Source organism: Parasteatoda tepidariorum, chromosome 10 (assembly GCF_982258835.1).
Source record: "Parasteatoda tepidariorum strain Cologne lab strain chromosome 10, Ptep-v5.0, whole genome shotgun sequence".
Classification (NCBI taxonomy): domain Eukaryota; kingdom Metazoa; phylum Arthropoda; class Arachnida; order Araneae; family Theridiidae; genus Parasteatoda; species Parasteatoda tepidariorum.
The window spans coordinates 65,848,078-65,920,166 of NC_141764.1; the positions used below are offsets into that span (position 1 = coordinate 65,848,078).

Sequence of the window (72,089 nt, forward strand, 5' to 3'; positions counted from 1 at the left end):
AAAGAATAATTTATGTATTCATACTTATGTATATAATTGAAATTGAAGTAACTATTAAATGAATCATCTAAACAATAATTTTTAGGAAAAAATTATGAATGAAACAACATGTGAATGATATAAATGATAATTAAAGAAAAAAATGCAATTTTGCGCTTTATGAAAGTTCGCCGAAATGTGTTCGTCGTAAGCTTATCTCATTTAAATATAAAACAATATTGATTAGTACAACATCGAAAGAATAATTTATGTATTCATACTTATGTATATAATTGAAATTGAAGTAACTATTAAATGAATCAACTAAACAATAATTTTTAGGAAAAAATTATGAATGAAACAACATGTGAATGATATAAATGATAACTAAAGAAAAAAATGCAGTTTTGCGCTTTATGAAAGTTCGCCGAAATGTGTTTGTCGTAAGCTTATCTCATTTAAATATAAAACAATATTGATTAATACAACATCGAAAGAATAATTTATGTATTCATACTTATGTATATAATTGAAATTGAAGTAACTATTAAATGAATCAACTAAACAATAATTTTTAGGAAAAAATTATGAATGAAACAACATGTGAATGATATAAATGATAATTAAAGAAAAAAATGCAATTTTGCGCTTTATGAAAGTTCGCTGAAATGTGTTCGTCGTAAGCTTATCTCATTTAAATATTAATCGCCCCATTTTATGGCTAGTCCGAGGTATAAGCCTAGTAAACGCCGATCTGAGTAAAAGGGTCGCCGGAGTCAAGTAGGCTAGATTACAAAAAATAATAAAAATCGAAAAATTTTTTCGTCTTTATAAAAGCTCGATTGCTTGTTGAAAAATAAAGTTAAAAATGAACTTATTTTCCTATAATAAAATGTTAAAATATGTCTAAAACTCTGGTAACAACATAATCACTCAAACTGTGGAGCAATGCAGCATTCCTTGTTTTTGGTTTTTTGACCTGTTCTAATGACATTCTGCTTTGATAATTTACAATCTGCAGATGCAGGTGATGATCACTCATAGAATCTATTTCCTGATGAGTTTTCATTAATGATTCTTTAAGAAAATCCTTAGGTGGGTGGATCGACTTGACTGAAGTAATTTGACCACCCAAAATGTTTTGTTTTGTAAAGGAAAGCGCTTTTTCTGCTAAGAAAGATGGAGCGTTGTAAATATTTGGCACAGCTTTGAACATAAGTCTATTCACAGAAACAATTAAATACAAAATTTCTAAGGATAACAAATAAGTGAAAGGTGGTTCTTATTTGTTAGAAAAATTAATAACTACTATATAAGAGGAAGAGGAGGGGTATAACTAACACTTCTAGAGTTTCCAACAACACAGTGCTTTTAAAGGAAATATCAATCTAAAATTTTTATTTGTTTTTCAAATTCAAAAAGTATATCAGCAGTTTCAGATTCAAGTCACTTTTTGCTTCTTTCAAAAAGTAAATTCAAAATTTATTACGTTCCTTCAAGTTAAATAATAATTTTATAAATTTTCCCTTTTCCAAATGTAATATTAAATTAAAAGCTTTATAATAATACTGTTTTGTTTTATTTTATCAGTATATAATTTGTTAACACTGCTTTAATTTTAGTTAAAAAAATTTCGAAAAATACGAACTTGTTAGATTGGTTTTGATTTTTTTTAAATAATTATTGAAATAGTTCTTTTTTTCTTTCATTTATTGTGTTTTCTTTTTTTGTGACTTTAAATATTCCAATTTAAATTAAAATAATTAGTTAATTATTCTTTGATTTCATAATTATTATTCTGAGATTATTTTATTCTGTTATTCTGTGTGTGTTAATTATTCTGTGAGTCCTGCTAAAGCCAGCTTTAAAAACATAGTATATATTGCCATTGTATTGATTGAATGGTGATTTTTCAGATTTCAAAATTTTATGTCTTTCTATATTTTTGCGATTAAATTTTCTTTGTTTGTAATTTTCTCAATATTAAGTTAAAATTATACCAAATTTGAATAAAATTGGAAATTATAGTACATTTTAGTGTATAATTTCGTAACTTAATTTATAGGTATTTATAGTAATTATTACCATATTTGAGATCACCCCCTTGGAACCATTAAGAAGGAAGCCCGAACGGTAAATCCAATCATTCGAAAAAAAGTTATTCGAGGTAATATCTTTCATTTTGCGAACTATGCATCAGTGGGTGTCGCCCCCTTCATAAAAAGGTTTAACATTTTATGTGACTAGCGGGCATTTAATTGAAACGCTTGCAGATTTCAACACGCATCAAAGTGTGAATCTTTAAAGTGATCCATTCGCAATATTTTTTATAATATATATATATATATATATATATATATATATATATATATATATAAATATTTCAATATCATCACAAAATATCGGTAGCTTAACGTCTATCGTTCTACATTCTACCAGGCTTTCCGGAATTACTTTTTTTCATATGGAAAAATGTAAAAACAAGTACAGAAATTTATATTTATATAAGAGTGTAATAAATTTCCTTAAAACTCAAACTAGTAAAACATTTTATTTATAAAAAATTATATGATTTTTAAATAGTTTTGTGTAAACTACTTTATAACTATGGATGGTGTTTTCAATAGAAATGTAAACAATAACAATCTCGAGCTCGGCACCTACTCTAGTTCCGGTTAAAAAGTTTGCAGCTGCTCACTACATGTTATTCTGATAGGCGATGTTTTCAAACGGATAATTTTATTTCAATAAAAGAAATAAATTAGATAATTTCTGAGCTCAAATCTGCCATATTTCATAAGATATTAATGTTAATATGTAATTCTGGTGAGTTTGAAGTGATAATTTGTTTCAGTTTTTTAGAGATATATTGTTAAAAAAGGTGACATGGTTGCTAGATTTTGAATAACTCGCTTTTTTGGCAGTCTTGATATGGCCTCTTTCCATAAGTTTATTACTGTTTGTTCTTGTTGCAAGCTGTGCACCATCTTACGTTAGTGTTAACACTTTTAGCGTTGTAAACACCAGTATTGTTAGCACTGTAAACACAAGTAATAAGTAATCAAATACATTGTTTGCAAGAATCTCAAAACACAATGATGTCAAATGGCTTTAAAATACAACGGAAACAGTAACCCGGAAATTTAGGCAGTACCGAGCTTGCAGCGTTCCCTAGTGTAGAAAACACCATCCATACGTATATTACAACCGATACCGTTGACCAGTCGGGTAATTAATAAACTTTTTACCTGGTATAAGTAACCAACGAGTTACCAGATTCGATTTTTACGAGTAACGCATACCAAAGTTTTTTTTAAAGTCCTGCCAAAGTTTTTTTTTAAATCCGGTATATATCTACTTGTTATGCAAAACTCTCTCAACCTGTGCACTATTAGTCCCGATAATTAGCATCCGAGTTCTGGACTGTTAGTTCTACTGATTTGTGTTGTGCATCTAACTCGATGCAGCGTGAAAAATACATTGCCATCATGACAAGTGAAAAAAAATTGCATTACATAGTCCAATCAGATTAATGCGACCACCTGTAAAAATAACCACCTTTCGGAGAGTAGAACACTGCGAGACGGGCAAGATGAGAGTCAATTAAGTTTTTGAAGATGTTCACTGAGTTTTTGAGCATTGTCAACTCTATTGCCGTGACCAAATGAGCTAGGTCACACGGGTGAGAATTCATGACGCGAACAACCTAATCTAGGTGGTCCCATAGATTCTCAATTGTTTTTAGCCATGGGGAGTTTGAGGCTCCAGAGAAGTACTGTAAACTTGTCCTAGTGCTCTTCGAACCACGTACATACACTGCGAGTTGTATAATATGTCACATTGTTCTGCTGGTAGATTCGATCATCTTGAAGAAAAACAATTGGAATGTAGGGGTGGAAGCATTCAATCAGCAATCCAGTAACATTCGGACGTGGTCGACTAGGACAGATGCGGACTTCTGTTAATCCATCGTGCCTTCCACAATGATGATTACATACAGAAATTGCCACGGAAATATCCCCTAAATCATGATGCTCCCTCCTTTAATTGGAATTCTTGAAGGATGTTTGTTTTCAGACGTTTCACACCATATACGCCTACGTCTATCTGTCTCATAGAGCATAGCATAAAAAGGTGATTTGTTGTTAAAAGCCATCTGTCGTCACACAATAAGCGTCCAGTTGCAGTAATGTCTTGTAAATTCCAGCTTTCGGTACAGATGAACAGCAGTCATCTGCTGGAAGGCATATATGCAAAAACATTTACTGAATCGTAGTTCAATAGACACTGTTGGTAACCCTTCAATTCGTCTGAGCGATCAGTTGCTCAACTATGCACGTCTATACATCCGAATGCATTTCCACAGCCGTCGTCCGCCCATGTCATCTATAGACCGTGCTACACTCCATTTGCCACGTCGCTGATTTTGAACAGCACCATTTTGCCATGCACATTACACTTGTGCCACGGAGGCACGACAATAGTTTATAAAATTAGCCGTTTCGGAAATATTTCCACCTTTGGCTCAAATGGCTATGATTACGCCATTTTGGACGTCGGATAAATTGCTTTGTTTCTGGACTAAGCTAACGATTTAATTTCATAACCGTCGTTGAACAGCCGACCCAATATAGGGTTTACGGCTACTAATATTCAACTCCGTAGCCTTGTAAACCCGATCCAGAAGACAGGAGAACTCCTGGATCTAGCATTGGGAGAAATTTGCCTTCCTGAAGGACTTTTCGATGCAACTAACTCGCATTTAAGTTACATGGAGAGGAAAACCTTCCACGGATAGCCTGACGGCAAGGGGCCACTAACCTATGATCCATCTACCATTGAGGATATTTTACGCCAGCAGTGTGGTCGGTGCTACTCTTGTGCGGAAGGTGCCGAAACCATTGGGAGGAAAGCGGCTCTATCCCCTGAGCCACCACAGCTCTTACGCTAACGACTGTAATTTTTCCGATTCCCTCGGACACGCGTTTTATACACTCCAGTGTACTGTGTTACCACCTGCCTCCCGTGATTGATTATTTCGCGTTAACGTCGAAAGTTCATCATTGTGACTGAACTGTGTACGTAAAAATCTCCCGTTTCTCTTGTCTTTTACAAACCGTTTTTGTGTATAATTCTTTTTAACTGGTGATTATTCATACTTCTAAATTATTTTCTCTGTTGATTTGAATCTTTTCTGATTCAGCATAAAAAATACACCGAAAGCAATACAATACTTGTCAACATGGTCAATGGATAACAACGTCAGAGGTACAAATCAAAATTAGTACTTTTTATACATCAATTCTGAACTATAAAATTCAATCAAATCGTCTTAGGCTTTTCTGAAGCATAAATAAAAACAAATTAAACATCGTATTTACTTTATTGTGCAGATTTACGTACTTTTTTGAAACCACCCCTACTATTGTGTAGATTGTTTGTATTTGTAAAGTATTGTGAAGATTTTCCTATTGCTAATTGCACTAAAATTACTATTAACCTTTGAGGACTTACGGGAGAAGACCCACTTCAAATTTTCTAAATTTGAAATCTCTTTGGTGCCTTGGAGATTGTAGGTGGGAACAGGTACCGATACCAAAATATCTCCAAACTAATATTAACCATCATCTGGAAATTTTATAAAGAAATCAACGCAAAAAATAAATCAGAAAAAATGCCTTTTTTTATAGATGGCAATTATTACATATCTTCATACACATTTACCATTTTTTGCTTTTTTCACCAAAACTCATTCCTAGAATCCGTACAATTTTTTCTTGCCTTTTATTATAAGGGGCCATTCAAACTGCCCCCAGTTACCCTAGATGAACATGCAACTGTTTAAAAACAACGTGTAACATGAACCATTCGAGCATGCGCGAATCGCATTCAAGTGCGATATATCGCACAGCATATACAGCATATGCAAATTGCATGATGTGAAAATGCTCAATGAGAAGGAAATTCGAGGAATCGTACATGAGAAAATCGCATATAACTGAGAAGCTATTTAGTAAAATATATTTTCTAATCCATGCGAAGGAGAACCTCCTTTGTAAAGTTTTTTGATGGATGGATGTCTGTAGCGAGACCGATTCCTATCTATTGTCCATTGGGTAAAACTTCGTTTCCGTATAGATTGTCGGGTTGCGAAAGCGGAGCGGGGATCTTTCAGTGGATCAAGTTGTGATATTGTGTTTTCTGATCATTTTCAGTGACGATTCCCAGATCGTCGCAAACAGCTCATTGGACAGCACTAGAGCGACATTATACTGCTACTATTACTCTTTTTTTTAATGTAAAAGTAAAACCACAGTTTTAGCGTACAACTTAATTCCTTGTAAGCGTGTCTGTGGCATCCGATTACCACAGACATGCCTGCAAATGTTTTGAAACTGTATGTAAAATGAACCACCTGTGTGTGCTAGATTCGCATTGACATGTGATAGCATAGTGACTATATAAATGGACTACCGGTGACGCACAACATAACTCTCTATCCATGGCAACAGTTTGCGTGTTTTCGCCATTAGCAGCTGGGAAGTCAGAAGAAGGAAGGACGTCAGTTTCTGTCTTGATTTTCAAATAGATTAAAAACTTTTAAGTTACGAAACTATATGAAGCTGAAAACTACATTGAATATAGTTCTAAGAGAAAACGCCGTAGAAATTTTAAAAATTTGTCTTTGACAATCAAATACGATAAATATTAAGAAAGGGGGGAAATATCATAGTACATTCCTATACAACTGAGAAGAAAAGGAGAGGGAAGGGACGATTGCTAAGACATGGAACCAGTCTTCTTCCCAGATGGCGTATTCGAGCATTGTGATAGCGAATACGAATCGCATACAGTGAGAATGCTCCATTAATCACATCTCCAAAATCACATGCTCGAATTTCTGGGTCCCACGGTGGACTGATCGTTAAGACACGGTTCCCAGCAGATCACCGAAGTCAAGCATCACTGACTGAAGTCAGTGTGCGGGTGGGTGACCACTTGGATCAGTCTGCGTAGGAACCGAGGGTGTGCGGTATTGGTCCTCGTTAAACTTTGCTACCGTAAAGTGCTCGACTTCGCGTGCAGGTCGTTGGACTACCGAAGCGGGAGTGCCATCCCCTCCGCAGAGGATCAAAATTGTGTTGGCATGTCTTCGGATCATCCTCAGGGATGTTTCCCAGACCGTCGCCAATAGCCCATTGTGCAGCTCTAGTGCGACGTAAATGAACTACTACTACTGCTCAAATTTCTGGCATGTATCGCGAACGTTCCGTAGTTGTTACACTTGCAGTGTGATGGGCCATTTTTATTGACTCTGATTTTTTTTTTTTTTTTTTGCGTACGAAAAAACCACGTACTAAGGAGAACCAGATTGGTGGAAAATATTCACCTGCAAAAAATTCACCAATCCAGTTCTCGTTCACAAGCGGAAAAAACCCGCATCCAATGAGAATTGACTTTGGAACCAACTTTAAGCCTATGCTGCAACCAACAAGCCATGTGATGAAATTCAGTCTGAATAGTCAAGTATGAGACTTAAATTAAAGAAATGATAAGCAAAGAACTTTAAATGTACAAAAGTAAGCAGTCGAGAGTGTTACTACTGTAAACAAACAAAATAACATGGCTGCTTCCAGGAGATTCACGAACTTTACCAAACAGAGACATTTCACCTTTTTAAAGTATGTTATAACAAATTTTTATGTATTAAATTGACATTTAGTTATATATAAAAATTTTAAAATTCAAATTTTGTAATTTAATTTAGTACAATCGTATAATTTTTTATTAAAATTGATTTCTCCGGTCAAGTAATTTTTATGTATAATTGCAGGTCTTCAGTTTTTTATTCTACAAATGTAACCACTCGACCTAGTGAAAAAACCAGTAAGTATAATATCGCTTGCATTATAATTTTAAGAATTATTCCTAAACGTGACGAAATAAAGTTATGTGCGCCTATATATAATTTTGTTTCGTTTAAGTATGATTCTCTATTTGTAGTTTTCTTTTAATAGTTTACTTATACTTAACCATAATTAGGTTTAAGAAATTAAATCCTTTTTTTACGAAAATTTTCTTATTCTATGAAGCTCAACATTCAAAAACTATGGTTCAGTTAAATTTGTTGCTAAACTTTATATTTTCTTCTAAAAAGAAAAATAATAAAGTATAAAACTGTTTTATGAAATTTTTTTCTGCCATTTATGTAAAATTTAAAGTAGTATAAGATAATGGCATTTCTCAAAATAATTATAGGTATGTTAATAAGCTTCATTTTTGAGTATATCAAGGCAAACAGCTTTAGACTGGCTCAGTTGCCAACTTGTCAGATGGCAAAGTGGCTCTTTCAAAATGTGAATTTGCTGAAAAGATAAACTATATGTATCTAGAATAAGTTTTAAATCAGCCTTTTTATAGTTTTCTGGCTCTATATTTCTTTCTTTTCAAATAATAAGCTTTTCACAGCAGTCAGTTAGCTTTTGACAAAAAATATCTATCTCTATTTTCCATTGAAGATAATGATGTAACTATTTATGGTTTATTAAACCAGTATGCTTTCTATGATTTGATGCCTCTCTATATTTTCCCAACTATATTTGTTTATATTTATTTTACGCCTTTTTGTTTTATATAATTTCTAGTTCCTAAAACCAGGGGTTAAAATTCTAGTTGCCTAAAAGTTATTAATTATAGATAATGAAAATATCTATGTCGACATTTCAACATTTAAATTTTACATAAATGTTGATTTGTCAATTCTATGTTGACATTTATTTACGAAAACTATAAGGTGTGTTTGGATATTAATGCAAGCATAAGAACATGTGATTTTTACTTGTATAATTATCTATGGATTAAGTAAAATTATATATATATATTTGGTCCTTTTATTTTTTAGATAGTTTTTAATAATTTCCTTGATATTTCATTAAAGTAGGTAGAAAATGTTTACCTTATTTTAAATTCAATTAAATCTCTGACTCATAGAGAAGTTAAAAGCAAAGATCTACTTTTTTTAAAGTAAAAATCAGATTTTTGACCAAAATAGTTTTATTCAGTTTTAAATTATAAATGTTCTCAAAGTTGATTTTTTTTAAGCCTGATTTTGTTGATAATGAATGTTTCTTCAACAAAATAAAGAGAGGGGGATGCATGTAACTTATTAATCAATGTTCAAAATTAAGAAGAAAAAAAAAAGAAATCTTTCTGAGAATGGCATGAATGTTTTAAAGGTAGTTGTGTATATATCAATTAGTCTTTTTAATAAACATATATTAATTGTATCCGTTGAAATTTATGCTTATTTATAAATTAGTGCTTTGAAAATCTAGATAAATAAGAGCAGAGGCTTAGCTGAGAGTTTTTTTTCATATAGTAAAAATGCTTTTTGGTTTTCTTTAAGGATGAAATTTCCTTCAGAAGAGTAAAAAACAATTACATTTTAAATACAGAATAAAATAAAATATTTGCATTTCATTGATATTTTATTATTTATTTTTTCACTTCTAATAATCTTACAGCATTATCAAATTTGAAATCACTGACATTTTGATTTTGTTATTTCTGTTTGAAATTTAATTTCCTTTAGATTTATCCTGTTTAGGATTAAAAAAACTCTTTCACATTCAGTTGTTTGGATCGATATTGCTATATCAGAGTTTGGATGTGGTGGGTGGTAGAGGGGGAAAAAAAGAAATAAAGTTTCAAGAAATGAATTTGTTTCTGTTTTTTTTTTTTTTTTTTTTTTTTTTTTTTTTTTTTACATTTAAAATGCTAAACATGAAAACATTCATGACTAGTTTTTTAGGAGTATTTCTGATTTTCAAAGCATTAAATATATTTGTACGAGAGTTGAAGATATCTCTGAATAAGAAAGACTTGTTCTGCCAGAAGTTTTTTTGGTCTAACTCTACCTTTGATATCTTACTGTCAAATTAGCTGTCTGTCTTTACGATTCATTACGGTCTTAGGCTAAAAAATACTATGCAAATAATATTAATGTATTTTTTAAAGCTTTAATTAGTAAATTTAAAAAAATCAGTGGAAATTTAATTTCAATTAAAAAAAATCCATTTTTCCCCTTTAAATAAACCTTGATTTTTATAAAATTTTGGAAGATATCACTGATAGATTTTTCATTTCTTTTTTTTCTTTCTAAAATTTATATTTCCCTTTCAGAAGTTCTCACACAACAAAATGACATTGTTGTCCCTTACAAGATTGAAAGGTAAGTAATCTATACAAATAATAATAATTATATAATCCATAGCATTTTTTTTTACTCTATCAAAATATAAAATTTATTAAACAATGTATGAATATGTTGTTTTAAAGGAGTCCGACTGATATCTTGAAAGCATTGAATTCCACAATATCTAAGGTAAGTTATGAATGTAGCTAATTGTGATATTGTTGCTTACATTTTTCTTGCTGCTAATTTTATAAAACTTCTACATTTCAGGACCATACGGCTGCTCATTACAAATATGAAGATGATCCATATTTTATTCCATCTAGTAATGTCACTAAGGTAAATTAATTATTCATTTAAAGCAAACAAACAGGTTAAAAACGGAATTTTCTTTTGTAAAAAATTTTTACCTTTTTTAAGTTTTATAAACATTTGTCATCTCTTCGATATTTTGTTTTTAAAAACATCATAAGCTAAACTAAAGCAAGTCAGGTGTTTAATTAGAAGTGCTTTATGTTTCATTTTAAAATTACTTCACTAAAATAACTTAACCACCTGGATGCTTTTATTATTGCTTTGTTGATTATTATTTTCTGTTAGTTATATTTTGAATTGATGAATATAACAGAGCTATAACTGCGTGGTTTTTGATCCACAAACTATCAATTTTCTCATTATTTAGTGATAGGAAAAAATATATACATAAATTTCATTCTTTAAATCAGTTAAATATTTCTGAAGAAGTCAAATTTTATGTTTACAACTATTTTGAAATGTGATTTTCAGAGATCCTTAAGATTCCTCTGGGAAACTCTGATTTTATGCTTTTTAATTATAGATGAAAATTCATAATTGCATTGGGTTAAGGTATTAAGCTGCCACTGTGCAAGAACAAAGTTCTATTGTCAGTAGTAGCTTGAAATATGCCTAGCTTTAGAGCAATGGGTAAAAGCGTTCCTGGAAAGTCACGCCAGCTGATGCTCAGTGCTTATATTACTACTATTCATCTCAAAATTGTACAGTCTAACCCTTGAAACCCTTTTTATCAATAACTGGCTGTTGCGGGAGTTTTTTATTTATAGAGATGTAAAATACTATTTTCTATATGTTTTTTTATTAATTATTTTGTATACTTGAAGATATTTTTATTAATCTAAATAATCTGCTGTTTTATAAATTTATACTAAAGAAATTTAAAGCATTATTATTGTAGCGTGCCTACCACTACAATTATTCAATTCCAATTCACTAATATATAAGACATGTTAACTGGTTTCTATGTTGGGATGCCGTTTCATAGATGAAGGTGACAACTTGACATAGTCTATAACACTTGCCCACTATAATGTAACAAACCTTTTGTATTTCAGAGATCCTTTGCACTTTCTAAGGAATCTGGTAAAAAGGCTGCACGTTACTTCCTAGAAAAGTACCCAGAACTCTTCAAGTGCAACACATCTATTCCTCATATAAAAGTATCTCTTTTTTTAAAATCAGTTTTCTTAAATATTTATAGAGTTTGCATTATTACTTTAATTTATTCTACCTGTCATTAGGAATGATTTCACTGAAATATAAATCTCTACTGTTTTTTATTACTTTGTTGTTGTATATTTGTCTTTTAAATATCCTTTAGTTTTTCTATACTTATTTTATTGTTTGTACAGTAAAAAAATAGATCATAACAAAAAAATGTTGCTGGATTAAATAAAAAAAAATTATGCATTTTTTTTTCTAGAATTATTTTGAAGTATTTATGTAAAAAAATTTTCTTCTCTTTGTTAAATATTTATTAAATACAATGGACTTGAATGTAATAAAAATACTTTGAATGTAATGTTAAATACTGTTTACTAAATGTTAGTTTTCCTACTTTGTGTTTAGACTTTTATAATTTGAGTTTCTTATTTAGCTTCTGATAAATGACTTCCAGCTAATCTGAGAACTTGAGTTAAGATTTTCTTGGACAATCCATTGTGCCCATGATTATCAAGGTTATCGTAGTGATCTAAGTTCGCACCTTGATTATCAACATGAACGAAAAATTCTTCAACGAAAAATTTGAAAGGATTGTTAAAATAGCATAAAATTTACAACCCAAAGTCCTAAAAAAATCTACCTTCAAGCAATAGAGTGAATCAACATCTATGAAAAATATTTAAAAATTTGAACTAATGAATTTTTTGCATTTATTCCTTAAATACACACTTAAATATGAGGTTAGAAATATAATTTTAACAATAACTTTTTTAATGTCTATATTTACCACTTGCGCCATTTCCACATAGTTCAAATCCTATCTACAGTTTCTGTAATCTGCCATGGATGATGACCATATCATCCTTTGCTAAACTTTAAGCAAACATTCTCTTATGGACTGCTACTGGGAAGCCACAGACTTTTGAATTTATTGACTATCGCTTCAGCTACTACTCTTGTTTTCTATATTTTATTCCTCTGTATAATTCTTTGTATTTATTGCTGTAGTTCCGTTTTAATCTTAGCATTAGAAATTTAAAAAAATTCTATATTATCTAAAGCACTATTGTGTGTATGATTGCAAAACCGGTAAAGCTTCTTTTCTCAGTTAAGCAACGAGCCATTGAAACAAACGGCAAAAAGTTGCTCAGAAAAGAAAGGTTGTAATTGAAAATCCGTGTTATAGTAACACTAATTATTTTATACAGGAAACATAATAATTTGGAGCTATATTTTAATTTTAATGATGCTAAATAATTAACAAAGTGAAAAGACATGTTTCATCAACAGATATTGACCCGAAATATATTGCTTTTTGATTCAATCTAATTTTTTTTCACATCGGGTATCTCTTCTGCTACTCACCAACCTTTACTTATGCTTACTTTGTTTCTATGGCTTCTTTTTTCATTGGGTTTTCTACAGTTTACAAATTTATGTTAGAATAGATGACTTAAACTGTTGTGATTCCAAATATTGAAATTTATAATTGTGTATACTGGGTAATTCTATGAATTATTTGTTTTAAATGTTACTTAAAAATAACTTTTAAGTTTTCACGAATCAAATCGTAATATAGTTTATAAATAAAAAATTAACTATATATAATATATAACTATATGTAATATATAACTATATATAATATGTAACTATATATAATATGTAACTATATATAATATATAACTATGTTTATTAAAGTTTTTCAATCAAAGAATTCCCCGGATGTATATATTGCATAGTTTTAAAACTTCATTTTTAAAAGTTTACCAGCATGCATACAAAGCTAGTCTAAAATACATCTTGCAAACTTATCCCAATAATCTCTTAAGTCACAAGCAGAAAAGGAATTATAATTCCTTATAGCTCATTCTAAAGTAGATCGAGGGATTTCTCCAGTTCTTACGCTTGGTTGAGAAAAAACTTGAAATTTTAATTCTAGCATTCTTTAAATTAAATTTACTCTCATTAATGAATACGAAAACACATTTCGTTTTGAATAATGAATTAAAGAAGTAAATTTAAATAAAGATATAACATAAAAAGTTAAGTTTTATGTTTCATATATATTATTATTGTTATAAAATAAAAACACAAAGGAAAGGAAGAAAGAAATTTAAAAAAAAGGAAAGAAAAGAGTTTAAGGAGAAGAATAAAAAAATTAATAAAACTAGAAAATGCAATAACCAAAAGATATAGTTTCATCATCATCTCCCACAATTATATGCACAAAATTTTTCTCTTATCTTCCACTCTTCATTCTCTCTCAGGGTTCCCACGGTCCTTGAAAGTCCTTGAATTTTTTTTTTGCTAAATTTAGGTCCTTGAAAGTGCTTGAAAAACGTCTTAGGTCCTTGAAAAACTTGATAGGTCTTTGAATTTGTCCAATACTGCCGGCGGCCCTTTTTATAAAACACCCGCGGATCTTTCTGTTTTGTTCCCGAGCTCTCTCACGTGGTTTTTAACGCCACCGTTTCTAACCGAACCTAGCGTCTTGGTGTCTGCCAAGCGCGCGGAGCACAGCAGACAATCAATGCGTTCGGGGCGAGACTCCACTTCATCTTCTGTCGCATATGCTTAGATCTTCTTTTTTCTTATCGAAACTGGAATACTCTCGAATTTCGTAACAATATGTACCTTGTAGTTTTCAATAAATTTGCCGTTTTACCATCCGCACTTGTCCTTACGTTTGCGTCATTTCAAAGCTTTATTGTAAAGCGCATTCTCAAAGGCACGGCTTCGTATTTGTGTTATGTAGTTTAGACTAGTTATGCCTGGGAAGTGCTATTTTAATCCCCAATGGATGGATAATCAAGCTTATAAAGAATGGATTTTATCGATACCCGAAAAGAAGTTCAGAGCCAAGTGCCGATTATGCATGAAGGAGATTGATATCGCGAAAATGGAAGAATCTGCTCTGAAATCACACATCAAAGAAAGGTAAAACAAAAAAGCAGTCTCATGCCCTGAGTTCTCTTTTTCCAAAGACATGAACATCTAATTCATCTGGTATAAATACTCCTTCAACATCGTGTGCCCCATGTGAAACAGAAACTTTAGTGGCCGAGGTAACATTGTCTTCTTATCTGGTCAAAAGGAATGTGCTTGATGCTGAAATTCTATGGAGTCTGAAGTGCATCACTAGTAATTATTCATGTAACTCCTGTGAAGGGATTAGTAAATTGTTCTCCAAAATGTTTGCTGATAGCTGTATAGCGAGACAATTTTTTTGTAGTGCCACAAAGTGAGCCTATTTGGGCTCCTTTGGATTGGCACTATACTTCAAAGGGATTCTTATAAATGAGCTGAAGAATGTTGATTGCTACACTGTACTCTTTGATGAGACGTTAAATCAGTCTCTACAATCTAAGCAGATGGACATTATGGTAAGGAATTGATAATAAAGTTTGCACTAAGTATCTTACCTCCCAATTTATGGGTCATGGAACTGCAGAAAATATTTTGTCCTCTTTTTACAAATGCATGGATGATGGTTAAAAGCTCTCTAAAATACTTCAATTATCCATGGATGGACCCTATGTCAATTGAAAATTCTATTAGAAGCTTCAGTGTGAATTAAAAGAGAAATATTCCCACCAGGTCATATTCATTGGCAGTTGTGGATTACACATAACGAATAATGCTTTTAAACATGGTGAAAATGGGATATGTTCCTTCTAATTTTTATTTTCAGAAAGAATTGTTGCTGCATAACATTTTGAGAAGGTTGTGTAAATTATGGATGAATAATTTCAGAAACGATGTTTAATAGAGGAGAGGAATAGTCATGGAATATGGAATACCTAAGATTTAGCTCTGTCTTTCATGCAGCCTTCACATGGAAATACACAGGATTAAAGGATTTCACCATTAACACCTCATTACCATTAGTTATAGATTGTGCTGAAAATGATTTTGTGAATTAATATGTAAAACCAGTAGGGTTGTTTTTAAAAAAATATAAATTTTAGTCCATAATACATATACTCTCTTCTCTCTATATAGGCAAAGCATTTAGGTATTATATTTGAAATTAATTATTGCCACAACAAGCATTGTTGCTTCTAGTAAAATAGAAGAGAATAATTTTTAAAATTGGTCTTAGATTAAGGTCCTTGAAAATTTTGTTGAGGTCCTTGAAAAGACCTGGAAAGTCCTTGAATTTCAATCTCATCATAGAGTGGGAACCCTGTCTCTTATATTATTATAACCTGTAAGTAATCTGTTGTCTTTGAAACTTTTTCTTTTGAAATAAGTAGTATTCTTTAAACGGAAATTTATTTCATGTTTACTAGCTAAAATGTTTCTTAGATTTTAAGACATAATTTATTTTAGGCCTTTGATCCACCTCTGACATACACAGAATCAGATAATGTTACAGAAACATCACTGAAAGATTGTATTTTAAATTTTGAAGTTCAAAATTCTATTGACATATTCAACATTTTGAAGAAAAAAGGTAAATAGAATTTCTCTATAATAATGTGTTTAATAAATGAAACATATTCTTTTTAATGAAGTAATCTATTTAACATGAATTTAAATAATGAATCATATATTTCTCCTTTAAAAAATAGTGTTATAAAATAACATACATGGGTTGTTTTTTAATTAAGGACTGTTTGAAAATAAGAACCAAACAGAAGGAAATTTTCATGAAGTAAATTTATTTTCAGATTTGGCATGCGTTTCTCTCTTTTTTTTTTTTTCCAGCATAATTCCCAAGTTTTTTTAAGCACTTATCATACCTTACAACTAGATTTAGAATACCCTCTTCATACAAACGTGCTGCTTGATCAGTTAACCAGGAGGTTACAACCGTTTTCATATATTTGTGATCATTGTAGTGATTGCAGCCAAAATAATGTTTGAAACATTGAAAAGATGAAAATCACTCACTTGAAGGTCTGAGCTGTTGGGAGGGGTGGACTAAAACTTCCCAACTAAACGAATCCAATAAAGTTGGGATATGAGCTACGGAGAGAGTCATTGTCATGGCAAAATTCCCAGTCAGCCTGGCAGGGAATTTTGCTACTTCACAAATCTGCCAGTGAATGTATGCAGCAGACAGGTGTTTTGCTGACTAAAAATGCATTACCGACCGTATCTCTGGCGTGGCAGGCGAGCTGTTAAATTTGAGCATTTTAAAGATATGGAACTGACTGAACAATTTACCTACACAGCTGCAACTGAGCACAGTTGTTTGCCAGCACAACAGAAGCACTCGTTGCGATGCACACGTCACCTATTAATGTACACAACAAAACAGCCCTTTCTTAAAAAACAACCCTCGTATTTAAAAGTTTCTCAGTTGCAGGATAATTGCTATTTTTAAAAATGTTTTACAAACTGATTGTTTTATAGCAGTTAATAGTTTCTTGCTTCTATTACCTAAAAATAAAGATTAGAATTTATGCATCAGTCATTAAGTTTTTTGTTACATGGTCTATTTCTTTAAATCAATCCTGCTGGTATTCATTTCAATAATATGATCATCATTAATTGAATAATAACAATTTTCATTTTTTTAAATGGTCGAAATGTAATCTGTCATCTTATTTTAAATATGATAATAAAATATTCTGTTCTAGTCTGTGAAAATGCAAACCATTATCTTGATTGAACTTTATGGTATCAAAAAGCAGGATTTTAGACAATAAAGGATAATTGTTTGACCTATACACAAAATAATTATTCATTATTACTCTTTAGGCTGTTATAAATCTAATACTTTTATCACTTACGTTAATCTCCTATTTAAAGTATTACTAGAAACTTATGTAGCAAATTTTTTGTACTAGAAACTTAGGTAACAAATTTTTCCTCCTATCATACCTACTATTTTACACTTTTTCATTCTTTTTTTTTTTAAAGTAGAGTTGTTTTTATTTTATAATAGTACTGGGCAATTATCTCAATTGATTCAGAGACCCATTGTAAAGTATCAAATATTTGGATAAATGGATTACTAAATTTCTGTGGTAAATAAAAATTGATTCCTAAAGAAGGGAGGTTTAGAAAGTTTTCATAATATTGTTCACATTGAATCAATGCTTTCTGCTCTTTTTCTCCTATGCCATGTATTGCATTTTTATGTCATCCATCTCTTGATATTCGATAGCTTAATATTTCTTACCTCTTTTAAAATTATTCAAATAATTGGAAGTTTTATTTTATGTTTAATTTTTTTATATTATGAGTTGCATTAATATTGCTATAATTGTTAGTTTAAATTTTTTTTTAATAGTAAGAGGTAAACTGGTAGATTTAATTGATTTCTAAACATGTCTTAGAAGATTAAAATAAAACAACTGTCTTGTTTATTACAATCTAGGGATAGATGTATCTAAAGATGTGAAGCAAGATCTTTTAGATTTGCTCTGCTTTTATAACAACATCCCCCCTCCGCCTGATGACTATTATGAGGTTAATATTTTACTTTTCTGCTAAAATTTATATTTACAGTGTTTTTGATAAATTTGTTTTTGATTGATTAAATAATAATTTCATTATTGAAAATATCTGTGTTGTTCCAGAAAGTAGCACTTATTTATAGAATTGCATTTGATGCATCCAAATTTGGTAAAACATAATTTTTAAATCTGTAATTATATATCATTATATTATGATCAAAACAATTCATTATTTTATTAAATATCCATAAACATAAAATTAAGTTTATTTTGTTTCATTTACAATTCATGATGTTGCAAAATCTTTAAAATATGAGGGTGCTACTCTGTCGTGCTTAAGATGTATCCACCAATCAGAGTAATAATTTTTTATCTTTAGGTGTTTAATTTTGTACTATTGTAGTTTAAAATAAAAAGTCATAACATAAAATTTTTCCTTCTATGAAAATGTGAATAAATTATGTCATTCTCTAAGTATATGAAAATGTGATGTCGCAAATGTCAATTTTAGTAAATTATTTTAATTGATTTTTTCCCTTTCTAGAATTTAAACTATCACTGCTAGATTGCAAAATCATAAAAAATTGTCTGCCTTGCACTTTATGCAAAGTAGTACATATTTATAAATTGCATTGTATGCTCTGTTCGTTGAAATTTTAATGTATTCTACTTTCAATGCATAATAAAAGCTTTTTTTTTTTAAAGCCAATCATATACAATCATTCTTTAAAAAAAGTTTTTGAATGCAAATTAAAGAAAAATTATGAACTTTTAAAATTTTTTTTAATTATTTGATCTCATGAAATCAGAAAATAGGTTATCATATTTTTTTTTTCAGGAAAGATATTTTCAGCGAATTGATGAAGCCACAAAACAAAAGTGGAAGTATGTTTAAAAAAAGTAGTATATCTTAATTTATATGATAAATAAGCAATTGAAGTTTTTTAAGGATAATTACAAATCTCCACACAAGATTAAAAAATTTATTCCTTGAAAATGTTAAATCAGAACAAATTTCCTACTATTCTTAATACTTTCTTAAAAAATTTTTTTGTAATATTAAAATTAGTAGGTTCACATAAACATACACTGACTGTTCTTTACTTTTAAAACAACCTAAGAATATGTTATTCTTTCACTGTGTGTTCCGTTTAAACTTCTATATTTCAGTCTAATAACAGAGTTCAACCTTTATGCAGATTTGTTTACTCAATGAATTATGGATTAATAAACTTTAAAGTTCATTTTTGAAAGTACATCATTTGTCCAGTTGAAGTACAAATTTTATGTATCATTACTTACCTTATTTATAGTGTATCCATCATTTTTTATAATGATACATAATAAACTTAAAATTTTTTTGTTATGTCTATTACTTTAATTTTGGTTTATTAAAACGCGCACTTTTAATCAATGTTAAATATTTGTTTATTTACCTCTACATGTAAATTAACAAGTATATGTGTGTGGTGTGTAGTTTAAAGAATAAAAAATAGAAATTTAAGTTAATTAAAAGAAAAACTATGTAAATTAAATCTGTAACTTTTTGTAATTAAAAATATCTAAGAAGCTTTAGTGTCTAAATTTGAGCACATCATTTATAATTACTTTTTTAATGAATTATTTGTGTTGCCAAACTAAAAAAAATATACATTTATTATAATTTAATAGTGCCAATGGAATGGCTGAAAAACTTTTTGATAGTATGGAAAAAGATGGAAAAGCATATAGTTCTATGATTGCTGGACTTTCAAAGGTCTGTTTTACTTGTGTAGTCTTACTAGTTGTTATTTTTTGCATTCATTTTTCATACTTGATATTAATGTATGTAATTTTGCTTAACTATATCAAATGCAATTACCTGTTGTTGTTTTTCACTATATTTTGTCAATTATAAATATTCCTATTCATTGACTGATTTCTATTAGAAGACAAAAACCTGTAATTTCCATAGAATTTGCTAACCTTCCTGTTTTTTTATTTTTTTACAAAGAATTGCGTTTTTTATGCTATTTTGCGACATGAGAGTGATACTGGTAAAGTTAATAAATGATTTTTTTAAAAATTATGTTTGATGCATTTTATATCCCTTTTGCTGCATTATTTCAAGAATTTTTTAATATAATTAATATCCTTTGAAATAATAATAAATTAAAAGTTTGTTATTTACTTAACATCTGATCCCCAAAACTATGCTACGTTGATATTTATCATGTACCTCCCACATGCGTAAGAGAAAAATTCAAAAAAGTTGCTCGTTTGAAAATCCAGGAAAGATAAATTTCTTTTAGCTTTATTTTTTTTTTAATTTAAATTATTTGCTGAAACCTCTCCCCACAAAATTAGTTAGTTTTTGAATGCAAATATACCATTTCTGTTAATGGAATAATTCATATTGATATAATACTTTTATTGAAATTTATTAAAAATTTATTTATTTTAGCACTTACATTTTATTCTGTTTTCTTTTCTTTTTTTTATAATTAATGAAAGTTTTTTTTTTAATTATTGTAAAGACAATCTTCTAGTAATTTTTTGGTCTCAGTAGTGTAGACCTGTAAACTCTAATAAAGGATCAACTTAGCAATTGTATTAGTAATAAATAACTTTAAAAGTCATTGGTAATTTTTTATTTAGTTTAAGGTCCCGAACCTAAATATATGTATATATACATATATATTTTAAGAAATTGACAGGTTAAACAATTTTTTAATTGTAAGTATAAATTTAATTTGTAAATTTGCCTGCAAAATTTTTTTTGCTAGTTTTCAAATTACTATTGGTTGTTGATATAAATAATTTGTAAACATTTATTATCTTGAAAATATTTAATTTATAATCAGGAAATGACACAACCCACTCTTTATCTATGAGTATTTTAATTTATGCACCTTACAATATAAGTTTATTTTTTTACATATTTCATAATATTTTTTTTATCATTTTTTTAGTATGGAGAGGTTGAACGTGCTCTCTTTCTACATGATGAAATGAAAAGTAAAGGATTAATAGGTAATAAAATAGACAAATTTATTATTTACAGTTATTTTCTTGTATAATTAAAAGTCTTGAATAAATTGAAAACTTTTTTTTATTGCTGTATTTTTAATTATTTTATGTTTTTTGTAATGAGTAAGAAATTAATGTATAGGTAAAAAAAATTATGTATTCTCACAGTTAATAGATTTTATCAATTTAAAAATTAATTGTGCCATCTTTTTTAACTGATCTTTATTTTGCAATGCTTAAAATCTATGAGTTTTTATGTTTCTAATAGTTTCAGGATTGAAATTGAAAAGATACATTTTGATTTTCCATTTTGTGTTGATTGTTTTGTTTGAAAATGGGCACATTTTGTGTGTCCATTTTCTTTAACTCGCATTTTAAGCTGTATTGTGTTCAGAATAAAAAGTTAAGAAATATCACGGGCAATCTGCTATGTTGGTGACCATTTTAAATTTTACAAGCATGTGTTAAATAAATATTTTTGAATTTTAAGTTGCTAAACAATTTTTCTAATTATTTTGAAATAAAAGTGGAAAAAAGCTGTATGTTTGTTGTATCTTGATTCAATGTCATTATTGTTCTTTTGACTGATCTATGATACAATATGCTTAGCTACTTCCTTTGTGGTTATTTTTAAATTGTGTAGGGCTTATAAATGATGTAAGTAGTGTTACTGAGGTAAGATTAAACTTTTTTTACTCTGGGAATTTATGATGTTGCTGAAATTATATAAAGATTCATCAGTCTTGAAATTATATTATTATTATTTTCAAATTATGCCTTTCAAACTTTTTTTTTTTTTTGCTTACTTGGAACCTTACTGGCACTGTGTATGTCTTTACTTTTTAAGGACTAAGTCCCACATTGAAGGAAATCTAATTAATTACTATATAAATAATGATCAGAATTGATTTCTTTTACAATAATATCTGTAAAGGTACAGAAGGTATTAAAATTAATTATAAATTTTCTTACTTACATTTTGGAAGTGCACTAAATTGCAAACATATCAAAGTTTGAATTTAAAATATAACTCAAGTACTGTGAAACAACTAAAAATGTAAGTTGTACTTCTTATAATTTTTTTTTAATAATTACAGGCACTACACAAGCTTACAACAGTTTGATTTCGGAATGTCATCACCTACACGAGGATAGTTCTTCTTGTTGGGAAATGGCTATGGTTTGTGATTGCTTATTTTTTCCATTTAAGTTTATTTATATAAAATTATTACGATTGAAATAAAAAACTCACAATGAACTTACGATTTGCCTGTATTAAATTATTGAAACTCATGGAAGATCTTGGCTATTAAATAATATGGTAAAAATTATTTTTAAATGCTGCTAACATTTTTTGTCTCCAGAAAATTATGTCCTACTATAATTTCTGTAACAGGTATATTTTGACCCTAGGAAATTCTATACCACTATGGTTTAACACTTTGAATATCTCTTATATATGCATGCATATATATATTTAATAAGTATCTTTTTTTATTGCATTTCCTTTAATGTTGCTGTTAAAATACTGTTAAACCAGAAATGTTAAGGACATGAGATTCTTCCTCTAAGTGGAAGTTTTCTTCCTTTTTTTTTATTAATTTCTTCTTTTTCTAATATTGTTTCTTTTTTTCTTGCATTGACTGAATGTTGTTAAAATCTGTTAATTACCAGAAATGTTGTGGCATGAGATGTTTACTCTAAATTAAAAATTTCTACTTTTTATTATTTAAAAAAATATAGCTATTATTAAAAAATTACTACGCTGCTAAAATGTGCCTATCATGCACTTTCTTAAAATGTATTAAAGCTAATAAAACAAAATTTTAAATTGCTTGGATTGAAAGAGATTGAGTTTAGGGTCTGTTCTATTAATTTCTTCTTTTTCTAATATTATTTCTTTTTTTCTTGCATTGACTGAATGTTGTTAAAAACTGTTAATAACCAGAAATGTCATGGGCATAAAAATTTTTCCTCTAAATAAAAAATTTCTTTTTTTCAAAGAAATTTCTGTTTTTTTTTTTAATACTAAACATGTGTCTATTATTGAAAAATTACTGCACTGCTAAAAAGTGTCAATCATGCACTTTTTGAAAGTGTATAAAGGTTATTCAAACAAAATTTTAAAACCTTGGATTGAAAAAGATTGAGTTTAGGCAGTGACAGTATGAATTTTTTTTTAATTTAGCTTATTACGGAATCATTTAGGAATTAATTTTTGTTAAACTTGCAAATTGTGTCAATTAAACTGAGGTTTCAAAGATGTAAGTCTTTCGTATTTATCTCAATATTTTCATGTAGAAGTATAAAGTTATTTAATTAATATTTGTTTTTTATATTAAATTTTTATGAAGTAATTTTAAAAAATTTTATTTGCTATATTTTCTGACCTGTATATCTATAATATGCTATATTTATTTTTATTAAGAGTTTAGGAAAAGTTTACTTTTCATTTTTTCTACAGTATTAAGTTTGAAACTTTACACCTCATAAAACAAAATTTAAAGAAATATCGTTGGTTAAAAAAAATATGTACTCTGGTGTCATCGTTAGAATAATTTTAATGAATTATCTAATTTTGTTGGGTCAAATCATTCTGTGAATAATTATGAGTCTGCCGTTTTGAAATTAATTAAACTATTAAATGAATTAATTTTATTGCTTATTTGTTTGACAATAGTTTTATGACCAGGCCGTTTCTTATATTAGCGTCTACTTTCTCAAATGAATGCTGATGGAGTAAACCCTGACTTGTATACCATGAATGGCTTGTTAAGAATACTATCAAAGGGTTCTAGATGGCGAAAATCAAGACAGCTATCCTTGAATGTTATTGGAGAAATGAAACGGTTAAAAATTGGTAATAGTTCCACTTAAATTTTTTGTTTTCTTAATTAATTATGAATTATGGTAGCTATTAAAGTTTTTTTGTGGATAAAACAATATTTGAATGAATTTACTGACAGGAAGTAGTGTACACTGATTCCATTTACTCAACTATGGACCACAAACCCATGTGTTATATAATCCAATATGTCATATAATACTCAATAGTTTTTATCCATCGTTATCAATAGTTAGTTTAATAGTAGTTTTGTAAAGCTTTTATTATTCAAATAATGAACTATTAAATATAATTACTTAGTAGCTTCTCTGCATCTTTTTTATTTAAAAAAAATCTAACTTATGTGAGATGTGGTAAACTAATTTCAAATTCATAAATTTGTAAAAATATAATTTAGTAGCTATCATACACCTTTTCGTTACCGTACTCTCTAATTCTTATATAATTATGCTCTTGTAACTTAAGAACCTATTAATTGTTAATTGCTACCAAAATTCTCTATATAATTAGATATTTGAATATTGTCTTATTCCGACCATTATAAACTAAATTCAACTTCTTTTGTTGAAGAAAAATTATTTGTTTGAATAATATTCTGATGACCCAAACTACCCTTCTGCATAGTAGTATGCTTGCCATTAAACGTCAAACATATAATTTTTTCAACATTGCTAAGACAATATTGTTGTTAGGGTACAGCCTTCATAATTATGTTTCTTAATTACATTTTTCCAACTAAAAAAACTTTAGATTAACTACTTAAACTTAAAATGTACATTGCTTTTAAATTTCTTAAGGGAAATGATTTAATTTGAATTGAACATAAGAACGAGTGAAAGCAATTTCATTTTTTTTTTAATGAAAATATTGCACTCAGTTTTATTAATTAGACAATAAGTGGAAGACTAAAATATTATTTTGAATTCTTTTTAAAAAATAAGGGAAAGCATTTAATTAATAATTCCTATAATGTAGTTGCATTTTTTTCAATTTAAATTGTGTTTTAGAAATTAACAATCTGTCTTTTTTTTAATGAATGTTTTAATTGAATTTTACTTGCTAAAACAGATATTTTAAATTCTAGAACCAAGTTTGGGGACATATTATTACTTACTTATGGTATATGGATCAGGTAAGAATTTTTCAGATTTAAATTTTATTTTGTGTTACTTTGTTAAATATACTCATAAATTTTAGTCAGACTTACCTTAGCAGGGCTCAGAAAATGTATTTATGTTAAAAATAGTTAACAATATCATTTTAGAAAATTTTTGAAAAAAATGACACAATACATAATTATTTTGTATTAACTATACATAAAATACATATTCTATGCATAAATAACTATTTCCTAAGTAAATAATACTAGTGTGTGCTGAACAATATTAATTTTTTTATATTTATAAAAGTGTTTTTAATTTTCAAACAATGTTTTGTTTTTCACCTAATGTTGTTTGCCTTATCAAAATAATTTAATATTTATACATTGAAACTATATGTAAGGAAAATCCTGCTCTGTTTTGAGAAACCCTAAATTTTTATCAACAAGCAAAAACTTTATATTCCATATAAGTCTCCCATTATATTGTTCATTCCATATAATTCACAGTTGCCTGTATCATTTTTCTCATAATTTGCATTCTTAATCATGGATAATGATAGATTATTCGGCACTGTATTATCAAAGTATAAAGTTGAAATGAGGGATTTAATCACACTGAAGATACATATTATGTTGTTTTGTGATTGCATATTAACAAAAATGGAATTCACAGTGTGATAATGATGTTTCAAGTTGGGGAAAGGTTAATTAAAACAAAACATGACCTGTATTGTGAGGAAAAGTCATATTAAAAGTAATAAATTCATTTTCAAAAGAGGAGCTGAATTTAATTGCACAGGAAATAATTAATAAAATGGAAAAATGTATTGGGGGAGGATCTGCAATAATCCAATATATTATTCTTTGGAATATCTTAAATTGAATTAGGCTTTAGTACTTATATTTAAAGCCATACGAAATGTACTTTCCGAATCGTTAAAAAGCAAATCCTAAATCAATGTGTTTCAGAGGCACCTGAGATCTCTGAGAGTCATCTAAATCACATTGATTTAGGTTGAATCTTAATCTTTAACTGAAATCTTTTAAGTGTGATAATATGCATTGCATTAACTATTATACTTCCCAAATCATTTAAAAGCAAATCCCAAATCAATGTGTTTCGGAGGACTCCAAGATCTAACTGGATCTTAATCTTTAACTGAAATTTTTGAGTGTAATATGTTTCGTATTAACTATTAAACTTTTGTGATACTAAGCAATACATCACGCGATATTCCTCCTAGGATGACCATTATTCAAAAGTGTGACTCTATCGACGTTATTAGTAAGCATTATTGCATTTGACTGGTTATTGGTGAAATGTATCATTCGAAAATCATGTACACGTTTTTTATTCAAGCCTTGGAAAATCCAGCTTCATAGGTTTGCATCAGATAAAGCGTATCTTTCATGTGTGTGGTTCTTTGGATACAAATTGCAATATGACACTAAAATTGATATTAAATTTTACTAAAATTAAGGTCTAGTAGGATATTAGAAAATATTCATGGTAAAGTCTCTTCTAACCCCAGGTTAACTGATGATTGATATTTTCCTCACATACCATTGGCTGCTTAGATAATTTAATGCTTACTAAGTTTTGTTTTTTTCTTCAATTTCTGATATCTATCTGCTCTTTCAGATGCAGATGCTGGTGTACTCTATGAAATTATGGGCGATATTCAAAATAAAGAACATAAAATTCGGCATCCAAGTGATGGTATGATGTTCCTCCAATTTTCAAAGATTTTTTTACATTTTAATTATCGTATTAATTATTCATTTGTTATTTTTTCATTTCAGTTCTCTTTTTTGCAACTGCTATGGAAGTAGTGAGTAGTAATTTAATATTTCTTCATATATGATACAGTCTCTTAAGATAAAATCTTGATGATATACTAAAACATGATATTTTAGAACTAAATTTATCAATACCTAAACTTCTTAATCATTAGTAATTTGAAATAAAAGTTAAATAATGATAAAAAATTAAAGAATAAAAAAAAGTGATATTATAAAAGAACCAATGATATAAAAATTGTATTTAAAAAATTATAAAAATTTAAACCACTACTGGTCAAAAAAGGTGCAAACCAATCAATAAATGCAAACCAATAAGAAAAAATCTTAAAATATCATTTTTTAAATTCATTTTATGCATATCAACTGTTTTTAATGGATTATTATGTAACATATTTTTTTTATTTATTTCCAATTATTTAATTAATGCTTCTTATGATTATTTATTATATAAAAATTTATCTGGTTTTGATTTTGTATCAGCTGGCACAATGGAGTTTTTAAAACAAATTACTAATGAAGAAATGTCTTTTAATATAGCATCATTTGCATATGTCTATTTATGAAATATAAAATCTGTTCATAGTACTTGATATATCTAACTTTAAAACACAGTAGTGACCTTGTTCAGTTACTTATCTTTAGCATTATATTATATACGTTTAAAAAAATTTTTAAAAAAAGCAAGTTTGTTTTTCTAAATACAAAAAGCAAAGTTCAAATAGATTTTTATAGGTTTTTTGTTGCATATATTCTTGGAATTATTAGCATTGTTTATTTTATGAGTTTATTCGACTGCATTTAGCCATTTAATGAAACATTATTCAACTTTCTTTTTATTAGTGTTGGAAAAGTCTTGCGGATAAAGATTTAGCTTATCGTCTTCACAAGCTTCTAGAGTACAAAAATAATTGCAAACTATTAGGAAATGCTTTAGCAGAAAGTCATTATTTGTGAGTTATTAGTTTTTACTTATTTTGTGAATATAAATGTTTTGTTTGAATACAAAATATGTATTGTTTTTGGTATAGTCCTATTTTTAATAAATAAATGTGTTTATAATTGACATTATTTTCTTAAAAAAAAGTAATAAACATAAAAATTGCTCGAGTGCAAAGAGTCTTAAAACTTTTACTGTATGTATTAAGTAATTAACAAATGTGTACATAAGAATTTTCTTCTATAATACATGATTGCCTACTATAGAGGGTAGAAAATTTTTTACTGTAATGTTGTTACCAATTTAAAACAGCTGCAGCATATTGTGTTTCATTTTCAGAAATAAATGCATTTTTTTTTTTTTTAATTTAAACGACTTAAAACTCCTCATGCACCACAAAGTATAGCATGAGGCTTACAGTTGTAAGTAAAAAACAAAAGGAGAAAAAATTTACAAATTTACATTAGAAACAAAATTCCGCAAGGCCGCAAGACTTTCAATACTTTTGACCAGTTCTGATAAGACAGGTGGCCAACTAATTGAAAGACATCTCAAATCAGTCTTTAAATTCATTCGGGCACTCGCATAGAGACTACAGTGAAGAAGAATATGTTCATGCATTAAATAAATGCATTTGAAACATAATATTATGCAACAGCAAATTCGAAAATAATTAAAAATTTATTATATTTCAAAAATAGGCAAGAAATATCTCTTTTAAATGGTCTTCAGTGATTTGTCTTATGAACTGTAACATGTTAAATATGACTAAAATAGTCAAGAGGACGTGAAAAATAAGTTACCACATGTTCACTGGAATATATAAATCTCCAGCGTGCGAAAAATATTTTGCCATCAGGGTTTATGCAGAAAAAATTGTTACCAACTTTAAATATCTATAAAAAAAATTCTTTACCTTTGTTCGCTATTAATAGCTGGAAAAGAGAATTAGATTAATTCTGAGTATCAAGTTACTTTATTGCTTCTCCTTGATGCATTTGTGAGATCAGTCCTAATTAGAACCCTTGATTTTTTAAATATAACTCTTCTTGTTTTGAAATCTTTTGTTTTGTTTAGCAATAGATAGAATAATTCTGAATGTGAATAGAGTGAAAGGGATAAAGCTGAATGTGTATATTGATGGAGGGGTCAATGGTAGTGATGAAAGCAAATGATTTTGTATCAAAATATAAATGTACACAATATCTCTTAATGTATATTTCTATGATCAGCAACAATAATTAAAAAAGTGACTATTATATAGAAATATTCTCTTTATTTCTATGCAGTAAATGTTTCTTCCGTCTCCTTTCTGAAACTGAAGACATTGACATATTTATGGAATTATATGAAAAATTTATTCCAAATGTAAGTAAAGCAATTTTTATTTATGTGCTCTTTTAATTGAATTTTTTGCATTGTTTATTTTTGAAACCTTTGACAGTTAGGAAAATATAGGTTGATTTTTATGCTCCAAACACCTTGCCTCTACATTTTAACATAAGTAATTTAACAATGAACATAATAGTTCAAGATGACAAAAATACTGTTATAGGTCAACTGTCAAGAATGCTTCTTAGCATAAATCAGTTGTTCCTTAGCAATTGTCAACCATTGTGATTTTGATATTGCAGGCTACTAAAGCAACTATTTTTAAGTGTCAACTTCAGTGGAGGTCCTGTTTTATTAAAAACATAGAATTTTTATGTAATATAATTTGCATATATTTGTGATTTTCTTACTTAACTTATTTAATTCGGGTGGGAACTCTATATCCTGATTTTTAATCAGAAGTTTGATACTAAATAATCTAAAATATATTTATTTTACTTAGTCTTACACACCAGAGCCAATAGTTACTCTATCTGTTATTGAAGCTGTACATTTTGTTGGTGCCTATAAATATTTACCTAAGCTTTGTTCAGGTAAGCTCCTTTTGCAATTATACTTTTTTTTTGTCTCTTTATTTCTAATATAACTCTTTGAAAACAAAATTCAACACTTCTATAAATAAAAAAAATTTCTAACTTTGCTGCTGTATGCTGAATATTAGTTGATTTCTCTGAATTATCCTTTTTATTTATTTTGAAAGATTCATTAGATTTTTGACTTATTTGGTATTACCATCATTACGATAACTAAAAAGTAGAAAAAATAGCTTTTTAAAAAAAGATGCGTTGGGTTTTTGAATTATTTGGAATTATCTTTTACAAAAATTTTCAGAATTTGTATAGAATGTGAAATTGATTTTTAAGTTTTTTAAGAAACCCCTTAGATTTAAATACTTTTAAATCTATGGGTAATAGATTTAAAATATAGATGTCAATCTAAGATAAATCTAATATAGATGTCAATACTTTTTATACCAAGAGTGAACCACAGCATTGACATTTATTTTGTGTCCTACTACTTCCACTGATGGGACATAAGTACTCATGATTGATTCCTAATATAAAGGTCAACAATCTTTAAAAATTCTGATGATGATAAAATTTTGTTTTCTGCATGTCCAAGGTTTAGTATCCTTGCAAAAATAATTCTGAAGTAACAGTTTCTTCATATTCTTCCTAAATACATGGCGCATAGCGTTTTTAAAAAGTGCTTAAAGGTGCTGAATCTCGTGCCATACTCTCAGCACTTCAGTACGTATTAACTCAGAAACGCACTATTAATATATTCCAATTCAAAAAGTTGCATTGAAGCGCTTCATAATCGATCTCCTACACCTCACTCCATTTTCAATAAAATTTTAGACATTTGTGACATTTTGTTACAGGATGGACATAAAATAGCTTTTTGTTGGATCCCAGGTCATACTAACATAACAGGAAGCAAAACTGCTGACTCAATGGCAAAATTGACAAACAATCCACTGACTTATTCTGATTTAAAGAAATCAATTCAAAACGCGCTCAATTCACAATGGTAAAACTGTTGGAAGAATGAAACTAATGACAAACTACACGCCATTAAACCTTTCATACAGTCTTATAAACAGCTAAACATCAGACGAAAACTTGAAGTGCTTTTAAACCGCTTGCGTATTGGTCACACACGAATAACTCACAAACACCTTTTTCTAAATGAACCAGAATGCACCCATTGTAAAGAACCTTTAACTGTTATACATATATTAACCGAACATAGCAACTTTAAAAACCAGAGGCTATGTCATTTTGGTAGCTTCCATTCGTCATTATTTTCACTAATTGGAGATAATCCTCACTGTAACATTTTCTCATACCTTAAGGACATTGGCATTTATACATATATCTAGTTTTTAAAACAAAAACAGAATTGTGAACCTAGTTGTAAAATATCTACCTAGTTGGAGGAGAGATATAGCCCAAACTGGCTCTTGCGCCAAAAACTCGAATCAAATCAAGCATGTGCAAACTACTACTAATCTGGGTTCGGGTAGGATTATTGCATTCTCATGTGCAACTGTACTGCATTTTGCAAGATATTTTCAATTTCAGGCTTCATTTTTCACTATATAAATTGGGACCGAAAAATCTCTTAATTTTTTTATAGTGGCTAATATAATCAAGGAAAGAGTTCTTTGTCAGAAATTAATTATTTTATCATGATCATGTAAAGTCTTTGAAAATTATTTTGCATTTTCTTAATGCATATAGTGCTTAAAAAGTACTTTAAAAGGTGCTCTTTTTTTCTGAAAGATTTGGCTACGTACCCTGTAAATGGAATAATAAATCTCAAATTAATATTTAAGCAGGGAGAAAACAAAAAAAACTATCAAAATCCAACAAGTCACTGGTGTTTAACCAAAACATCATATCCAATTTGATTGCTGGTTACAACTTGAAGGTGTTTATAATAATCACTTTTCAATTTCATGTTTCTTGTAGAAATCAAACAGGTTTTGATGTTTTGTACTCTTTTTTTCCCCCTTCATTTTGTAGCATATTATAAAAATAAAGTGCTCATATTTAATTTATCCAAACTGTATTGAAATGTACTATCTTTACAGATGTCCTTTTATTCGAGCAGACTGAGCGAACAAATATCCTTGAAGCTTTGTTAGAAGCTGCTGCTTGTACAAAAAATGAAGAAAATGTAAATATTGCTGCTTCCTGTATTCCAAATTCCTTTTTTTTCTTCACAGTAGTGGCATGTAGATTTCAGAGACGATTGATAAAAACACCCCAATAAGATGTCTCTAAAAAGAGAATTAATAATATAAGCAATGAAAACAAAAATATTTAGTTAAAAAGGAGGAAATAAAGCTGAAACTGTGTATAATTAATTTATTTTTATTTCAAGGAATGAGTAAAAAATTAGAATCAAAAAATTATTCTCCATTTCTTGTTGATGTAAAAAGTATATAAATTTTAACTATCCACATCTTTATTATTGAATTTGCTTAGAAATTTTATTTCAGTATAAAGATAGTATAATAGTATTTTAATGTCCTTATATTAATTAGTGACCACTTTGGTTGCATGTTTAAGCCTGATGCCCACTTTGTGCCCCTATTTGAAAGCCACTGTTTTACAATATTAGCGTAATAAAATTTTCAATTTTAATCTTCATATACGTCCAGTAAAGAGATTTTATTATCTCCGCCCATTTAGATTGGATTGTTAGTTTTTTTTAATGTAATATCTTAAAAAATTGTAAAGAAGTTAAAAAAGAAAAAAAAAGAAGTTCGATACTTAAACTGTTAAAAGGTACTCTAGTGATTTCTTTTTTACTTGTTTCCTAGTTTTTAGTTTTGTTGTGCTTGCTGAGCTGGTGCTTTTTTCACATTTCCCAATATTTTCAATTACATCTAAACTCCCTAACATTTAAACTTTTCATCCCGGATGAACTTTTTTAGTTTTTCTCTTGTAATTAAACTATATCACTTTTTTTAACTCTAGAAAGGAATCTTTATACAATTAAATGTACTGACAAGATTATTTTATTGCTTGCTTTTAGTAATTGTAATTTGATAAAATTGTAACTGAAATTATTTATTACTTTAAATTAAGATATATATATATTAATCTGTGCAATTGTTTTTGTTTTATTCATTTAACTTTAGATTCAAAAACCGTTGATAGAAATGGTTTGGAATATTTTTGATAACTTGATTACAAGATCAAAGGGAAGAAGATTACCATTTGAGTAAGTTTTCAACTGCTTGCATTCTTAACATTCCTATCGAATTTTTGCACTTGTCCTTTATTTACTACAAAAATATGTTTCAAGTACTACTTAAAATTCGCTTTAATTTTGATAACTGTTTTCCAATTACAATATATTGCCTTTTCTGATATTTCCTTTTGTATCATATTTGTTTTAGATGGACTGGTCCTATGCTTTCAAATATCTTAAAAACATTTATGAATGGAAAGGATATGGAAAAATCATGGTAACTTTATAATTAATATAAAAAAGTCTATTGTTTATTGAAAGTTTTCAATAATATTCTCTAACCCCTTATCTACCACGTGTTTTTGCACTGGTTATTATTTTCTTGTTTAATCATATTAACTCCTATTGAAATTTTTAAAAAAATATATGTAAGCAATAAATTTATGGTAAAATTTATTATCCATTGTTATGAAGGAAACAATTTTTTAAATAAGGAATATTGTATGTAAATAAGTAATTTATTTTAAAACTGCCTTGTTGTTGTGTACCTTATTCAAATATTTAACTCTTCATACATGCTTTGTAATGCTTTCATATTTTTGATGATTTATTATTTTATATATTTTTGCCCTTTTATCCAGTAGAAAAAAAAACCTAATGTTGTTAAAATACACTTGTTTATGAAACAATTTTTTTGAACTTTGTAAAATAGAAACTTTTTTTTTGTTCTAATAAGATTTCAAAACTGAAATCTGAGCATAAGAATTTAAATAGCTTAATTGTCACTATTCATCTGTTTGTTTCAGCTTTATCTTTTTTTTTCTTTAAGGCCTATTTTACAAAAACTAAAAGATGAAGAAACAACTATAATTGGGAGCCCTGAGTAAGTATTTTAATTTTAAAAGTTCTTTTTATTTTTTCTTCCTCTTTTTGATAAATATTTCATATATTCAAAAAAAAATTTCTCACTGATAAGTTAATAACTTTTTTCCTTTTTAATTTTATATAAGATATAAATCACCTATAATTGAAATTAAAAGTATTAAAAATTATCTTTTCAAAAGTACATTTTGTAATGTTTATTTTGGAGTTATGTGTTCAAAATATTTTTGTAAAAGAGAGGACTTAAACAAAGACAATAAAGATTATTAAAAATGCAATAATGGATTACATTTCAAACCATATTTATTTGTAAACATATACTGCCGCAATTTAATGTAGCCTAATCAAATATTTTATTCATTTCTAAATTAACTGTATTATCCTGTATCAGACAGAGTCCTAAATTCTTACGGTAGCTCATGACTCTAGGTTCCAAGAGAGCTTTTAAAACTATATAGATTTTAAAGTACAGCCTAAATAAGATCAAAGATTGTGTTATTTTCAATTAAAAAAAAAGCATAAAGTAAATTTGAGCAGCAAATTTTGAATGTTTTTTATTTAACCCATCAGCGGTTCAACGTATAATACTTAATTTTTTCTAAATACTTGCAGGCAAGAAACTGCATTTTCTACCTATGAATAACCCGTACAGTGCTCAAGAAAGAAAAGAAAAACGGACCACCCTGAATAACTTGATCTAATGTACAGACTTTCATACTAGTATATATCCCAGAACTTAAATATCCGATCATTAAGTCAAAAGTTATTGAGAGTGGTCTTTTTTCAGCGCACTGTACATCGAGAAAAAGCCTCATTGAATTTGGTTGCAATGCCCACCCATCTAGAATTAGAGAGAGAAAAATCACCCTTCTTACCACAGTTTTTTTTTTTATTGGAGAAGGGGAGAGGATGATAACCCTGAACCAAAGTTGTTTTTAAAAAAAATTTTAATATTTCAAAAATGCCAAAACCATCACTGGGTTAAAATATAAGTTTAGTAAAATTTCTTAATCAATGTATTATCAAATGAAGACCTAGTCTGATATAATTTAGCTAAAACAAATTTAACCCACGTATTCTTTATTTAGATATAACAGATTTATCTTTTCATAAGATATATTTATTGTTAAGCATTTTAAATCGAGCAACTTATTGCTAAACATTACTTGAGCAGAAGAAAAACTTTTTATGAATATAATTGTTTTTATAAGATGTGGGTTTTCACTGTTTAACCCCAAGATATACATTTTATTAGTTTAATTATATAAACACCTTACCTTGTTAAATTTGCTTTTGACTAATTAATTAGATTTTAAGATATAATTTATGATGATAATTCAACTTAAATGCATGTCCTGTTGCTCTTTTTTAACATACTTTTAATGTGGAAGTTATTTGTAACTACTTTACCTATGAATATTTATATCATTATTTATATATCATTATTTATTTTCATAGAAAAAGTGCCTTATTAGACTTTTGTCAAATGTGCCTTGAGTTTCAAGACTTCAAAAAGATGATGGTCAGTATATTTTAACTTAAATTAAATTGAACTAGGAGGCTTCTCCCCCTGCTCGCTGGCGCTCTCCAACCCCCGGAACTGCTTTCGCAGTTCAATTCGGATTGCTTGATGCTCGCTCATTGGATACGTTCTTAACATCTAGCTTTTGTATACTTTTTTGAACGCTGAAGTTCCGAAAACTTTTCACTGTAGAAAATTCTAAACCTGTGCATTTCAATATTAATTTGAAATCGCAAACAGTTCACATATTTTTCGTAATCACACTATTCTAAATTTCAGTTGTTGTGAAAAGTAACTGTTGTAAGTTTTGCTTTAAAGTCTTCCCCACCAGAGGGCTAAAACCATGTGTTGTAAAACAATATGAAATAGTACTGAACGCCGGATGTAAAGCATCGACTTCGATTAGCGTATTAGCGTTTTATATAATATAGATTAGCCATATGATGCTCACTACGTGCTCTTGCGCGCCGAAGCCTATCAATTAAAAATGAAAACTGTTGCCAACGCGAGAAAAGAAATATCATCGATTTTATTGATATGTACGTATTAGCGTTTTATATAATATAAATGTAATACCCATATTCAATTTTATTATTTCATTTTATAAATAAAATTTACTTATTATGATTAAACTCCACGTAAAATTCGAATAATTACACTTGAAAGTCTTAAAGTATTGATGGCATCTTGTATGGTAACATTTTCGTTGTTAAAATAACCATATTTATATATTTTATAGGTATGTGTCAAGTATGCAGAAAACAGTTATTATCCTGACTTTAAAGATGATCTACTTAACATAATTGAAGAAAGCAAGTTAAGTGAAAACGAAAAGTAAGTTTTCTTTTTCATTATTATATTATATTTTGCCACTTTAGAATTTGATAAATTGATTAACTTTCATATCTTGCTTTCATTAGGTATATAAAAATCTTAGACACTTTTAAATTTTTATTTCTAAATGCTCATAACATAATTATGAGACAAAATTACCTTTTCTCACTTGAAAATTTTATTTAGTTGAACAAGTTTGATAATATTATATTGTATAAATTTTGCTTACTTAGCAACTAAATGCAAGAGAATTGCAAGGTGTTCAGGAAACTGAAAAATGCTTGCAAAATGTCGTTGCTTGCTAAAAATTATCTCCCAAGCTTAATAAAAAATTTAAGCATATAAAGACAAATTTTTTTATTGAAGTTAAAATATATTTAACATTGATTATTTAGCTTCAAAATATTTTGTACCATTCAATTTTCAACGAAAAACATTTCATGCAATAACTGTTTTCTTATCATATTATCTGTAGCTTTAAAATTTTTTTCAGAAGTTTGTTAATATTCTCCAGTTCTTTTTCCAAATCTTTCAATTTACTTGCCTTTTAATTATTATTTTTTTAATATAATTATTATTTCAGGCTTATAAATTCGTTTCACTCATTAAAGAAAAAATTACAAAAAATTTCTCGCCAAGAAAGTTCTGTTTAATATATTTATCGATGTATGTTTCAGCTTTCATCATTCAATTTAGAGCTTTAAAAATAATTCTTAATAATCAGTTTTAAAAAATTTGAACTTTTTAAATTTTTTTTTTTTTAAATTTATACTTATTATATTAAACAGTGAATGGTATAAAAACTGCTACTCAAAAGTTGTAATTAAAAAAGGGGGTAATGTATAATTTATGTATAACTGTACTGTAATAGTATAGATAACTGTACTTTTATCATTCCATTTCCGATACATAAACCTTACTATTATGAAATAAAAAAATTAAATAAATAATCTTATTCTGCAAAACAATATTTATTTTAATCATACAGTTGCTGAAACAGTCTTAGTTCTCTTATTTTGAAATTGGGAAGACATTTAAATTAAAAGTTAGGAAAATTTTCATTTTCTGTTTTTGACAAGCTATTATTTCTTTCATTGCAATAAAAAATGCATATTAAACTGCTTGGACGGACCATCCATAATAAATTTTGATCTAATTATCGGCTCTTAATGTCCTATGCCTCAATTTTAAAGCCTGGTGGAGCTGACCTGAAATATGATAATTAATAAGTGCAGACGATATTTTAAGTTACGAAATCAGACACAAAAACGTACTTTCTCTGAATAAACATACCTTTTATTCAGCGGTTTTAGATTTTTTACTTCTAAAATATAGGGGGCAGCCACAATCTAGGAAATATGGCCCCCATAGTTTGGTCAGGAGAGTGATTCAAAGTTGGGATCCCTTAATGTTAATTTTACTTTTTACGTATTTCGCCATATCTCGAGAACTTATCGAGCCAACTGAAAAACTTTTGCACACAGTTATAAAATTCGTTTATCCGAAGATAATTCCATGCAAGAAATGAATTTTAGTAAACATTTATTATTTTTTATTAAAAAGTTTTTTAGCATTTAGTTATTGACCTCAAACTTTCATTTTTTTTCTCAAATAAAATAAAAATGCTGTAATTTAGTTTTCTTTTTACCACATTATTTCACAGCATCTATATTAAATATTATTGAAAAATCGCCATTTAGGCTTAAATGAGTTAAATAAAACATATAAGTTTTAATAGAATATGTTTAGAATAAAGTAATGTAGTTTAAATGTGTGGTTTGTAAAATTTCTGAGTTAAAAAAATGTTTTTCTTTTTCTAAAAATTAAAAAGTTTTAGGTCTATAATTAATTGCCAAAAAAATTATATTTTTCGTGACGTTTTCAATACTTTTCCTTTTTCAAATTATTTGAAAAACATAGTTCTAATTTTTGGAGTGGCATTACATTTTAGTTTCTTATAAATTTTATGTTATTTTATACACTTTAAGTATTGTTAATTTGCATTCCCTGTCATAGAATTTGTATTTGTTTTTAAACAATTAATTAAATTTATTTCTTAGAATGGATATAAAAGCTGCACTTAACTCTGCTTCATTCGGCAGTGAAGAGACGTCTAGCAGTAGTAGTAGCTCCAGTGATGATACATCAGGCAGTGATAGTTCTAGTGATTCATCTAATGAAGAAGAAAATGATAATCAAAGTTCAAAAACTGAATAGTTAATGTAGATACCTAATAAATTTTAGTTTTAAGTATGTTTCATTACAAGTCAAACAGCATTTGAATTAAAATGATTACGCATAGTATGTCTTGATATGGAAAGTCTATCAAAATTGAATGAAATATATTTTTCCAACATAGGATAGGATATACTTTGTGCTATGTAGATTAAAGCAAAAAACAACTTGAAAAAAGCACAAATGAAAGTAAATAAACGGACATATTATAGTTTCGGTTCTATAAACAAGAATCTTCCTCTGTGTCTAAATGTCAAATGAAGGCATAGAACTAAAGAGACAAACATGTGTAAAGTGGTTTAACCAATAGTATTAAGTCATCGATTAAGTAAACTTTAAAAAAACACGATATGCCCAAAATCAGGGTATGAACCAATTTTCTACGCTGTTGGATTCCAAGTCACAGGTTTGAGTTTTCTTCTAAAATAATCCGGCACTGCTCTTCACCTTTCAAACTTGATTTTTGGGAATCATTCTATATTTTGAGAAATTCTAGTAATTTAGTTAATGATAATGATCTTTTGTGTATCCCAGCAGTTCACAATGTTCGAAAGTCTATTTTAAATTAATCCGTTGCACCCTGGGATTCCCACCAAATCCCCTTACACCTGTTCTTATCACCCCCTTATTATTCCTTGTGCAAACTTGTTCCTCTGTCCCTGTTGGTTAAACCACTTAACATGTTTGTCTTTTTACTTCTCTACCTTCATTTGACGTTTAGACTCTTATAGAGGCTCTTGATTGTGGAACTAAAACTATAATGTGTTGATTTATGTACTGTCATTTGTACTTTATTCTTTTTTGTTTTAGAATACATTTTTATTGGTGTAAAACTGTGATTAAAATTTAAATAGTTATCAATTCTCATTTTGGATCAAAGCAAGTTTAAAAGGAAATAAAAAAACTTTCCATCAGTACTGTTTCAGTAAGACTATAAAAATTATCCAATTCTTCAGATTTAAAACAAATTTTTTAGTGATAGTAGAAAAAATTAAAGTTCCATACCTACAATGTCTTTCATTGTGTAGGTTTTCAAATGAAAATTGAGTTCGAGGCTCAAAAGTCATGGAAAGATGTCAGTCCAAGACTACTAATATATTACTCAAACTACCATAAAATAATTATCAGTGGTCCCCAAACCAGCACTGTAAGGAAATGATACACTGTTCTGGCAATTAGGTTTTTCAGTTTCTTATTTTGAACTATGTTTTTGTCCCAAAACAACATAATTGTGACATTTCATATACTCCGTATTCATTTAAATTAACTTTATTTACATTTTTGAAAAAAAATCTAATTTAACCATCACAAGGGACCAGTGAAAATGTGTATTGACCAGTAATATATTTTAGTTACTGGTCCTTAGAACCATCTACTAAATTTCTTCATTTCAATGTTTCCCAAATTTTAGTTATAAAAAGAAAGAAAAAATTATGTGAAAAAGAAAAAATTCGTAGCCTTGTAAGTTTGGACCCCATTCAGAAGACAAGTGAATTCCTGGCTCAAGCTAGCTTTCGCGAAGGACTTTTTCGAGAAACTAACCCACATTTGCATTCATAGAGAGAAACGTTTTCCCACAGTTAGCCCGACGTCAAGGGGACTCTAATCCATGATCCATCTACCACTGTGGATATTTTACATCTGAACTATGGTCTATACGAGCCTAGAGCAGAATTCATATCATTCAGCCACCGCTGGGTTTCAAACCTGGGACACCTCATGTGGAGGCAAACTATCTCTATCCCCATAGCCATCGCGACTTTCCAGACACTATTTGGGATAACGGGAAGCAAAAGAGCCAACTAATTCCTCTCTCTGCACGTGTCTCTGAACTTTTAGAAAACTTAGCCTTAAATAAATTAATAAACACTTAATGATCTTAAAATATAATCTTAGTTTAAAAGATCATATTAAAATAATTCTCATATAAGAGTGGCCACAGAACAGAGAAATCAGGGAAAACACTGAATTTTATCAAACTGGAAAAAATCAGAAAATTGAACTTATATACTCAAAAAGTTAAAGAAAAATTAATTTTAATTTGTGGTACCTAATGTCGCATTTTTTTAATTGATCTTGTAATTTTTTTTTTTTTTTAATATTTATTTCTAACTTTATGGCAATATAAGTGTTCTGTAATATATTTTATGTATAGGAATAAGGCATAACTAAAAAATTAACAATAAAATGTATGCAACGTTTATGGAAATAAAGGAACTTCAATAAAACCCCCTTGCATTTAAAAGTCCCTCAGTGGCTGCTTTCCATTGCATAGGCATGGTGGGATGATTGGTATATGCCCCCCTCAATAATTAGAAATCTGAAAGCCCTCTCAATATTTTAGACAAATAAAGACACTTTTCATAAATCACAATCGAATTAAATTCCTTAAAGTTAAAAACAAGAGAGAAATAAAAATAAGTCTTTTTTCTTACTTGAATTTTTTTTTCTTTATGAGTGAAAATTAGAGAGCTTTTGTGATTGTGTAATTTTGTTCCTCACCCCCCCCCCCCCCCACAAAAAGAATTGACCCTTGCGACGTCCTTGTTTCCAGGAGTCCTTTAAAGGAATATTTTGGACCAATTACCAATTTGCGACTGGGAACTATGAAGTTTGGAATTAAACAAAGTTAAGATTTGATTTGCTCAGTTTTTTTTAATTTAAAAATTTAAAGAACGAAACGCATTTATTTTGTAGGAAACTACTAAACGGCTAAAGGTGTTATTACTCCATAACAATTTAATTTAATTATTTGAAATATCATAAATCTTTTTATTTAATCTGTTGTTATTCATGAATTACGCTGACTAATTAACTTGTATTTTAATTCTAGAGGCAGTTCTGTTGAGCCTGCTAATTTTATGTTATAATTTGTGGGCTGAAACAAAACAATTGATCCCTTAGACTTTCAGAGTGAGTTAATCTCTATGTAGGAGTTTTAAAATCATAATGTATGTGTATAACAGATGAAGTGAAAATAACAGATAATTAAAAAAATTATTTGGCCACCTATATTCGATTTTTTTTTTAAATCTTCCACTCAATGAAATAATTTCATTTTATATAAATTCTGTATAATAGACTTAAAATGCATCGTTAATGAGGAAGTAACAGACTAATTCTTTGCATTTAATATGTCCCTAAAGGAATCAATGATTTGATAAATTAAAAACAGGAATGTATAATTTAATGTGTTCTTAAATAGCCAGAAATTTATTATCTGAAAGATTCAAAATGAGTTACCTACTAAGTTCGTCAAACTGATGGCACTCTTATTATAACCAGGAAACTATATAAAACAATGTGTTCAAAATGGTCTCGAAACGTGCTCCGACAAACAGTAAGTTTCTAACAGAAAAATTTTTTTAAGAGCACCATAAACTAGGCTTGACGCAAGAACGAAAGGTGTCTGGAGCACCTCGGACTTTTGGGATATGAAGATTCTACTAAGAAGGTCCAACTCTTTGACTCTTTTTTTTTCTTTTTACCTATTTTAAATTACAGTGAAACCACCAGGAAAGACCACCTCTATAAACGACCATTTTTGAGAGGCATGGAATTTTTTTGTAGACTTCGTGTTGAAGAAAACCTTTAGGAGAGACCATTAAAACCTCTCCCAGCGACAGAGCAAACACCTGCACCAAATGCGGAAAAGGTCAAATAAGGAAACACGAAATTTATCAAAACAAGATTCAACATATTTGTGTGAGGCTAATATTTTTGAGAGCTCTTTTTGATGATACAACCTCATGTTACAGAGAGCACTAAAGACGATGCAATCAATGATTAACCTCCTCTATTTACGACCACTTCTTAAAAGTACGGAATTTTTTCCATGGACTCGAAAGTTGAAGAAAACCTTCAGGATAGACCATCAAAATCTCTCCCAGGTAAACCTCTGCACCAAAAGCGGAGAAAGTCAAATAAGGAAACACGAAAAAATTTCAAAACAAAAAATATTAACAAAGCAAATAAGTAGACGAAAATATATTTAAAATATTTGCAAGTGGCTCTTATTTAGAGAGCTCTTTTTAACAATCTCTGAAAGAGAGATCGACAACCTCATGTTGCAGTCAGAGAGCACTAGAAACAATGCTATCAATGATTTATTTTTAGAGTTGGAAGTCAAATAATAAGAAAACATTTTAGAAAAAACTAAGCCTCTCAAGCAAACAAACCTCTTCCATTTTTCAAAGCTAAATAATTTTCATGATATAAAATTAAATGCATACCTAAACAAAAAACGTAATTGTTTTTTTAAAATAGCTTTATCGTTCATAATTGGTAAATTTGTTTTTACACGTAATCATATGAGTCTGGGATGATTTTTATAGACGCTAAATTTTACTTGTCGATCCGTCTTTTCATAACGCACAGAACAGAAGTGGCATTACCGCACCAAGAAAATGACAGTCTAAAAATAAAATCATTTGCAAAAAATTATATACCTTCGATAACAATTTATAAAAACTTATCTAAAGTCTCATTGAAATACTAAAAAAATTATTCTTTAAATGGATGTAACAAACAATTCAGGAAAAATTTTCTCGACATAACATGAATATTCGTATTTGTTATTTCATTTTTAATCGTTATCCCCGTAAAAGTTATTTATTTCTGCTTATTTTGCTTGACCAAGATAAAATTTTTGATGGTCATTTATGATAGATCAACATGAGCAAGATATTTATCATCATAAGCCGTCTTGAAACCATTTTACTTCTTGTTGGTACCTCCAAGACTGATCTCTACTTTTAGAAAATGGAACAACTTAATGTTGGATCAATATGGTTTGATGGCTAAACAAATTATCATGAACCATCATATTTTAATGATTTCTAACTTTATATATCGTAAAAAAACAACCTACTTCTTGATGGTACTCTCAAAACTGACCATCACTTTTCCTCAGAATTAACTTTTGCATGCTTGACTTTTAATAAATGTCACTAAAAATCAAATTTTTGCAATATTTGTCTATTGAATTTATGTTTACATTTGAATTGAAAGCATTTGGCAAGAGATTCGGAATTCACCATCCCAAAACTAAAATTTGTTACGAAAAATAAATACTAAAAACTTAGAGAAGTGACTAGGTTACTTTTGTTGTGCTGTTATTAGTTACTCTTAACGGCAAATATGACACTTGGAGATCAAGGGAGAAAGAACGGTTTAGGTTCATTTTTCACAAAAATGACATTGGATCGCTTTCTGTTACATTTTGAGGATTACTAAGTTTTGATAAATCAATTAAGTGGGAAATCGGTTCTCCACGAGAGTTATTATTCACTGAAGATGGGCGGTGGACGGTTCCTGTCCACGCGCAAACAAGAAGAACGAGAGTGCCTTCAGAAGAACGAAGTGAAGATGACAGGAATAAAAAAAAGAAGTACTGATTCGGAGGGAAATATAAGAAAAAAAATGGTTCTTTTCCAACCTAGTTTTCACATTTTATTTTTTTAAGCATCAAAAATTTATTGGATGTAAATAAATATTTATGACATTTGTGTATATTTTTATTTTCACTACTTAAATCGTACGCTTTTTCTTAAAAAATCTCAAACCCGAAAATTCGTTTTTTTTTCCCTCAGAATATTCAAATATCATTATTGAGAACAGTGGTTACCAAAAAATTTATTTCTCAGGTAGAAATCTACTTTTTATTTTAATTTGTAATTCAGTACTTTTAAAAAATAATCTATAAATAAAAATCTGACAGTAATATTTAATCCTTTTAGCATAATAGAGTCCTATATAAAAGTTGCGGCCGCGGCCTCATGTAAGTTGGAAACCCCTGATTTAGAATATCATAATTTAAAAAAAAATTTATTAAAGGTAGTCTTTACGAAACACCCTGCCTAGAAAGATGGTGACCAATTTTTTCTATTTATTTTTTTATACTTGTTAAAAAATAATGCGTGCATTTTTTTTTTCGCCTTGAAATAAAGAAATATACCTTAATTACAAAATAATTGATTGATTGATTTTTTTTCTATCAAAATACGCTAGCATTTGAAATATTTTATATATATATATATATATATATATATATATATATATATATATATATATATATATTATTTTACAAAAGATACAAGTGATTACCTCGATTCATGTATCCTCCACTTTTTAATCAAAAGGAAAATTTATAAATTTTTTGAATCCATAATGAAAGCTTTCATCTTATTAATATACACTAACCGAATATTTTAAAATATTAATTTCATTTACTGAGTTTTAAAAAACGTTTAAGTCAGCGTTTTTTATTTCTAAAAAGTAAAATTAAGCTTTTCAAAGACTAAACATTACGCTGGTGTATAAATAGACTTCTCATTTCAAATAGAGCTAATATGCTCTAAGCTACCATAAGTTTAGAAAAGTAGAACGCGTGAAATATTGTGGTAATTTGTGGAAATATTAATTTTTAGAGGGGTAAGTCTATTTTTAAAGTAATTGCTTGAATATTCATATTTAGAATAATGATACGAGTAATATAATAGCGCCGGATATTCTATGCTGATTTTATATCGTCAGATGGATATATTTAATTTGTCGAATTATTTTAAAATGCTTAAAGGTTGTGAAAAAAACGTTAGTAATTTACATTTTGCAGGCTTCATTATAACTTGATATTCCTGATAAAAATACTTTATCCGTATTTGTCTTGAACTTTAGCTTTTTATCTTAAAGTTTTTGACGTGTTCAGAACATTCCATTTTCTAAAAATACAAATTTAGATTTTAAAATGATCGATTTGGGGAAGCGAAAGATTTAAATTTTCGATCCGTCATTGTTTTATTTTTATCAATAATGCTAGTTAAAAGTGTAAAAGTTGATGGTTTAATTTTAAGTTACCGTCCACTAATTGACGGAAAGAGATAGGAGCTCTTTTCCTGACTCGAAATTTCCGAATTTATTTTATTTTATCCGTCGTTGAACAGCCGAACCATTTTTGGGCTTACGACTACTAATGTTCAACTCCGTAGCCTTGTATTTTTGAACCAATCCAGAAGACAAGGAAACTCCTGGATCAGTACCACCAGAGGTATTGAATTGTAATGGGGATATGGAGGACTTTGTGACTCGTCGGATTTAACGTGCATCAGTCACCATTTACTACACGAGGAGTCTTCGGCAGGTAGGGATCGAACCCACGACCCCTTGGACAAGGGACCAGTGCCCTACCAGCCAGGCTATCACTGCCTTTTCGAATTTATACATACTAAAGCGTCTGTATTTGCACTAATACCAGATCTAATAAGAGAGTACCACATTGAGATCACGTCCGTTTGTTCCTGAGCCGCTGGAGTCAGAAAGGCCCGTTTCATGCGAGATACAGAGGACCGAGAAGGAATAATCGCGCAATGACGTGCTCGTGATCACAGTCCTGAAGGGGTTCAGGCAAATAGCCTTACCACAGGATTCACTATGTAAAACTTATTGGTAATTCAGTCCTCTATTGAAAAAGAAATTCGATTAATAATTTTACGTTATCAAATTTTTATGGTGATAAAACACATTTGTCGTACACTTCTTTACTATTTTCAACAAATACCATAACAAATCTCGTAATGTGGGAAGTTTAGTAGTTCCACAATTATCGATTCATTTCTACCATTTGATTTTAAAAATGGTCAATTCTTAATGGATACCTGCAAATGACACCATGCGTGAATAATTCAGCAGCCAATCAGGTTCAACACACACTCGTGCCGCCGTTTGCAGATATTCAGTGAAATCTGATCCGAAAATTGATTCTGCGTGATAATAAACTAAGCATGATAGCTGTAACGAGTGTAACGTAACCCAACGTGAATTACTTGTGATTTCAGCTGTATTCTTCTTCTCGAGTTGCAAGTACCCGATTAACAATACACAGTAATCATATAGAATTTTTTTTATACAACAATGGTCAGCAGTATATTTGCTGTGTTTTCATTTCGAGATTATTGAAACTCTGCTATGAAATTATTTGATTAAGGAAGTCCTTGAACACGCTTACGGATTTTCCTTAAATATCGGTATGAGAGATAGAATACTAAGTAAATGATTCTGTTTTTTCAACAGTATTATAAATCTTTTCTATACGCTGATATCCCCGTGTAGTAAATGGTGATTGGTGCACGCTATATCTGTCGGGTCACAAAGTCCTCCATGTTCCCATATAATAAAAAAAAAATCATACCTCTGGAGATACTGCATTGGAGATGGATCGTAGTCTGGTTCAGCTCAAAATTGCGATCTGTGGGTGAATGAATGGGTCCGCCCTATAAGCGTGTTGTAACGTATGTGTTTGGCAGAAGTCGAATTCTTGACCATAGATGGCGCCACTGGAAAACAAAAAGCGTATCCCCTTTGCTTTAATGGCACACAACAACATATACTGATGTTAAACAACGAGTTGAACAGTATACTCCAGGAATTAAAGCATACCGTAAACTATTAAAACTTTCAATTGTAAAATTGGATGTAATTTTATTATTCTATAACGTGTTGAACAGGCGAACAAATTCTAAGTTTACGACTATCAATGCTCAGTTCCGTAGCCTTGTAATTATGAACCCAATCTAGAAGACAAGGGAACTCCTGGATCAAGTATTGGGACAAACTAGCCTTCGTGGACGACTTTTTGATGAAACTAATCTGCATTTTCGTTACATGGATAGGAAAACCTAACATGGTTAACCCAACCGCAAAGGAATTCTACCCATGATCCGTCTAACATTAAGGATATTTACAACATCATTGTGGTTGGTGCGAACCGAGAGCAGAATTCTTATCAACTCGCCCCCTCTGGAATTCGAACCTGGGCCACCTTATTGGGCACTATCCCCTGAGCCACCGTGGCTATTATTTTATCGTTTGCTATTTTTAAAAGTATTCTGGTATGTGTAAACTTTCCAAAAAGCATCCTGATTTTTATGATAAATATTATCTTATTTTTTATTTATTTATTTTTAAGTGGCTTAAATTTATTTTAATAAGCTTGTTATATTTTATAAGTGCAATAAAACAAAAGAATCTTTTTTAATTATATTAAACTTACCAGCCTTATGATTGTTATGTGCATTGTTGTATTTGTTTAATATTTGGTATATTCGTGGAATAATATCATTATTTTATTTTAAATACAACATATATATTATTTATGAAAACTGTAATGTACAACTAAATTTATATAGCTTTAGAATTCAATTAGGCTTAATCACTAATCACGTTTCTTAAAATCAAAATGACGCATTTAATAGAAAATTCAATTTCTGTAAACACAAAAAATCCATTCGTTTAACATTTTATATACGAACGGTGAAAGTTGCAAAACATAATAAGCGTTTTATTAATTGAAGTAAAGTTATAAAGTTAAATTAAAAAATGAAAATAATAATGCTTCATCGGTCTTGCAAGCATCATTAAAGTTCAAACTGCTTAATACAACTTCTAATTACATCGAGTTTAATAAAAATGAATCTATTATTTTCTTTGAAGCTTAAACTATTTAATCACTAAGAGTCTTAAAAATATTTAGTTTAATTGAATGTTTGTTCGAGTGAAACTATTATTCCCTCCGTGAGAAAGTAAAATTACTTTTATGATTTTAAGTAAACAACTTTTATGAGTTACTCACTTTTATGAAGTCAGCTCAGATTATAGGAAATCAGAAAATGACTTCGTGAAGTGTAGAATTTCATAACCTACTATAAATCATGTTATTTGTGCTTGTAAAAGGTATGTCGTGTTTTAAGCGTGCCTGTTACATCATTTGCCTGAAGTAATAGGGGAAGAAAATACAGATATTTCTAAATGAAAGCTAGTTCTGTAAGAAAAGTAAACCAGCATTTAACTATATTTTACTAAATTTTAAAAGATAAACTTATTTCGATGTGGAAAGCGAAGGAAGCTATTTGATCTTAATCCTCCTCTTTATTTCAAATAGAAATTAAGAGGAGTAACATGAAACCTTGCGGATCTTTGTGCAATGTAATTCTGCCGCAATTCGTTCTCAAATTCTTGTTTTTTTGTTCTTTTTTTTTTTAATCTGAGGTATATATATATATATATATATATATATATGAGATATGAAAATAAGTATGACTGGACCGTCTAAATTTTTAAAATCTTTGTCAAACTTGAAATTGAAAAAATATGCAAAAAATTATTGTTTATATATATATATCCCATGCAAGAAGTTCCCAAGCATGCTTGGTACTCATTTATCGACCCACTGAAGGGATGAAAGGCTGAGTCAAACTTGCCCGGCCCGAGGATCGAACCAGGGACCTGTGGCACGACAGCGCGAAGCGCTACCGTTCAGATATATATATATATACATACTTCCATTAAAAATTCTTCGAATCAAATCTGCATAATTCACAATATTTTGAAACATTTAAAATAAAACATAAACTAATTACACATTTTTGAAAAAAATCGACATGTTAGAATAAAATTTTGTATGATCCAAAATTTTGCAATATTTATTTATAAGCACTAAAATTAAATTATAAATGGAGAAAAAAAAACTGTAACACTAGCCTAGTATTTTCACATTAGCCTAAAGAGATTCATTGCTGTCCAGAAGCTCCGCTTTATTTGTAGGGGCAATATCTTATAATTTTTTCTTTACATTTCCCCTAATTTTTCAATTGGTTTGAGATCCAGTTAATTAGCTGGCCACCGATAGCACTGTAATTTTGCATTGCTCTGACAAGATCTAAAGTGATTTCGATATATGAAACGAAGCAAAATCTTGTTAGAAAATAAAATCACCCTCAAAAAAGTCTACTGACGATAGAATCATGAACCACTCGAGAATATCTAGCTATATTTCTGAATCTACCTTTTATTGGAGGATGAATACCCATCCAGGTCCTTTAACGCTCATGCAACTCTTATATCATCACACTAGCTGTAAATTTTACCGAACTTTTCAGGCACTGTGTAATTAATGCTATTTGTTTCATCCTATCAATTCGAACGTTTTGATTGCAGTAAGACACGCAGAACAAACTTTCGACCCTAAATACCGTTAAACCTCTCAGGAGCGACCACTTTCTGTTCCACAGTAAAATGGTCGTTAATGGAGGTTGTTCGTTCTTCGGGGCTACCTGTATTGGCTTCAAAATGTTATCGAAGGTGCATGATTTTTCGCAAACGATTTTAATTTCACTCAGTGTCATTTTCTTGGTGCAGAAATGAGACTTAGTGTTTGGCGTCTTGAACACGAGATCGAAGAACAAAATTTAGCGCCAATAAAAATGAACCCTACTGATATAATTATGCGTATTAACATATTAACCAATTATAAATGATAGAAATATTTTAAATAAACAAACAATTATGTTTTTGCTTAGGTTTGCATTTAATTTTATATCATGAAAATTATTTAGCTTTGAAAAATGAAAGAGGTTTGTTTGCTTGAGGGGCTTAGTTTTTTCTGAAATGTTCTTTTATTATTTAACTTTCAGCTCTAAAAATAAAACATTGATAACATCGTCTTTGGTGCACTCTGATTGCAGCATGAGATTATTATTAATCTCTTTCAGAGACCGTTAAAAAGAGCTCTCTAAATAAGAGCCTCACTCAAATATTTTAAATATATTTTAGTCTGCTTATTTGTTTTAATATTTTTTGTTTTGTAATTTTTTCGTGTTTCCTTATTTGACTTTTTCCGCTTTTGGTGCAGAGGTTTACCCGGAAGAGGTTTTGATGGTCTATCCTGAAGGGTTTCTTCAACTTTGAGTCTATGCAAAAAATTCTGTACTCTTAAAAAGTGGTCGTAAATAAAGGTGGTTGCTATATAGAGGTGGTCTTTTACTGTAATGTCATTTTTCAATCCTCCATGCTCCATAACAATCTTGGTGTGGAGCATTTCATTCTAGCTAGCTTTTGTTTCACAGTCATAAGTGATTTTAGTTATGGAACAAAAGATTGAAACTTATTACTATTATCGATTTAGAAATTCTAATTCTTTCTTCTTTCCATTTTCGACTTAAGACTCCTGAATTGTGTTCCTTTTTTCTTAAACTATACTTTTTAGTTTTCTGGCACCTGTCTTAGTTTTCGTCCACCATTTCAAAGAATGCTTCCGATGCTGTGGTAAGATTTTGCAAACGCTTGATTGAGAAATAATCGACTGTATGCTGTTGTAAATGCAAAAAATATTTTTTATTGGTTATTTATAATTGTTTATTATTTTATTTAATAATTATCAAAAACAATTTGAATTGCAAGGTAAAAAATGTTTTGAAGGATTTTAAAGAATGAAATTTTTTAAAACAAAACACAAATTTTGAACGAAATCGGTCTTATAGTTCTTGAGAAATCAAATTTTAAAACTACGCTTCGCTTAAAAAGTTCTCGAGTTAAGGCAGAATACATAAAATATATAAATGAATGAACTTTCCAAGGGAACCAAATTTTCGACCGCTTTCCTGACCAAACATTATAGATGCTGACATTATTATATACCAAACATTATATACACTGAAGAGTCATTACATTATGACCACCCTGCTAATAACATGTAGGACCACCTTTAGCCCTCAAAACTGCTAGCACCCGCCTTGGCATTGATACCACAAGGTGCTGATAGGTAGTCTGAGGTATCTGGTATACCAAGCGCTCACCAACTGGTCCTGAAATTCCCTCACTTTGCAAGGGGGTAGCGTGGCAGCACGAACTTGATTTTCCAATTAGACCACAAATGCTCTATTGGATTAAAGTCAGGTGAATTTGGGGGCCAAGACATGACTTGAAAGTCACTGGAATGTTCCTCGACGATTCGACCCTTTATGACAAGGTGCATTATCCTGTTGGTAAACACCATCCCCCGCAGGAGAAACTGTTGGCATGAATGCCAACGGTTTCTGCAGAAACCTGGTCTGCAACTATGTTCAAGTAGCCTACAGACGTCAGGAATTGTTCTATGAGGATTATGGGTCCTAATGTGCCCCATGAAAACATCGTTCCTGGGAGAAAAACCTGGGCGAGCCCATTGTTATAGATGGAGGGTGGTCATAATTTAATGGCTCTTCGGTATATATATATATATATATATATATATATCACAATAAAGACAAAAAGGATAAAAGGAAAGGAGAGAAAGTCGAGGAAAGTTTTATACACTGCGCATAAGCTGCAAGTATTTAGAAGTCATGAAGTAAGTTAAAAATATAGAGAAAACATGGAAAATACTAAAAATTAAAGAAAAGAGTAGAAGAAAAAAATTTACATATATATACATATATGTAAAATGATGCAGTCGGACCGAGCAGGAAAACAGACACGGGATTTTAATTAAATCAGAGTAACTTTTATTTGATCATTCTTAGTTGAGTGGGAGCGAAGAAGTGATGTCTACTCCATCAGCAAACAGTCTTTCTGGTAGGGAAAATCTTGCAAAAAATCCTAAAATGTCTCTATTTAGGGAAAAGAGGGAAATCTCAGAAATTACTATTGGTTAATTAAATAGATCACGTGATTCCCACAAAGCTTAAAAGGAAAAATATCTTTATTTCAATTTATGTATAGTTGGCTAAAAATAGATTTAGAAAGTATGATAAAGTGCTTCGATTTGAAGAATTAAGTAGTAATAAATTAGGACTTGTTTTATAACTAAGAAACTAACATAAAAAGATTAATTGAAGCTTTTTATGTTACATCCCCCCTCGCCGAAAATGTTTTAACTACTATCAAAAATTTTAAAAATTATCACTTTGCAAAACTTTCCCTATGATGACACAATTAAAATTAAAAAAAATCAAATTGCACTTTTAACAAGATTTCAAAGTAATATGAATTATAAAAAATACATATAAGTACACAATATAAAAAATTTCATGAAAGTCTCGAGGAAAAAAAATTGAAGTAGCGCTACCATCAAAATGAAGTGTTAGATCTTCATTTTCAATAGTTTTTTGTGATCTAAGTTTTTTCAGTCCTTTTTGAAAATCACAGTAAATAAAGTTATTACTCATGCTAACACAATTAAAATAAACTTTTCACTATAAGAAAATTTATAAAAAATTTCTAAAAATGCAAATATTAAAAAACATGAAAATACAAGTGATATGAGATATACAAATGGACACTTTTTCCAAAAAAATTTCAATCTGAAATTTTTCTTCAGGATTTGTACATCTTGAAAATAAAATGTATAAAAAAATTTGACACAATGGTCTTTAATCTGAAATTTAGGACTTCAGTGTTATTAGGGGAAATTTTTTGCTGGATTAGGGGCTGTATTCCCCAAAAGGAGGAAAACAGTCCCTAGTCTCAAGAATGATGTGCTGGAAGATCCTAGTTTCAATAGATGCTTAAATATAAATTTTTTTTGGTTTTCACCACAGAGAGAAACTACCATCGCCCCATATCCTTTTAGATTGGGTAAACATTGAACTTGAAGAAGAAAATTTGAAAGGTCGGATCTTCCAGAAAAAAAAGGGACCATATGTTTATTGAACCATGTGTAATGTTGTCATATTTGGTGCTTTTAATTTTTTTTTTTAACAATGAAAAATCATTAAATTTAATATAAAATATAGTCAATTCCATTTAAATAATTATATATTTTTTATTCGTGACATAATTTCAGTTTGTCAGGTAGGTGGTACCTTCGCAATTTTGATATATGAACTATTTCTGAATTTTCTTTATTATGAATATTCTTATTTATTTTATAATTAACATCAGAAATTTTTTCAAGAATTATATATGGACCGGAAAAAGTTGGGGTAAGTTTCCTAGTATTGGGATATTTAAAATCTTCATACATTACAGTATCATTTGGGGAAAATTCAATATGAGTGAATCTTGCATCATAATAAATTTTATTTTTTTCATGATATTGTTTAGTTCTTTCAACTGCAATTTTTCTTGCTTCTTCTATTGGTGGAAAAATTTCTTCAGATAAAGGATGATTAAATGGGAGAGTGCCAAACATTAAATAAGCTGGTGGGAATTTAGTTACCGAATGTGGAGTTAAATTATATTCTTCGGTTACTTCTTTCAATAATTTAGGCCAAGGAATTTTTTTAGAAGAATCATTAATTTTATATTTTAAACGTGTTACAATGGTTTGTCCTAAACGTTCAACTTTTCCATTAGTTTCAGGTCTATGGGCTGTAGTTAACAATTGTTTGATTTTGCTATGTTTAAGAAATTTTTTAAAATGGGAAGAAGTAAACGCGGCATTTCTATCACTCAAAATACTTTTAGGGGTTTGAATTTGAAAAATTTGGTGCAAAAAATTAACATAGGTTTCCGTAGTTATTGATTTCGAGGCAAAAGATCACATATATCGAGTGTGATGATCAATTACTAAAGTTAAATATTTTTTGGTAGAATTGTAATAATTAAAACCACCTACACTATTGATTGCAATTATTTCAAAAGTTTTGTCAACTGGGGGCATTTCCTGAAGTAACCCAAATCTTTTCTGTCTAGGTTTTTTATTAATTTGACAAGTATGACAATGTTTGTTAAAATTTGTAATGTCCAAAGTAATATTTTCCCAATAGTAAACAGGAGTAAGTAAATTAATAGTTTTTTGAATTCCCGGATGGCCAAATTTTTTATGAGTAATTTCAAGTAATTTATGCCTTAAAGAAAATGGAATAACAATTTTGGTAAAACCCTTTTTACGTATACACAAAACATTACCTATTTTAATAAAATTTCCAGATAAATTATCATTTTGTTGGGCTTCGCAAATTTCATCTAATTGCAAAAGATGTGAAAAATGGCTTACATTATTTAAATCAATTACTATTGTGTTCAATATTGTCAGGAATGTCTCGGGATAACATGTCAGCTTCAAAGTTCAAGGTGTCTTTTGTGTATTTTATATCATAATCATACATACTTAATAGTAAAGACCATCGGAACAATCTACCCTTCAGACTTTTTACATTTTTTAGCCAAACTAAAGCCGCATGATCTGTATGTATGGTAAATTTATTTCCAAATAAATAATGAAAAAATTTGTTTAATGCATCAACAATAGCAGTCCAATTGTATTAAGGTTTATGAAGATTTTATGATAATTTAAAATAATAAAATTAATGTAACAAATATCACGTGTCAGAAATTCCTCTTTCAAAAAATAAATACTAATAAAAAAATAATTTTATCTAAATTTAAGTGGATTGATACAAAAAAGAAAATATTTAATTTAAGAAACATAAGAAAACAATGCGGTGGTTGAATATTATAATCTCGTTTTTTCGTCTCGTATCTATGTTCAAATTCTTAAAACATAGAATACTTAACTGAGATTATGTTTAATTGCAGTAAAAAAATCTGTAAAGTATAGAATTGCGATTGTGATAGTTAAGGACCTTTTTAGAGATAAATGTTTATGTTTCATTCTAATTTATATTTCAAAGTTTTAATTATTTTGCGGGGTTTTTTCTTTTAAGCATATTTTCTTTTATCATTTTAGTGTTAGTACAAAAATGTAACAATCAAACGCAGTAATTAACTTCATAATTATTTAGCGTTATAAAATTATTAATGACTGCCCAAAGGTAAGTTTTAATTGAGAATGAAAAATGTATGTAGCTTTATTTATAGATCACAACTAAGCGATTAGCAATTAATTTTTAATTAAAAATAATTCTTAAGAAGAAGAATATATTTTATAGAAACGTATCTCCCATTTTGTAATGATGGTTTGATTTCCTATTTTTTAAGTTACTGTTCAGCCTTAAAATTTTATTTTATTTCGTTAAAAAAGATGAAAACAGTTCGTTAGAATGCCAGCTTCGAAATGAAGAAAATTATTTATAATTTTGCATATGGTATTCGCAATTAATTCAATGCCCGAAGTACTTTACATAATTATTCTTACATATGTAAATTATTTAATTTTGTAACAATTTAAGATAAATATCTTTTATACATTCTTAAGCAAAAGTATTGTGTGTGCGTTAAGTAACTATTTTTTTTACTCGGATTTTCTACCTGTTCGCTACCGCTCGCCAACCACCGGAATTGCTCGATTTACGATCATTTCGCTTTAATCTTATTCAATACCCCAGCTTCCATATTAAACTACGAAGTAGAAAACATCCTTATAAAAATATACTTACATATTTTAATGCTGGTGGTATATATATATATATATATATATATATATATATATATATATATATATATATATATATATATATATATATATATATATATATATATATATATATATATATATATATATATATATAATTCTCTTACACGGCGGCAAAAAAAGCCTCATTACAACTCCCCGAATGGCAACGCTAGAAAATCGACCAATGATTGCCGCTAAAAATGTCACATGCCAAATCTAGTTGAGGTGGCTCAACATCTCAACATATAGCGCTTTTACAAACGGAAACTGAAATAACCAGAGAGCATCAGCTGCGGCAATCTCACACTATTAAGCTAGGCAGAAGTGAGTAGTCTTTGTCGATAGATCTCTACTTCAGTATTTTGTCGAAAGCGCTTTTTTTCACGAATTTATATATTACGAATTTATTTGACGATTTTTGATTTATATCACGAATTACACTATAGCACATTTCTAATAGGTTTAACGAATTACATGTCATTTATTTGAATACAAATTTATTTTAATGACTTAGTATTTACTAAAAAGATATAAAAACTTTTTTTTTAAAAAAATTACATGGATTTGAATGATTGTTTTGACTTCTTAGAATTTTGTGCATTTGCAATGTACTTAAGTTAGTACTGAGCAAAGCGAGATTGGTTTGCGAAGCAAACCATATAAGATTGCGTAGCAATTTTCGGGGGTTGGCGAGCGTTAGCGAGCAGGGGGCGCAGCTTACTAGTATACACACACACAATTTTTGGGTTTATGACTACTAATGTTCAACTCTGTAGCCTTGAAATTTTGAACCAATCCAGAAGACAAAGAAACTCCTGGATCAGTACCCCCAGAGGTTTTGATTTGATATGGGAACATGGAATTGTGACTCGACAGCTTTAATGTGCATCAGTCACCATTTACTACACAGGGAGTCTTCGGCCGGCGGGGATCGAACACTCGAACTCTTGGACATGGGTCCAGAGCCTTACCGACCAGGCTACCCGACCAAGATTAACATTTTATTTTTATTTTATAACCGTCGTTGAATAGCCGACCCAATTTTAGGGTTCACGACTACTAATGTTCAATTACGTAGCTTTGTATTTTTGAACCCAATCCAGAAGACAAGGGAACTCCTGGATCAAGTATTGGGAAAAATTTGCCTTCTTAGAGGACTTTTTGATGAAACCAACCTGCATTTGCATTACATGGAGAGAAAAGCCTTCCACGGTTAGCTTGACGGCAAGAGGACTCTAACCCATGATCCATTTACCACTGAGGATATTTTATGTGAGCACTGTGGTCGGTGTAAGCCGGATGCGGAAACTTTCCTTTATAAAAATTAATGGTGACTTGAATAAAAACTTGATTTACTTCAAAAATATACAAATTGGAAATAACAATCGACATGATTCAAGCGTCGGCCATTTTCAAAACTTTCTAGGCATGAATGAGAAGGAAAAAAAAGTGATTTGAAATATAAAACATAAAGTTTTCAATGTAAATGAAAAAATAAAGGTGAGGAACAAAAATAGAAAGACCAGAGTAGCCGAGGGAGTAAAAAAATGAAAAACAGTGCAGACAGTGACCTAGATGGTCAAATTGGGGTAAAATGAATTCCACGCTAACGTTATATTATACGTTTACGTCTAACTTAATGTTTAATATTTCGAATAATTTTTCTTTCTTCTCATTTACGTCTGGCAAGTCTTGAAAATGGGCGCATACTTTTGACAGCTTGAAACATGTCGACTGTTATTTTCAATTTGTATATTCTTATAGCGAATGAAGTTTTTAATCTACTAATATCTTACCTCTTCAGTTTCTTGGGTTTATTTATTTAATGAATAGTGACGTTGCTTTTGGCTACTATGCATTTCTGACGCTATCATAAGCGTCCTCTTTTCCATTCGCGTAACAAAATATGAATATTAAATAGCACCGACTTTAAGGAATATTAACCCATTAGGTGAGTTCGCTAAAGGACTCTTCACAAAATAGTTAATCGTTAAAATGGTCCCTTCACAAAATTTTTTATTGTGAAAACAGACCCTTTACAAAATATTTCATGATGAAAATGGACCATATCACTGCATATTTCTTTTGAAAAATCGAGTCAATGACTTCTTTAATTTATAATTTTGAAATTAAAATGTCTTTAAAATCATAGTTTATGTATTTTTCTTCTTCACAAAAATAAACGCTGTTTCTTCAAATTCACAAATGTGTAGTTTTATTTCACAAAAGCGGGCCTTTCTCTAAACGCCTGAACAGGCCACTGCTTTTGTAAGTTTTCAGAAAATTGGGAAACTATTTTCTCAAATTCACAAAATTATGAGTATATTTTTCACAAAAGCAGACCTTTTGCAAAAGAAAGTCTGAAAAGCCTAGTGATTTTTCAGAAGACCAAGATTCCATTTTCTTGAATTCAAAATTGTGAATAAATAATTCACAAAAAAACTGATTTTTCACAAAACGTTTAAACAAAACAGTGCATTTTTGATTTTTCGGAAAAACCGGGGTACTATTTTCTGAAATTTACAAAAATAAGAGCAAATGTTTCATAATTTCACAAAAACAGACCTTTTACAAAAAGTATGAATATGTCCTGCATTACACATTAGTTTTTAATTTTAAGGGATACTTATATTTTCTCAAAAAGATAAAGTAATGATTATTATTTTATTAATAGAATTTATACTGGCAAAAAAAATATGGGCAAAACCTCGATGTTTGAACCAGACTGCTTCCAGTGAAGTATTTAACGTTTTGGCGAAAAAGAATTTTTTTCTTCACATTTCCTAGATATTCATTAAACGACTTGGCAATTGTAAAAATACCTTTTAAGCCCCAAAAGAAATTTCTAATTGAAAAATATGGAAACTCTGTATCTGAATAAAGTATGTAATTTCCCATGGAAAATATGATTTCTCTGTGAATAAGACATGAAATTTCTCAAGAAAAAATATGATTTCTCTGTCTGTGAATAAAATTTGAAATTTTTTATGGGAAAAATAAAATTGCCCTGTCTTTGAATAATATAAGAAATTTTACATAGGAAGTCGGAATATCTACCTGTAAATAAAATATAAAATTTCTCATAGGAAAATACGAATTCTTTGTCTCTGAATACAATATGAAATATTTCATGGAAAATATAATTTCTCTGTCTGTGAATAAAATATGAAATTTCTCATGGAAAATATAATTTCTCTCTCTGTGAATAAAATATGATATTTCTCATGGAAAATATAATTTCTCTGTTTGTGAATAAAATATAAAATTTCTAATGGAAAATATAATTTCTCTCTCTGTGAATATAAAATTTCTAATGGAAAATATAATTTCTCTGTCTGTGAATAAACTATGAAATTTCTCATGGACAATATAATTTCTCTGTCTGTGAATAAAATATGAAATTTCTCATGGAAAATATAATTTCTCTCTCTGTGAATAAAATATGAAATTTCTCATGGAAAATATAATTTCTCGGTCTGTGAATAAAATAGGAAATTTCTCATGGAAAATATAATTTCTTGGTCTGTGAATAAAATATGAAATTTCTCATGGAAAATATAATTTCTTGGTCTGTGAATAAAATATGAAATTTCTCATGGAAAATACAATTTCTCTGATTGTGAATAAAATTTGAAATTTCTCATGGAAAATATAATTTCTCTGTTTGTGAATAAAATATGAAATTTCTCTTAGAGCAAGGAATAAATTTCGGGAATCTATATGATTTATAATTCCAGTTTTAGACATTGTAGATCAAAATAAATATATTTCTTCAACTGAAATAGTAATTAAATAAAGAAAATTTCAATTTGTATTTATTAAAAAATAATATACTTAGTTTTTATTAGAATTTCTTATAGAATTTACTTAAAAATTAATGAAATTTCAAAAATTTAAGGTTTTATGACCCAGTCCCATCTCTTAGTGGAGCTCGACCTATATTTAAACAAAAACTCTTTTTGTTAAAAGTTAAAATTATCCCAGTTATTTATATTTGAATATTGCTATGCATTTCAAAACTTGCGTACTTTCATGGAAATCAGATACGAAACCGTATCGGTTCTTAAGATATTTCCAATAGTACGTTGGGCGTGGCATACAACGATTTCTCAGAAATATCATAATAAAAATCAAATATATTTCTTCACAAAAGCCTGCGGTTTTACCCAGAGCTATAATTTCCTAATTCTACACCACAATAAATTATCACTTGCTCGATCGCAACATTCTGAAACAAACCATTTATCACTAAAATTGCTTTCTGAGTCGCTCAAATTGAACCCCACTTAATTGTGTTAATAATCTTGCAGGTGACATTCTGAGTTCGATTCTAGGAAAGGGAGGCTAATCTTGTACTGTACTAAGTGATAGAGTTTATGATAAAAACTTGCAACTTCTTTATAATGAGGTTGGCAAGCCTTATGACTCATAAGAGGGGAATCACCTGCGATTTCTTTTCATTTTTCTTTAGAATCCTATGATGGTGTTACATTTCTGTCTTTTAACCCCTTAATGCAGTGTTTCCCAAAGTACGCGTACCTGCAGGGGTACGGGAACAGTTTAACGAGGGTAAGCGTTTTTATACGAAATATCTTGTAACAAAAGAAAATTTCAAAAAATTTTATTTATAAACAAAACTAGCTATCAAAATTTACTATTACGTATTTTTCTATTGGCTATTTTTTGCAGAGATAACAGTTAATAATTAGTGGCGTCAACAGCCAGTTGTGATTTTTTAACTTTTGTACAATTTTTTTATAGTAAAAAATACATTCATTTGCTTATTAGTGGTACACAGTGTTACGAAAATTTTAGAAAGGGTACACAAAAATCATGAGTTTAGTAAACACTGCCTTAAGGATGATTTGAAGAAAACTGTCCTATTTTAGATCCTTATTCTATTTTAGATCCTTATTTAATAAAGTGGCTATATTCATGAAAATTACATAAAATTAAGTGTATGTACAATATATTGTTGCTCAATCGGCGTGGCCATTAATAGAATTAAAAGACTACGCACAAGATTAAGCTACATAAAATTATAATCAAACACCCTTTTGTATTAAATTTTTAAAACAATCAAAAGAAAATTAAATGTACAAAAAGTTTTTTTTTTACTCTAAAGGAATTATAACTCTAAAATATTTGTCACACATAAAATAAAGAAATGAAGTTTGTGAAAAGGTCACCATATTTGTATAGATCATCTTTTACTTTCATGTTAAAACTACATTTTTCTCTTAACACTTTCACTTTATCAATTAGCACATCATGCTCTCCTGAGTTCTTTGATTTTTTTCCCTCCATTTTCTAATCCATTCTCCAACACAACAGAAATTATTATTTTTCGCTTTTACTGTCCTACAAAAATCCACCCCTTAAAAGTAGAAACCCAATTCTCTTGGGCTAAGTGTAAAAATCCAATCAAAATTAAAATACTGTAGCGTGTCTACCACTACAATTATTGAACTCAAATTCCCTAGTATATAATGCATGTAAATTCGATTCATTAGTGCGGTACCTTTACATAGACGAAAGTTGGCATTGTCGTTAGCATTCACCCCTCGTTGGTGACCCGGAAGTGAGGTGAACACTCATACCTTGACTGAAACTCCTACTTTGATTTGAACAGTGTTGACTTGCTACTTGTGACTGCGACATTATCCACCCCCTCGGGCTATTGCTACTCAGTCTCAATGACACACAACTTCGGCTTGTATACACTCAACTGCTAATAGCAACGCAGGAAAGAAGCTCTCACAATCAGCACTCATAGTCCGGTGATCTTAATGCAGTTGTCCCGGCTTCTCGCGAAAACAGCAATAAATCAACGAGAGGTTGTTCATCGAATTCTATCACAGATAAAATTAGGATGGGGAAGTACTGTAGCGTGTCTACCACTACAAGTATATAAGGCAAGTTAACTGGATTCTACGTGTCCTTTTTATAGACGAAGTTAACATCGCTCCTCATATTTTTAACCAATCCTAAATTAAAATGGGAAGCTCAATAATCCACCCACATTACAGGGTGTTTATAAAGTCCCGGACCCATTTTGATGTTTAATTACTCATAAAATAATAAAGATAGATTAAAATTAATAACATAAATGGTTAGATAGACTCAAAAAGTTTCATGGCTCTTGTCAATGAACTTCCACGTGTGCCCCCTTCGTTGCAAAGAGAATATCAAGTCGATAGTCAATTTCACTCCAGGTAGCGGCAAGCATGTCGGCATCTACAGAGGCTATTGCGGTTGTAATTTTGGCTTTTAGGTCATCAATGTTCGACACGATCCTGCTGTGAACATTGTCCTTTATAGATCCCCAAAGAAAAAAGTCCAGTTGCATTATATCAGGTGATCTGGGTGGCCAAAGAATTGGACCTCCTCGCCCAATAAATCTTCCTGGAAAATGGTCATCCAAAGAACTACGAACGATGATACCCCAATGAGGTGGTGCACCGATTTGTTGCAAAAAGACATGTGGCTGAAGCTCTTCTAGTTGTGGAAATACGAAGTTTGCCAACATGTCTAAGTATACGACTGATGAGACCGTCTGATACCTGGCGTGATATAAGTGTACGTATACCTGACGTGAAATTGACTATCGACTTGATATTCTCCGTGCGACGAAGGGGTCACACGTGGAAGTTTATTGACAAGAGTCATGAAACTTTTTGAGTCTACCTAACCATTTACGTTATTAATTTGAATCTATCTTTATTATTTTATGAGTAATTAAACATCAAAATGGGCCCGGGACTTTATAAACACCCTGTATATTCTGCTGTTCAAAAATTATTCTCAACCCCGTAATTGGGATTTTTCTCACAGTAGTCCCGGTTACATAAATATCGTCTCCCCCAAAAACAGGGCAGGAAGGAAAATAACATTCTATCTTAAATCTCTACTGTAAGTAAATAAAAGGCAACTAAATAAATAGTATAATTGAAATATATATATTAAATTAAGAAAGTTGAATTTAAATATAAATTAAGTTTCGATACAATTAAAGATATCGTAACAATATGTATTCATCTTAAATATTTGGTTAACGCTGTTTTTCGAAAATCTGTCGCCAAAGAAAATAAAAAGCCGTAGTTTAAGTGCCTTACACTTGAGGCAATGTGATGATTTTAAACTATATTTATAATCTTGCCATGAAGATTTATAATCTGGACTTTAGAAGAGACAAATAACCTAAATATTTAAAAAAAACTAATAAACTTTTTTGAAAATCGCCAATTTGGCGATATTTTTCCTCCTAGATGAAAATTATCAAAATCACTGCCTTATTCTCAGTTTTTACAAATTTTTATGCCCCCAAGTAAAGCAACAATGGAGTAAGTTTTTAAATATTAAAAAATCAGATCACAAACGCATTTCATTTTCATAAAACTGTGGTTTTTCTCCATATTGACGTTTTGCGCCAGTTTATAAATAAGCGTAGACAGCGCTGGCTTTAGATAGGCTAAACTTGACCCAACAGTCATGAGTAACAGTTGCAAATTCACAGCAGTTATAAAAATAGCATATTTTTCGCAAAAAAGCATCTTTTTACAATACAACGGAGCCTTCGAAAAACAGCCTTGCTGACATCTAGTTTTATTTTATTTTATAACCGTCGTTGATCAGCTGACCCAATTTTATGGGTTTACGACTACTAATGTTCAATTCCGTAGCCTTGCAATTTTGTACCCAATCCAGAAGACAAGGGAGTCCTGAATCAAGTATTGGGAGAAATTTGCCTTCGTGGAGGACTTTTTGATGGAACTAACCCGCATTTGCGTTACATGGAGAGGAAGACCACGAGAACCTCCCACGGTTAGCCTGATGGCAAGGGGACTCTAACCCATGATCCGCCTACCACTGAGGATATTTCACGTCAGCACTTAGGTCAGTGCAAGTTGGATGCGGAATTCGTATCGACTGGGATTCGAGCCCGGTTCGCCTCAGTGGAAGGCGAACGCTCTATCCCCTGAGCCATCGCGGCTAGTTTGAAATAATCTGAGAACACAATACAAATTCTTTGGTACTGCCATCTTGCTTATTTTGCGCTTATAAACAACAATTATAGAGCTTTCGCCTCCCCAGGTTCGAATGCCACTGAGTAACCATGGTTGATACGAATTCTGCTCTCAGATCGCACTGACCACAGTGCTGACGAGAAATGTCCTCACTGGTAGACGGATCACGGGCTAGAATCCCGTTGACGTCGGGCTAACCATAGGAGGATTTCGTGCTTTTCCTCTCCATGCAACGCAAACGCGGGTTAATACCATCAAAAAGTATTCCACGAAGGCAAATTTCTCCCACTGCTTGATCCAAGGGTTCCCTTGTCTTCTGAGTTGGGTTCAAAATTACAAAACTACGGAGTTGAATATTGGTAGTCGTAAAATCAGAATTGGGTCAGGTGTTCAACGCTACTTTACAAAATAAAATGAAATATGTTTATATTATATTCATTATCTATACGTATTTGGTGCTTATTTTTTCATTTTAATTCAAAATTAGCTATAGTTAACATTTTTGTCCGTACTTGTTGAAAAAGTACCCTTACATGGATTGTTGCTCTGTCATTTCACGTTGATTTTTACTGTTATTTAAAATCGGTGTTGCTTATAAATATTTTTATCTTGCTTATAATTATTTTTATTGTTTATAATTTATTCTTATTTTTCTAATTATTCTTATCGTATATTTATTCTTATTATCTAATTATTCTTATGGTATATTTATTCTTAGTATCGAATTATTCTTATGGTTTATTTATACTTATTATCTAATTATTCTTATCATATATTTATTCTTATTATCTATTTATTCTTATCATATATTTATTCCTATTATCTTATTATTCTTATCGGTTCAGCTTATAATTATTTTTATTCAACAATATTCTACTTATAAATATTTTTTGTTCCTCTTCTTCATTAGGTGTTTTCAAAGGTTTTTAGTAATCTGAGAACTGTTTACGCAAATTTGAATTGAAAAATAAAAAACAACTTTCGCAAATAACAAACATATTTTTTTTCCTTCGAAAAACAATTCAGTCTCCGAATAAAATTTGATCGGATATAAACTTTCACAAAAACAATGTAAATAGACATTTTAAATTTGTTCCGAGAAAACTAAACATTTGATGTTATTGAAAACAATCACACTTTCGTTGACTAGAAGGAAATTTTTGTGGGACTTCTTCTTTTTTTTGATGAAGTCCAGCTAAGGATTTGTTTTTATTCGCTTCCTAAAAATCACCTTCTATTGTTTGTCTGTTGCAGAAATAGTTCTTTGAAACCTTTGTGTGCCAAGGTTATTTTGATCAAAAAGCACTACTGGTGCAGGGCAGGAGATCGTTTATTGATCCCTGTCCCCAGCGGCAAATAAATATAAACGTTGCTTCTGTCACACTATCTCTTGCGATAGAACAAGTATTTTGTACTTTAGCTGACGTGCAAAGTATCAAAAATCTTTTTGTTTGCAAAATTTAAAAGCGAAAGTACAAAATTATGAAATAAAAAAAAATCAGTCAACGGCAATAAGTTGAGAAAATTTGCTAATTTTTTTGCATATTTTTTAAATGAAGAAATCCATAATTTGAACGAAGTCAGTATTTTAGCTCTAGAGCTGGGGTTTCCAGCTTACATGTGGCCGGGGGCCGAAATTAAAAACACCAGTCAAATGGCGGGCCACAACTTTCTCAAAATTTTATATGGGACTCCTTTATGTTTGAAGTAACATCAAATATTGCTGTACATTAACAATTTTAAAAAAATTTCGACTTATTAGGAATTATGGCAACAAAAAAAAGCTCTCGAGCATCTGAAATTAATTTTTTTTTTCTTTCCCTCTCATGTGATATTCTATTTAAGGAATATAAATAAAACATGACATTCATTCCCTCTTTTATGCTTTTTAAAATTTACAAATGTAAATTATTTCTTCCAAAATAAGTGGTTTCAAAAAGCTAAATGGGCGAATTTCTTCGAGAAAATTTCTGAAATGCATATGCTAAATTATATTCACAAAATACAAAAAAAAAAAAAAACGAAATAAAAAAGTGCTACATACGCGATTATTTTTGTGTTTGAATAAATATTTTCTTGGATGCAAAACCTGAGAAATAAATTTTTTGCACCGTTGGTATGTTAAATTTCACAGAAACGAAGAAATTATGTTTTTTTAAACGAAAGAAAAGTATTTTACACGCATATAGATTTTTTTACGAAAATTTTCCGCAAAAAAACGCCAACTAATATATTGTAGTTCGCGGGCCACAAAAAAGGCTTCGAGGGCCGGATGCGGCTCGCGGACCGCCACTTGATAATAACTGCGCTAGAGAAATTAAAAGAACGACTTTTTAAAGTATTTATCTCTTAGCCATATTTTCCCACAATTTGAATCTTTTTTTACCTTAAATTACATTATTTAAAAAAATGAAAATTATGAATTTTACCATTCAAAGCGTTTTTTCTTAACTACGACCGCATGTTCTGTAGTCTAAGTGAAGCAATATATTTGAGCATTATGTCCTTTAAAGAGTATTGGTTGCTATAAAAATATTGGACGTTTAGAAGCAAATGGTTTTACACTTCTTGCCGTACTTCACCGAGGAAAACAATTAAAGGGAGGTTATTTAACGCTGTTTTTCGAAGCTATGTCGTCAAGGAAAATTTTTAAAAAAACAGAGTTACAGTGCATTACACTTGAAGCAATGCGATGATTTTAATATAGATATACAATCTTGCCCAGAAGAATTATATGAGATTTCGAACAGACAAATAACTTAAATATTTTAAAAGTTAAATTATATTAAAAATCACCAATTTGGCGACATTTTTTCCCCTAGATGAAAATTATCAAAATCACTACCTTATTCTCAGTTTTTGCAAATTTTTATGAGCCCAGGTAATATAGCACTGTATTAAGTTTTTGAATACAAAAAATTAGACCACAAACTCTTTTCATTTCCACAAAACTGTGGCTTTTCTCTATATTGACGTTTTGTGCCATTTTCAAAATAAGCGTAAACAGCGTAGCTTTAGATACGCTAAACTTGACTAAACAGTCATAAGTAACAGTTGCAAACTCACAGCATTTATAAAAATAGCATATTATTCTCAAAAAGAATCATTTCATATTACGACGGAGCCTTCGGAAAACAGCATTAAAGAATAAAAAAATAAGTAACACCTATACGAAAATAAGGTATCAGATGAAGTAAGGCCTTAGCTCGAATAGCTAAGCTCTTCACGGACACTTCAGCCACGCAATGGCCAGTGACGTCATGAGACAGTGGCACTGTGATTTCGTTTGTGTAGAAATATCTCATTTGCTCGCCGAAGTTTGCTGTGTAAGGACGTTTTGAAGCATCGTAGCTTAGCCCAATCCTTGTGTTTTACGTGTTTTTTCTTTGTTTTAACTCCTTAGGATGGCCTGCCATACAAAGAAAGACCACAAAATTTACAAATTTAAATAATATTGTTTTTTTCCAGGATAGAATTTTCCCCTCTCTTTCCTCTCTATCACCAATATAGTAACCCTATAATTCTTACTTATGTCAATATATGTTACTATCCTTAAGACAACAAAAAACGTATTAGTATAGGTAGAGGATGACTCGTTACCCTTTATCAGTTACCCACAGAAATTATGAGTAATATTTTAGTAAATATTAGTATTTTTATATCGTTTAAATATCAGGGTATCAACTAAGTTCCCACCGTTTTGCCAAAAGTTGGTTTAACCACTCTTCATGTAACTGAAATTGAATGGTCAGAACAAGGTGCTTTTCCTAGGTCGAAATTTCCATTTTTAAATCTAACATACCAGTCTGAAGCGGTTTATTTAGGCACCCTCCTCCTACTCAGCACAAATGTCACGAGCAGCTTTTGTGGTCTTATCATTGTGCTATTGCATTGGTTAACAGCAAAAAGGATGTTTCAAAAATACTCATTATTCTCAACTTAACATTCTATTTTAATGTTCTAAAAGGTTGCATAAATCAAACCGAACAGAAAGGAAAACAGTTTCCGGTATGCATTTTTCACATCTATCTGCCGTTAACGATCCATTCTCCTGCTTAACATTTTTTTAAATTAAAAATAGCTTGATTATGGAAGTTTTTTAGTTCAGGGGGGCAACAAATTTTAAAAAAAATAGAAACTTGCATTACAATTGCGACTAACAGCAGCCAAGAGGAAAATCTTCAATAGAGTGAGTCGGTAAATGTCGCTGGATTGTAAATTCACTTCTGGTACAACAAAACATTCTTTTTCTTATGATCTAAAACGTTATGCCAAAAGCACTTAATGGCATGTAAAATGCAAAAATTTAAAAAAAAAAAAAAAAAAAAAAGAAGAAGAAAAAGGAAATAAAAATAAAAGAACAGTGAGAATTTAGTTACGAACAAAATGCATTGTTTGTAGTTGGTATTGTTTTTTCGCTTTTTAAACTTTAAGCATTTTGAAAGTAAAACTTTCAAAATAAAGTTCAAAACATTACAACTTCTATATTCTACATTATATCATTTAATGGTTGACAATGGATGAACTTAAAAAATAGTCTTTCGAAAATCTTGTTATTGTTACAGATAAAATGTTTTTTATTGCTCAGTTCCTTTAAAAACAGGAACGAGTTTCAAAATTTCTTAGAAACTGGAACAAAATAGAAATAAATAAAAGGAGAATTACAAATTCTATTTTAACAGTTTTAAAGATCCAAAAACGATTGAACTCCGGGAATGACGTCAACGAAACGTCAAAACATATTATTTAAGGTTAAAACGAAGCCAATAAAATGTGCAACTTTAAGTTCAGCAATTAGTTTCCGAACACAAACTGGTGTTTCTATTAACTCTGAATGTTCGTAAATGAAATGCGTCAGAATTTTAAGCTGTCGGAAATAATAGGGCACTGTTATTATGATAAGGGCTGTTGAAACATTAAAGACATTGCTGGACCGAAAATATACATCTTATGTAACTATGTAAATTGAAAGTATTGACATATTCTAGAACTAAAAATAAGAGATGACGACTTTTAAAAGCACTATAGCAATTTAATGTATGCCCATAGCCATTTAATGTATGTCAAAAATTTTTATGTTTATTTTCATGAGACTAAACAAATAAATAAATAACTCCTGTAGCAAAATGTTCAACTTTGTGTTCATATCAATTATGATATATTAAATTCAAACTGACTTTTTTTTTGTAATAAGTAAAATCTGAGAGCTAGAAGTTATTTTAATCAAACGCAACGCTTTTTTTTTTATTTAAACTTTTTTAGTAAAGTATACCGTATAAGGCTACCCTTTAATTAACCTTTTTTCTTCCTACTCTTGGTGATATTTTAACAACAAAAAAAAAGAGTAAGATAGAGAAAGAGTAATCATTAAAATTTAACTAATTTAAAGCATTAGCAACTGTTTTAATTTTAATATTTTCAAACATTAACAAATTAATGACCAATCACGAATATTGCAATTATGTAAAATGTGCTTTTCTTACTATAGATAAAAATTCTAAAGATGGTGTCGCAGTTTGCCATTGTTGCACGTGTACTTTTATTGGCCAGGAATTGTTGTTTTTTATTAGTATTATTATAATGTAATTCTGGCCTACATTTTAAGATAAAGTTATTTAGAAAGGTGGTCTAATCTATTAACCGTTTTACAATTATTATTTTTATGCAAGTAAGATTAATATACAGTTAAAGAGATCTGTTAAATGATTTAGAACTTAACGATCAGCTTCGTGCACAATGAGATACAAGCAAAAATAGTATTTAATATATCCGCCCGTTTGGTAAGCGAACTCATCAAATTTGTATCAACAATATAATATTATAACATTATAAATGTTATTTCAAAAATTGATTACTTTGAAAAATTACTTTTGTTCACCAATAGATTTAAATATTTATAATACTAATAGATAATATTATTTGAACGTGGAAAACGGAGACGCGAGCATAAGCAAACAGAATTCCTTTTAGTACATATATGTTAAGTAAATAATTTTAACTTTTTTTTTATAACGGTCGTTGAACAATCGACTACTAATGTTCCATTACGTAGCCTTGTAATTTTGAACCCAGTCCAGAAGACAAGAGAACTCCTGGATCAAATATTGGGAGAAATTTGCCTTCGTGGAGGACTCCTTGATGAAACTAACCCGCATTTTCGTTACATGGAAAGGAAAACCACGAGAACCTTCCACGGTTAGCCTGACAGTAAAGGGACTCTAACCCATGATCCGTCTACCACTGAGGATATTTCACGTCAGCACTGTTGTCGGTGCAAGCCAGCTGCGGAATTCGTATCAACCAGCCATTGCAGGGATTCGAACCCGGTTCACCTCATTGGAAGGCGAACACTCTATCCCCTGAGCCATCGCGACTCAAAGGTATGCCAACGGCATACGGTGTTCCCAGGTGTTTTTTGCCAAGAAACAACAATTATTGCGAAGCGAATCGCGGTGGCTCAGGGGATCGAGCACTCGCCTTCCAATGAGGAGAATCGTGTTCGAATCCCAGCTATGTCTGGTCGATGCGAATTCCGCATCTAGCTTGCGCCGACCACAGTGCTGACGTGAAATATCCTCAGTAGTAGACGGATCATGGGTTAGAGTCCCCTTGCCATCAGGCTAACCGTGAGAGGTTTTCGTGGTTTTCCTCTCCATGTAAAGCAAATGCGGGTTAGTTCCATCAAAAAGTACTCCACAAAGGAAATTTCTCCTAATACTTGATCCATGAGTTCCCTTGTCTTCTGGATTGGGTTCCAAATCACAAGACTACGGTGGTGAACATTGGTTGACATAAACTGAAAATTTGGTCGGCTGTTCAACAACGGTTATAAAAGTATTGCGAAGCAATTATCGGGGCTGGTAAGCGGCTGCAAACAGTCCTCTAGTCCTCCAGTAAGAGAGTCCTCTTAGTCCTCAAGTAAGAGAAAAAATTTTAAATACTTGTCTTTGTTGTTTTTACTTTATCTTTCTTTTAGCTAGAACTCTCCTTTTAAAGAAGCACTGTAGTTTGACTTTAGATTCAGAGAGAAATATTTATATTATTGAGTTATGGTGACAGAATCAGACACTTTGAGAAATGTTAATTTTTTTTCAATTTTTTTAATAATATGAATGTTTTTAACTATGCAATACGCGTGCTTTAGTATTAAAAAAAGTTAAAAATAGGAATCATTTTTTTAAAGTGTTTTAATACTTTAAATTTTTAATAAATATCTTTGCCTTGTGCATAAAGAATCATCGAAATTGATTTTCATTAGTTTAAATTATAATAAAATTAAATTATAAAAATCTAAAAACTGACAAATGAGTAGTTCAAAGTTACTATTTCAAAAGCATGATTTTATTGCTTTTAGAAGTTCTAAAAATTATCGAGTCTTACTATATTTACTTTATTTATATTACTATACTTATTTATAGAAATAATTATAGAAATACCTTTACTTATATTATTACCATATTTATATTAACTTTTATTTACTTCAGTTTTTGCATACCAATTACCGATGTAATTAGTAGGTAAAAAGGAATTACATCGTGATTTTTATTTTCGAAATTCGTGTGGTTTTATCTTAACCACATTTCAAGTTTTTCATTAAGTTTTGAAAACAAGAATATTCACTTTTTATAATCTTACTATAATTACCTCATTTACATTACTATATTTATTTATATTGCTATATTTATGTATATTACTATATTTACTTTATTTATATTACTATATTTACTTTATTTATATTACTATATTTACTTTATTTATATTACTATATACTTATTTATAGTAATAATTATCGAAGTAACTTTACTTATATTATTATCATATTTATATTACTATATTTAATTTTGTTTAATTCAGTTTTTACCTACCCAATGACCGATGTAATTAGTAGGTAAAGCCAATTACATCGTGGTTTTTATTTTTGAAATTTGCGTGATTTTATCGTAATTAAATGATTCAAAGTTCTTTCTTGAGTCTTACAAACAAAAATATTTACTTCAGCAAGAATATTTGTTTTTAATATTTACTTTATTTAATTCAGTTTTTACCTACCGAAAGACCGATGTAATTAGTAGGCAAAACCAATTACATCGTGGTTTTTATTTTCGAAATTTGAGTGATTTTATCGTAATCATATGATTCAAAGTTTTTTCTTGAGTTTTACAAACAAGAATATTTACTTCAGCAAGAATATTTGTTTTTTATATTTACTTTATTTACTTTATTTAATCCAGTTTTTACCTACCCAATGACCGATGTAATTAGTAGGCAAAACCAATTACGTCGTGGTTTTTATTTTCGAAATTTGAGTGATTTTATCGTAATCATATGATTCAAAGTTTTTTCTTGAGTTTTACAAACAAGAATATTTACTTCAGCAAGAATATTTGTTTTTTATATTTACTTTATTTACTTTATTTAATCCAGTTTTTACCTACCCAATGACCGATGTAATTAGTAGGCAAAACCAATTACGTCGTGGTTTTTATTTTTGAAATTTGAGTGATTTTATCGTAATCATATGATTCAAAGTTTTTTCTTGAGTTTTACATACAAGGATATTTACTTCAGCAAGAATATTTGCTTTCTATACTTACTTTATTTACATTACTATATTTACATTACT

General features: G+C 29.6%; 1 protein-coding gene and 1 long non-coding RNA gene across 4 annotated transcripts; one reads left to right on the forward strand and one right to left on the reverse strand.

The window, feature by feature from the left end:
- The first annotated feature begins 7,409 nt into the window (after positions 1-7,409).
- On the forward strand, positions 7,410-38,357 carry LOC107447673 (small ribosomal subunit protein mS39). Of its 3 annotated transcripts, none has more exons than XM_087154183.1 (26): positions 7,410-7,661; positions 7,814-7,866; positions 10,162-10,210; positions 10,318-10,363; positions 10,445-10,513; positions 11,545-11,649; positions 15,986-16,109; positions 17,985-18,076; positions 18,902-18,948; positions 19,735-19,819; positions 21,015-21,075; positions 22,170-22,252; positions 23,782-23,932; positions 25,002-25,049; positions 26,662-26,739; positions 26,823-26,851; positions 27,663-27,772; positions 29,049-29,127; positions 29,594-29,684; positions 31,751-31,836; positions 32,807-32,889; positions 33,068-33,136; positions 33,689-33,742; positions 35,200-35,263; positions 36,003-36,097; positions 38,158-38,357. In XM_087154183.1, exons 1-26 carry the CDS (start codon positions 7,603-7,605, stop codon positions 38,312-38,314), a joined length of 2,067 nt encoding a protein of 688 aa, XP_087010309.1. In that variant the 5' UTR covers positions 7,410-7,602; the 3' UTR covers positions 38,315-38,357. The 3 variants fall into 3 exon arrangements, with proteins under 3 accessions (XP_087010309.1, XP_087010310.1, XP_087010311.1); XM_087154184.1 differs by having other exon boundaries at positions 7,508-7,661; positions 10,165-10,210; XM_087154185.1 differs by lacking the exon at positions 35,200-35,263 and having other exon boundaries at positions 7,508-7,661.
- Positions 31,709-36,434, reverse strand: LOC139426189 (uncharacterized). The gene is made up of 2 exons (XR_011637382.2): positions 36,327-36,434; positions 31,709-31,939 (listed from the first exon to the last, which is right to left on the reverse strand). It is a non-coding gene; the product is annotated as an uncharacterized LOC139426189 (long non-coding RNA).
- Positions 38,358-72,089: the final 33,732 nt, after the last annotated feature.

What these genes read in the sequence shown, in the direction of transcription:
- LOC107447673 (XM_087154183.1), top strand. Translation starts at nt 7,603, where the DNA reads ATGGCTGCTTCCAGGAGATTCACGAACTTTACCAAACAGAGACATTTC. An exon ending in CATCTATTCCTCATATAAAA is followed by an intron (nt 11,650 to 15,985) that starts GTATCTCTTTTT and finishes AATTTATTTTAG; the next exon opens with GCCTTTGATCCACCTCTGAC. An exon ending in GTACAAAAAATGAAGAAAAT is followed by an intron (nt 31,837 to 32,806) that starts GTAAATATTGCT and finishes ATTTAACTTTAG; the next exon opens with ATTCAAAAACCGTTGATAGA.